Below are 66,424 nucleotides of genomic sequence, written 5' to 3' on the forward strand. Positions count from 1 at the left end.
CATGCAGAGTCTGTTGATTCCCATCCTGCAGCCATAATGACGTCAGAAACCTCGCCACATGAATCACCTGAGGACAAATGACAGCTCCGCCACTGCATGGCCCTTTTCCTTCTTAGTGTATGTGATGCTGCCACCATCTGTATACACTATGTGATCAAAAGTATCCGGACACCTGGCTGAAAATGACTTACAAGTTCGTGGCGCCCTCCATCGGTAATGCTGGAACTCAATGTGGTGTTAGCCCAACCTTAACCTTGATGACAGCTTCCACTCTCGCAGGCATACGTTCAATCTGGTGCTAGAAGTTTTCTTTGGGAATGGCAACCCATTATTCATGGAGTGCTGCACTGAGGAGAGGTATTGATGGCGGTCAGTGAAGTCTGGCACGAAGTCAGCATTCCAAAACATCCCAAAGGTGTTCTATAGTATTCAGGTCAGGACTGTGCAAACCAGTCAATTACAGGGATATTATTGTCATGTAACGACTCCGCCACAGGCCGTGCATTATGAACAGATGCTTGATCGTATTGAAAGATGCAATCGCCATCCCCAAATTGCTCTTCAACAGTGGGAAGCAAGATGGTGCTTAAAACATCAATGTAGGCCTGTGCTGCGATAGTGCCACGCAAAACAGCAAGGGGAGTGAGCCCCCTTCATGAAAAACACGACCACACCATAACACCACTGCCTCCGAATTTTACTGTTGGCGCTACACCCGCTGGCAGATGACGTTCACTGGGCATCCGCCATACCCACACCCTGCCATTGGATCGCCACATTGTGTACCGTGATTCGTCACTCCACACAACATTTTTCCACCGTTCAATCGTCCAATGTTTACGCTCCTTACACCAACTGAGTTGTTGTTTGTAATTTACCAGCGTGATGTGTGGCTTATGAGCTGCCACTCGACCATGAAATCCAAGTTTCTCACCTCCCGCCTGTCATAGTATTTGCAGTGGCTCCTGATGCAGTTTGGAATTCCTATGTGATGGTATGGATAGATGTCTGCCTATTACACATTATGAGTCCCTTCAACTGATGGCGGTCTCCGTCAGTCAACAGATCAGGTCGGTCTGTATGCTTTTGTGTCCCTTCACGTTTCCACGTCACTATCACATCAGAAACAGTGGACCTAGGGAGGTTTAGGGGTGTGGAAATCTCACATACAGACGTATGACACAAGTGACACACAATAACCTGACCACATTCGAAGGCCATGAGTTCCACAGAGTGCCCCATTCTGCTCTCTCACGATGTCTAATGACTACTGAGTCGCTGATATGGAGCACCTGGCAGTAGGTGGCAGCACAATGCACCTGATACGAAAAAGGTATGTTTTTGGAGGTGTGCAGATACTTTTGATCACATAGTGTATGTGCATATTGCTATCCCATGACTTTTGCCACTTCCATATATACAAAAATAAGATCAACTACTTCGAATATCCTCTTTCAAATCTTGATGAGAATATAGCCCATTTATTTTATTACAGTTGAGTCCCATTAATCCAAACTAATTGGGACCGGACACTGTTCGGATTACCGATTTGTTCGGATTTGCCGGAATTACGGTGACGAGTTTCTAGAATGAAGCATATCAAGCAGATAATTAGGTACACCATGGTAACAAATGGGAATAAGTGCGGGAACAATGGTTCACTCTCACTCCCTGCCCTTGTTGTTGTGAATTGTTGAGACCTTTGTAGAGTCTGAAGTCGGTGCACTGCCAGTTGGCTCGCAAAGCGCTTGGTTATGTTAGTTACCGATCGCTGGCACGCGTAAGAGTAGTATTGTATTGGTTCAGGTGTAGTGGTGTACGTATTTTCGTCATGAGTAAACGGAGACATACAACGTTAAGTCTCAAAGAAAAACTGAATGCTTTGAAGCGGATAGACAATGGTGAGAATGTATCTAAACTAGCAACGGAACTGGCTGTTGGTAAAGCAACCATTTGTGACTGGAAGAAGAACCGAGTGAAGTTTGAACAGACCTGTGCAATGTCTTCGGGAAAAACACTCGAAATTTGGCAGACTTTGAAACAGTCCCAGTACGATAAAGTGGATGAAGCTCTTTTGCTTTGGTTTATGCAAGAAAGAGAAAGGGAAACTCTTTTGAGTGGAGTACTGGTTCAGGAGAAGGCTGTTTACCTGAACACATTAATGAGTCTTTTACTGCGAGTACAGGTTGGTTGGACAGATTAAAAAAAAAGTCATGGAATCCGTCAGCTAACAATTACTGGAGAGAAGCTTTTTTCTGACCATGATGCAGCGAAGGAATACTTGGGTAACTTTGAAAAAAATGGTAAGAGAGGGAAAATATTCTCCCCAACAAATTTATAACGCTACGAGACTGGCCTTAATTTTAGAGCACTGCCAACAAAAAGCTTGGCTTCAAAAGCAGAATACCATGCTCCTAGTTTTAAAATGTGCGAAGATCGTGTGACTTTATTAGCGTGCAGCAACGCTGCTGGTAATCACAAGCTGCCTTTAATGCTGAGCGGCAAATCTAATAGCCCCAGAGCTTTTAAAAACTGCAACATGAAATCCCAGCCCGTATATTATCGTAACCAGAAAAAAGCATGGATGGATAGTAAGCTGTTCAAAGAATGGTTTCATGGCCAGTTTGTTTCTCTGTTCGACGGTTTTCTAAGGAAAATCATTTGTCTCCCCGTGCAATCCTTTCGATTGATAACGTGCCATCTCACCCTAGCACTGAGGAAATATGTGATGGAGAAATTGTGGCGAAGTTTTTGCTGCCAAATGTTACACCACTTCTACAGCCAATGAATCAGGGTGAACTGCAAACATTAAAGCTGATTTATAGAAAACAATTTTTAAGAATGCTGATCCGAGATGATAGCGTTCCTTTAGTGGACAAAATAACGAAGACCAATTTGAAGGATGTTGTTTATTGGGCCGCTGAGGCATGGCAGAATATTTCAGAAAATACTCTGTGAAAATCGTGGATAAAACTGTGGGCATGTCTTGAATTTCAGGACAACCTAGTTGAAAATGAAGAGGAAAATTTACTACAAATGATATAGACAATCCGTGGATGTGAAGAAGCTAGTGAAGGAGACGTAGATGAGGGATGACAGCGGATGGGGCATGTGTGGAGAACCTTACTGACGCTGATTTAGTCGCTGCTTTGACTCAAGACCAGGAAGAAGTGGACTGCTGTGACGGAAGTGACAATGAGCCTGCAAGCGACAAAGGAGTGCTGGTGCCACACAGTGACGCAGCAGAAGCCCTTGACCTCGCGCTACGTTATTTGGTGCAAGAGCCCACTACTACACCTGCTGATATGATGTTTATGAGACGATGGCGCAACTATGCGTCATATAACAGACTGTCTTCAATATGCCAAAAAACAATGACAGTTTTTGTCACCTAAAAAGTAGGGATAAAATGTTTGCTGTATATTAGTAAGTTTGGCAAATTTTCTTTCATTGTTATGCATTGTTTAAACCTAATGTTTTCTTGGCAATTTTTCTAATACATGTTTACTGTACTGTGTAAATTAAAATAGTGTGTATGTACAGCAATTTACCACACAGTTTTCCACACTTAGATTAACATTTTTCATGTTCGGATTAACCGAATGTTCGGATAAGCGAGACTCTGCTGTACTTTTAAGACAACAAGCTTCTCACCAGGCCATGGAGGCTCAAGGGATGTCTTTGCCATGCAGCACCATGCAGATGCGGTGTCAGAGGAGCATGTGGTCAGCACACCTCCCTCCTGATTGTTTTTGCAGACTTTCCAGGCTGCAGAGCCTCTACTGTTTGGTGAAGTAGCCCCTCGGTTGGCATCAGGAGGCTGAGTACACTCCATATCCATCCTCCCACTGAGGAAAAATCCTTGGCAGTACCAGGAATCGAACTCCGGTCCTTTGCATGGCAGCCATCTGCACTGACCACACAGCTATGGAAGCAAAAGATAACTTCCAGGATGTGGCACTTTTACAGTCTTATAAGGACCAGTATATAAGTGCTGCCACTAACAATTTTTTTGTGCAGAAGTGTTGGCTTCAGGCAGGGACGATTCTAGAAGTCGATCAGGAGGGGGGGGGGGGGGGGGGGGGGGGGGGGGACGGAATATGGTTTAACAAAAGGAGAGTTGGTGTCCTCTTCCGACAAACTGCTAAAATTTGGTGTTGCTTAAAGTAGTTTTTGATAACTGTTTTGGAGTTCAGGGTACAAAATGTGTATTATAAATAATAAGACGCATATTTTAGGTTAAGTGATATTTATTGGTTTAGGTAGTAAGCTACTTGCCGCTCTTATTCATTTGTTAAAATGTGTTTGGAATACATTGCAACCTATACTGCTACATAATTATTTAAAAAATGAATCTGTTGGAGTAATATATTCGCTGATTTCTTAAGTCATTTATCCAGTGTAATATGATACTCCATGGGGGTCAAAATAAGCAGACTAGTGAACAGCGGTCGACAAGAGGTTCGTGAACTTACATTCAGATTCAGATTCTTTATTGGTCATTCAGCATTATTACATGCAATAGACTTTGTTAGTTGACTTAACCTATTAATTTTACAAAATAAATTTTTACATATTTAAGTTGATATTGTGCATTTCTAAAAATTCTTCTAATGAATAGAATGGATTAGCTAACAAGAAGTTATGAACATTGTCTTTAAATAATTTGTCAGGCTTGTTGACCCATTTTTAGACAATTTGTTATATATTTTAATTGCCATATACTTATGACTACTGTTAGTTTTAGCTAATCTATTTTGTGGTAACAGCAGAGAAGTACACGTTCTTGTATAGTAGTCATGCCTTTCATTTGTTACACTTAAATTAGGTAGTTCAGCAGGTATGTAGTAACACTGTCAAGAATGTATAAGTTAATAACTGTTAAAATTCTATATTTAATGAACAATGGTTTACAATGTGTTCTATTATCTACCTTAGCCATTACTCTGATTGCTTTCTTCTGGATCACCATAATTTCATTTATTTTTCTGCAGTTTCCCCAGAGTATTAACCCATACCTTAAAACAGATTGAAAAAAGGCAAAGTACACTGTCGTTATGTACTCAAATGTCACACAACACATCAGTCTCTTCAACAAATATATAACTCTTGACAACCTAACCACTATGTGATCAACATGAGAGTTCCATGTTAGACTGTTGTCAAGTACAATACCTAAAAATTTTGCCTTTTGTTTTTCTATTTTTGTAGTCTTTGATAGACTGAACCACATATTCTGGCTCTTTTCCTCATTTAATAGCAGACCATTGGCATTAAACCATGATGTTGCATTTTCTTTTGCCAATTTCATATCACTTACAAGGTTATCAAGTACATGGTTTACAGACAGAAAAGTTGCATCATCTGCATACATATATGTCTTTACATCTATATTTCCTGGTAAGTCATTTGTGTGTACAAGGAAAAGAAGTGGTCCCAATTTAGATCCCTGTGGCACTCCGTGTTGAACCTCTAGTATGTTTGACAGAGGACTTCCTGAACTCACCACCTGTTTCCTTTTATTGAGGTATGATTTGATGAGTTTTAAACTTTTATCCCATATTCCATAGTACTCAAGTTTAGAGAGCAGAAGTGAGTGGTCAACACAGTCAAAAGCTTTGCTCAGATCACATAAGGTTACCTGTGTGTGCACATGGTCCTCAAATGCTGCTAGAATGTCTCTGACTAAGAGCTCTATGGCATGTATAGCTGACCTTCCTTTTCTGTAACCAAACTGTGATGCACTTAACATACCATTTAGTTCTACGTACTCATACATCTGCTTATATATTTTGCCTTCAAAGACATCACTTATTGCCCAAACCGCCCAACAATATCCTTTTAGAATGGGAAGAGTTACCCCAAAATATAATACCATACGACATAAGCCAATGAATATAAGAAAAGTAGACTAATTTTCGTGTCAAATGATCACTTACTTCTTCTACCATTCTAACAGTAAAAAATGGCAGCATTAAGTATTGAACATGATCCCGAACATGGGCTTTCCACTACAGTTTACTATCTATCTGAACACCAAGAAATTTGAACTGTTCGGTTTCGCTAATCATAAGCCCATTCCGTGAAATTAAAACGTCGAGTTTCATTGAATTGTGTATTAGAAACTGTAAAAATTGAGTCTTACTGTGATTTAGCATTAGTTTATTTTCTACAAGCCATGAACTTATGCCATGAACTGCACTATTTGAAACCAAACTAATGTCGCACACAACATCCTTGACTACCAAGCTAGTGTCATCAGCAAACAGAAATATTTTAGAGTCATCCGTAAAACTAGAGGGCATATGATTTATATAAATATTTAAGGGAGTGGCCCCAACACTGATCCTTGGGGCATCCCCTACTTGACCGTACCCCACTCAGACCACACAACACAGCCATTCTCAACAGTGTGAATAATAACATTTTGCTGTTTGTTGCTGAAGTAACAGGTGAGCCAAATGTGAGCTACTCCCCATATTCCGTATTGGGCCAGCTTCTGGATCAATATTTTGTGATCAACACAATCAAACGCCTTAGTTAAATCAAAAAATACGCATAGCATTCGACACCTTTTATTTAACCAAACCAGTACCTCACACAGAAAAGAGAATATAGCACTCTCATTGTTAAATTACTTCTAAAGCCGAACTGTACATTTGTTAGCAAATTGTGTGATATAAAATGATCAATTATCCTTACATACACAGCCTTTTCAATAATTTTAGCAAACACTGGTTGCATAGAAATAGGTCCAAAATTGTCCACATTATCCCTTTCTCCCTTTTTATTAAGCGGCTTTACTATTGAGTACTTCAATCATTCAGAAAACTGACCATTCCTAAAGGAAAAATTACAAATATGGCTAAATACAGGGTTAACATGTGCAGCACATTACTTAAATATTCTGCTAAGCACTCAATCATACCCATGAGAGTCCTTAGTCTTCAGTGCTTTAATTATTGACTCACTCTCCCCCTTGCCTATACCACATAGGACTATTTCAGACATCAATCTCGGAAAGGCATTTGCCAAGAGAGTTATGATTCCCCGTAGAAACTAATTTTTTATTTAATTCACCAGAAATGCTCAGAAAATGATTGTTAAATACTGTACACATATTTATCAGTAACAGAAATATTTTTACTACAAACTAACTTCATATCATCAAAGCCGTGCTGCTGACCAGACACTTCCTTCAAACTGACCATATGGTTTTAATTTTATCCTGTGAATTAGCTATTCTATTTGCATACCACATACTCTTTGCCTTCCTAATAATTTTTTTAAGCACCTTACAGTATTGTTCATAATGGACTACTGTAGCTTGATTGTGACTACTTCTAACATTTTTCAGTTCCACGTTCATCATCCAGACAGTCCTACTAGACAAGCCTACCTTGCCGAGCTATCAGTCAATGCATCACTGCTTTGCTTTTTATTATTTATTTACACATCAAGTTCTGTAGGACTAAATTGTGGAGCAAATCTCCAAGGTCATGGAACGTGCCTGTACCTGAAATTACAATGTAAAAGTAATAACAGATAAAAATAAACATTTTATGAACCCAAAAAAATTCTAACTCAGCCAAGCAGCTGCAATGTGGAGGTAGCAAAAGCTGTATACCATCAACCATGACGAATGCCTGCATTGGCATATTCATACCAGCATGCTTGGTCCTAGGAACATCACCCAGCACCTGCTAATGACACATTGATTTGTTTCGTTATGATTGTTAATGAAGGGTTTTAGCAACAAACTGGTCGCCCAGATCATCTACACATCCACTCACTTCCAGTGGAGAGCTGCGTACCCAAAACCTTCTTATTGACACCTATTACATTTTGTTTCTTGCTTAATAATGTTCCAGATTTTGTTTGCCTTGCTTTTGGAGTGAGTTATTTATTAATCTTTTTGTTCATAGTGCATTAGTTTAGTTTTTTAACAATAGACTGGAAGATTTTCCTATATTTCTGGTAGTGGAATTTCAAATCATATTTGGGCTTGTTATCTGAGAGATCTCTCTTCCTTGTATAAAATACTTATGTCCCAGGAGTTATACATTGTTTAAGAAAGTGTGAAATTTTCCATCTACACTTCATCCCCAACCTTCTTCAGATAATTTCTCTCTCAACTCTGTGACCAAGTCATTGTTTTTAACACTGCAATACAACACATCTATGATCTGGTCATTAATGTTCAGTATATTTAATTGGTAACATTGAACCTTCACAGTCATAGACTACAGGTTTTGCATATCATCACTGCAGGTTTTGAGGACTAAAAACAAACTGTCATTTGCTTTTGTTACATGCTTCAGACCCTGTAGTAAATTTTCTGTAGTAAATAATTCAAAGCTGGACATCAAAAATTATAGGTGTACTCAGTCCACACTATCTAACATCAAATAAACATCAAAGCACACATAAACAATTATTCTATGATTAATTATGCATAATTTTATTAAAACTATCTCCAGCTGCTTTATGGATTTTAACAAACTTTCTGATGGTTGCCTGTAAACAGCACTACAAGCTTGTGTATTTCCTAATCTGCCCAGCATTCAAACAACTGTTAAATGCAATATTCATTAATTTGTAGATCCTAGGACTTAACACAATTTTTGGTATAAGTAGTCACTGTCAATTTTTCCTTATTGGTTCTACGGTAGTGCAGCATTATATTCTATCCATCAAGATGGATGAGCATAAAAAAATATTTTCTTGTCATATTGGTAATTTTTTAAAATGAAGTCATCTTGCTTTCACCTGTTAGTGTTTTATTTTACAGTTCCAATTTCAGCATTATGTCATTTTCAAGCATCTACAAAACATAATAAAACATAATGAGAAGAATGCAAAGTGGGAATGACAGTACATACAATCAATTTTGTAGTTTGTTAACTATTGTATACTTATAAGAGTTTGACATTTAGGTTTAACTTAGGCAGAGGTAAAAATGTAATATGCAAATCAAACACATTTAACTCAAATATAAGAGCACACCTTTAGTGTCAACCTACTGTGATATATACAATTCGCTGCAGTACATGAAATGAAATATTGACTTGTATCACTGACTAGTTGTTCTGTGATGCGCATAATATATTGTTATCTCCGCCTAACTTAAACCTATATGTTGAAATCTTGTAATATACAAATGTCAACAAACTATAAAACTGCTCACATAAGTTGTCATTCACACTTTAAGATGTTCTCATTACAATGTATTATGCCTGAAAATGGCATATTGTCGAAATTGCAACCAAAAAAATAAAATGCTGACAGGTGAAAGCAAGATGATTCCATTTAAAAAATAAATAATGCTGAGTGTATATCAGGTCCATAATTATGAGGGCTCTCAACGGCATGATTATTTACTCTTTGTTCCAACAAATCTCTACAATGTATAAAATGATATTCACACTCACCAGTGGCAACAAATCTCATTACAGAAGAACATTATAACTCTTATTAAGCAGCTGAAAGGTCACTGTTTCATAAGGGGAAAAGATATCCCTCCATCTTTTGCTTCACACTTTTATTTCAACAACTATATTACAACTATTTTAACACTCTCATTTGATTGAAACACACAGATATTTTCAATTAATCTTTGGTTTACAGAAGACAACTACAAATCTCACAGTTGAATAATGAAATATTTTGTACATAGTGAATACATTAAGATCTTTTTTTTAATTGATATTCTTGTAAAACAGCAATTTTCATAAAACTGGTTTGGGATAAAACACCACACTATCCATTTATAAAACCTAGTTATTTTTATTTTACAGATAAAAACCTAGTTTCATTTTGTATTCAGTAAGACTGTCTTGACTGAAAAACTCGAAATAAATATAGCAATGCTTTTTGCAAGTATCTAACTATGGTACTTTTGGTGAGGAAGCTAAAGCTTTCATTCATATGACATATTACGTAATGACAGATAAAGTCATTTTATAGTGCAATATTTCTTGTCTCGGTAGAACAATAATTTTTGTGTTCCAGGAAAATTATTGATTTCCTGCCTTCATTTGTGCCTTTACTGTATGTTATAGCAAACTGACCATGTTCTGTTTGCAAATCTGGCAGTTCTTGTACAGCCATAAAATACCTATTCTAAGGCAACATATTTTTGACTTTATTTATTCTGCATTAATATGCTTCCACAAAATTACCCATTTAATAAAGCACATATGTCAACTATTTAATCATATTTTATACGGATTTTACTCTGGCTGTTTACTGTGACTATACTCTATATACTCTCTCTGTCTTACAAGGAAATCAGTAAAACTTTTATAAACACGCTTCACTGAAGAAGACTGTACCCTAATCAGTACAAACTGGTATAAGAACTGTAAGCAATTGTTTACGTCAAACATGAAGTCATAACCAATCAGCATGATGCACAGATTAGGATTTGATGGCTTTAGCTTGTTACAGAAATCTTTTTCCAAGCTTCTTGAAGAAATGTGACAAAAAAAAGTTGGAGTTTCCAACTAAAGCTACTTCAGCTTCCACTCAGTGTACGCTAATTCTTGCTCATGACTTCAAATTGAACATCAGAAAGCTTAATTTCCTACAATCTATTTTCACTGTTTCTTTCATATTCTCAGTCACCATTAAAGTAATATAATTCAGCAAGATACTTATCTGAAATAAACACTTTTTTAAATTTGTCAGATGTCATTATGTCTTACAGAGAGCAGTTTGCAATTTATATCTCTGCTGTATCACCCTAATTTAAATCTTCATTGTGGTCTTCATCAGCAAACCAAATGTTACTGTCCTGAAAAAGTATTTAGAGGTAATTATATAAACTGAGTAACAGGAATCACTAGCAAATAAATTTAACTCTTTCTTTCTGGAATTTAAAAATACAGCCTCAAACAAAACCTGTGACAGTAAAACAAACTAAATACCATCTGGCACACTTCGGCCAACTCAACCACCAAAGAAAATAATAAAACCTCTTGGATCATCGAAAAGTTATTGTATGATTTTTCAATTAAGTACTGAGATCAAATACGTTAATTAGCTGAATATTCTGTGATCATAAGAGTAACCTCTTGATATGATATGGAATAAATCAGTTTTAAAATTATATTGCACATTCTTAGTGCAAATTATGGCAACAGTTTCATCATTTACATTTTTTTTTTAAATCAGTGCAATGTATTTTGTACTATTTGCAGTCAATGTTAGTAGGCGTTGTTCATGTATGTAAAAAAATGTAAAGGAAATAGTGCTGTATTTGTCTATGATACACCTTAAGCTTTTTTCCTTATAATATATTGTGGCAGACTGCATCATCTGGGATGGAGTAGCAGAGTTACTGACTAGTGACTTCTAGGTCCCAGCTCTTGTCAGTATTTGTGATTTAATATTAAATACTTCCAGAAGTTTCTGGAAGCTTCATGTTAACATGTCAATTGTTGGGTTAATACGTTATAAACTCTACTGCCCTCTGTTCAGGAGGTAGTTTAGTTCTGCAATTCATGTGTGTTGTGTCCATAGAATAACAGTGATTACTATATTAAGATAACCCTGTTCTTGAATGTGGCACACAACTGTGGTAGCTACATGACACTGAGTGCTACAAAATACTGACACTGGTGTAGCTTCAATCAGGTTACTAAGAAGCTGTTTCACACTCAGCCAAGAGTTCAGTTACAGTCCCTATGTTCCTAAGGTCCATCTGATCATGAGACAATGGATAAAAGATTGCCACAGAGTTCACCACCTTTTAGGCATCCATCAATATTTTTGAGACACATTGAATTCAGTTACAGTCCCTATGTTCCTAAGTCCATCTGATCATGAGACAGTGGATAAAAGAATACCATGAAGTTCGCTGCCTTTTAGGCATCCATCAATATTTTTGAGAGACATCAACAGTTGAAGAAATTTGAGTCACAAAACAGATCCACAATATTTCTTACAAATATCTACTTTTACTTAGATAACACACACCAGCAGTTTTTGAAGAACCAATTTGTAAAAGGAATGTTAGGTTGGATTAAGACACTGCCAAACATTTGTGTCAAATACCTCTCCCAGAGGATATCATCACAAATGAGAGTTCCATTAAGTGAAGCCAGCAGTCAAGGAAACGTACAAGAACAAAATAAGTTAGAAGAAGTACAAACAGTCACCAGACAAGATAGCTAAGGCAGTTGTGGAAAACCTTTAAGACCTCACATCCATTGCACAACAACTACAAAAAGGAAAAATGTTGTAAATTTTACCTGTGCAGCGAGTATTGACACATGGAGATGGGTGGGCGGTTGAATTAAAATACACACATCATCACTATTGATAAATGTATTACAGAAAACACAAGAACACAATATGCAGACAGCATGGCACTACTGTCACACTACATTCTTCTCTTGCAGAGATGTTTTTTGCACTCCACTCGAATAGCACCAAGGAAGTACATACAGAGAACAGAAGCATATGCTACAAAGTATTGGCTTCCAAGAGCTCTGGAAACGGCGCTGAATTTGAATGATGGTCACCGCATTATGTAAACCTAATTACAACACTTCCCCTTGGTAGAAAACTTATCAGTTTATCATTGCAAAAGTACATTATTAAACATAAGAACACAAATGAGACAAAATTTGACAGTCAGGTAGTCCAACATGAAATAATACTTATTTTAATCCTAACATGTCTCTGAAACTCTTTTTTAATATCGCTAAGAACTTTAGTTAAAATGTCTGCAGCATTATCATCAGTTTAATTAAGAAAACCATTCAAGACACTGTGCCTGACTTTACGATAGTGAACTCTGAATTGTTTGGTTTTTTCTGATACACCCTTTTTCTCAATAATCTCAATGGCACCTGTGTTGTCAGCATTGACCTGCAGGGTAGTCTAACAAATTCAGAACACTTGATCTCATTTAGAGAAATGTACAAACCATTCCACCTCCTTCATGTCTCGAACTCTGCAATGTATTCAGCTTCTATTGTGGAGGTGACTACAACAGACTGCCTTTTACTCTTCCAGCTGATTGCTGCTCCAGCTAACAAAATTGTGTACCCTGTTACAGATTTACTATAAGCTGGGTCATTTGCCCAGTCAGCATCACTGAATGCATTACGATCAGAACAATGGCATTGAAACATAAGCTCAAATCTTTATTTGGCTGCAAGTAACAAAACACCCTTTCTTCCCTGGCCCAATGAGAAACACTTGATTTAGAGCTGAACTGACTCTATTTTCCTACAATAAAGGCAATATTAGGTCGAGTTCATGTGGATATATACAACAAACAATCCACTACCTTTTGGTACAATTTTTGGTCAAATGGCTTGTCATTCCCACCTTCGCCAAAATAGTTGTCACTACATGGTGTAGCTATGCCTTTTCAGTCATACATTTTAAACTCTCTCAGCATCCACTAGATGCATCTAGTTTCATTTCATTTCACCTACCCTTGATTCTGCTCAATCCTGAGTACAAAAATAAACAAGTTATCCATTTATTTCATGCCAATATGAGATTTTTGAAAACATTCTTGAATTTTTCAATCCTCTCTTCCTCATTTATTACAACAACATTATCAATATGAATCCCAATGATCAAATAATTAGAGAAGAATATACACAATGATTGTTTTCACATTGTCCCAACCCTAACTTTTTCATCACAGAGCAGAAAAAAATCATTCCAATCCTTACCTGCTTGTTGAAGCCCATACAAACTCTTATTCAATAAACACACTTTATTTCCCACACCAAACAATTTTGGTTGCTCCATGAAACCAGTGCCACTTGTGGGGCTATTAAGATAAGCAGTTTCTACATCAAAGTTTTTGATTTTCAATCCCCTAAGTACTGCGGCTGCTATTAGAATCCTCAAGCTACTTCATCTCATAATGGCTGTAGCTTTCCCATTAATCTATTCCAAATATCTGGCTATAACACAGCTTTAAATTGCTTTAAATTTAGTATTCTCATCTTCTCTGTTTCTCTTTGTAGTAAACACCCTCTTACTTCCTATAATATGATCAGCTTTTGATCTGTCAACAAGTTACCATGTATTGTAGTGTTTTCGGCTACTCATCTCCGATTCCATGCCTGTACACCACTTGTCCCTATGAACTGAGGGTAAAAGACTCTTCTACTGATGTTGGAGTGGATGGATTCACTTGACACATGGTAGTAAAACATGCAAAGACACACGAAACATTCATTTTCGGCTTCACAAGATGTGAAGACCGTCACAACCCTACTTCACTGTTTGCACTAAAAATTTGACTTTCCAACATGGTACTGCACTCCTCACACACATCTCTAACTCCACTGCTGGTAACTACACTGCCTTCAGTATTGTATCCATCTCCTTTTCCAACCCTGAATTGGCTCCCATCTCCTCAAACAGCTGTTGACCCAACCGCATCATCTCCCTTTCCCCAAGCTCGTCAGATGTCGATCTGCTTCTTCAGGCTCTGCAGCCAAACACTGAGCGTTTTCAAATCTTCTTTAATAAGTTCTTTCTGTTTCCAGATTTCATATGGGATTTTTCCACCAAGGGATTTTGTTGGGCATCTATTTCAGATGTAGTGGCCCAACATCAGAGGTTCTCCCCAAAAGGTGTTGGCCAAACCATCTTGGAATAGTAGACACCTTGCAATGAATATAAGAGTCTGATTTGGACGATTTGTTTACCAATTGGATAAGGAAGAGGAAACTGCTTTTCCGGTGTAGTATGTCCTCCTCCTTGAACAACTGTTCAAATTTGTTGTTGATGTACTCAGTTCCATTGCCCAACAGGAGATTTTGAAATTTTCCCTGTCTCACAGTTTGCATGTTCCTTAAACTCCACAAATGAGTCAAACATATCACCTTCACTACCAAATATCCTGAGTGAACATTCAGGCAAGTAGCATAGTAATGTGCTCCACCTAAGGAAGTCTGTGTAATATAGCTCACAACACTATGTACCACTTCTAGAACATTTTTAGTAGCAGTTTGGCTTGGTTAGAAAAACTGTCTTTTCATTTTTCCTTCCACACACTTCACAGTTTTCTTTACACTTAGTGCCTCCACATACTTCGGGTAAAGCTTTCCTTGTGTCCAAGTCTTTGGCACTGTAAAATTTATGCCTGTCTGGCTGCTGTATCATTTTCCACTGGTTGATGTGTTTTGTTGTTTTGGGGCATAACTGTATTGTTATTCACTTTGTAATATTCGCAGTACACTAAGTAGACATCAATGCCTGATGATCTTCCCCTCAATGCTTCCTTCTCACAAAAAGACACATTAACATCACTGTTTTTGAATATAATGCACACTCCCTTTTTGTCCATTTGTTTAACAGAGAACGAGCTCCCATCTAGTTCTTTCACCAGAAGCACTTCTGTTAGTCGGATTGATTTACCCCCACATAACTTTTCTGCTTTCATGACATTTCCCTTGCCACTCACTGTAGTAACTTTCCTATCAGCCTGTAGTATCTCCTGGTGACTAGTCATATGATATTCATATGATATGATGCTCCTGAATCCAGAACTCACATTTCCATCAGCACCTCCTCCAGTTTTGATCACCATCATAGCCACTGTTTCATCATCTTTCTTTGCATTTTCACTTGAGTCTTCACTGTCTGGATAATTTGTAGCATTGTTGAGCCTGCACCCACTTGCCCTGTATGCCGATAACTTGGGCCCCTTCTGCTCGCTTGGTGCACCCACTCCTTGTTTTTCATGGAAATGTGGGCACTCCTTGGTAATGTGATTTGCTTCACCACAGGAGAAACATAGTCTGTTTCTGCTGGCTGCATTCTTCTCACCTCCTTGGTTTTGTTTATGATATTTATAGTGTCTCTGGCCAAATTTGTGTTGTTTACGACCTCCACCTTATGCTGTGTATGCTTTGGCTTCTTCTTGGTTCTTAATAGACTTCAAATCTGATTCCAGGTGTTTGTCTTCTAATTCTAGTCTGTTGATGACAAGGTATGTGGTCAGTCTGTTTTCATCTCTTTCTAAACTTCTAATGAGGCCTTCATATTTCTACAGACACTGTCCTAGAAGCGTGAAGCCTGCAACTGTTTTGTCATCAAAAGTACAATCCCCTTGCTTCACAAATCTATTGGCAGCCAGTATCTTCATTACACAGTCGTCCACAGTCATATCATCTATTTTTTTCATATTTACTAAGTCTGTCATCTTGTGTATAGTATAAAGTAGGCCATTATTGCAATGTATTTTTTCCAGTTCCTCCCATGCTTCCTTTGTTAGTTTAAGAGTGTCAATCATCTCTAAGTAATGATCTTCAACCAGCAGTACAATGATGGAAAAGGGCTCCCTCATTTTTCTCCACATCCAACTGGTCATAATGTGCTCCAAATCCAGGTTCTATGGCATCCCATGCCTCACAATGTATCAGTGAACAAACACAAATTAACCACGCTAAATAGTTATTGCTGCACAGGTGATCAATATTCACGGATGGCTCCGTCACTCTGAATTGTTTCCTTCATCAGTTTATGCATAAGACATTGGACAATTTAAGTTATACGTATACAGCTGAAGTCATTTCTAGGCATACTTATTTAAGGTTCAAATAATACACTTTATACATATGTATTTATATAACACTTTTCATAAATTTAAATATTCTTCAATGGAGTGAATGCAGTGATGCTGTAAATATGACTTTAGAGATTTTCCAAAAGTACTGACCTCAGTAATAACTTTTATGTTTTCAGGAAGTTTGTTATAAAGCTTAACTTCCAAGTGAAAAGTACCTTTCTGGAACAGAGCTGTACTGATTTGAGTTATATGTAAGTTTCTGTTTTGTCTGCTAAAGTGATCATGTATATCACAGTTTTTTTGCAGTCTGCAGTCCTTACCTTTCACATTTATTTTAAAGAATAAAATGGTTTCCATAATGTATACACATGGTAATGGAGGAATACCAGATTTCTTAAACAGAGGTTTACAAGAGGCTCTAGACTTGCACCCAAAAAAAATTCTGATGCCCTTTTTTGTAGTTTAAAATTGCTATTAGCTGGTTTAGAGTTTCTCCAGAAAGTGACCCCATATCTAAGATGAGAATGAAAGTAGGCATGATATGCATTCATTACTGTTTTCTCACTACAGCATGATTTTAGTGAGCAAAGAAGGTAACATGTTTTGCTCAGTTCTGTGTTGAGATATTCAATATGCTTATCACATTTTACATTACTCTGCAGCCAAAGTCCCAAAAATTTGGTTTCGATTCTATTACCAAATAGCTGTCATCTGTAGAGACCGATGGGATAAAACTGCAATTGTTAGGAGCATTGTGGAATTTTAATGCAATCGCTTTTTTACTGTTTGTTACAACCTGATTATTCTGTGCCCATCTGCTAAATTGTTTTGTGATCATGTTTACTGACTGCTGTAACTGTTCATTACTGTCTCCTTTTAGTAGAATTATGGTGTCATCTGCAAATATGATTGTTTTATGTGCATCAACATTTAAGTTTTGATCATACAGAAGGGTCCCATTAGTGATCCATGTGGTAAACCACATTTAATTTGCTTAGTCAGAGAAGTGTTTGGATACAGTTTTTCCTTCGATATTTGTATGTTTGATTCACACTGTCTGCTTACGATTAGTCAGGAACTGATCTAGTTGCTGGACAGACATTGAATACTATATCTTTCAAGCTTTGATAGCGGAATTTAATGATCCACCACATCAAAAGCTTTAGACAAGTCAACAAATACTCCTATTGATTCCTGTTTTTTGTCAATCAGGTTTAGGATGGAATTGATGCACTCATAAATAGCAGCTGTTGTTGACCTCTTATTTCTGAATCCATGTTGTTCATTACATATGATGTTGTTTTTATTTATAAATTTCATTAGTTTGTTATACATAACTTTTTCTGATATGTTTGACTTGCAGGAGGAAATTGTATTGGGTCTGTAGTTATTTACATTATCTTTCTCACCTTTTTTATATACTGGAATACCTTTGATGTTTTCAATACATCAGGGAAAGTGAGCAGTCAAATAAGTGTGTGAGTATTTCAATTAGGTTTGATGCACTTTTCTTTAATATTGTTGCAAGTACACTAAAATGGCTGAAGAGTTGGAACTTTTTAGTCAGTTCATTGCTTTACCTACTTCATCTAATGAAACAGAACTGATGTACATCGATCCTCTTCATGCACTTATTTTATATTCTTTTGCCTGGGTGCTCTTATGTAAGTTTGATTGTAACATATTTTCAGCAACACCTGTGAAAAAATTGTTGAAAGTGTTGGCTACTTCTAAGGGTTTGTTACTTTTTTTATTTTTGTGTGATAGTGTTATATTTTTGCAAGATTGTGTGTATTCTCCAAATTCTTTTTTAAAACACTCCCCAAAGCCCTTCATTTATTAGCTGGATTATAAATGTATTTATCATTAGGCATTATTTTTGCTGCTTTTATAACTTTTTTTAATGTTATGGAGTATTTTTTGGGGTTACATATTTCATGAATCAGTCTTTTCTTCTGTAATGAAATCCTTATTCTTCTTGTGATCCAGCTGTTCGTTCTAGGGTTCCTCCGTATGGTTACAGTTTTCAGTGGGAATGCAATTTGCAAGAAATGGGTTACTTTGTCAATGAAGTTGTTGAATTTTTCATTTATATCGTTCATTTTGTACACTTCTGAACATTTTTCTTTCTGTAATGAGCTGCTGAAGTAATTTACGTCATCCTGATTATAACTTCTACGAGGCTCTTAGAGACATGTTGTTAATAATACTGCCTTTTACTTTTATGCTTAATATTTGAGCAAAATGATCACTAAAATCTGCATTGAAAATTTTTAATGAAATGTTGTGTAGATTCTTCTTGACTAGAAATTGATCTAGAGCTGTTTGGGAAGTTTCTGTTACTTGGGTAGCAGCTTTTACTTCAGCCTTTATATTATAGGATGTTGCAAGGTTCAAAAGAGTCTCTCTATTTCCACTATTTGTGAGGAAATCGCTATTGAAGTCACCACAGATAATCAACTCACAATCCATTTCATTTACTTTATTTAGCAATGACTCCATTTCGTTTAAGAAAAGTTCAAAATTTCCAGATATCGATCAATAAACTGTAGCAATAACCAGGTTAAACAGAATAATGTTTGTAGCTGCAATTTCATAATCCTTTTCAGCGTTTGTTCAAGTTAAGTTAGGTAGCATAATAAAATCTACATTTTCCTTTGCGTAAATTGCTGCCCCACCCTGCTTGCTGTTTTTCCTGCAGTAGTACGAAGCCAAACTGAATTTGTTTATTTCCGTATTCTGGATTAATTCTAGGTTAAGCAAGTACTCAGAAATGCGTAACACTGAGATATCTTTAAGTTCATTTGTTAACAGTAGATTAATTTCATCAATCTTATTACATAGGTATTGCACATTACGGTGATAAAATTTTAGATAGGGTGTATTCACAATTTGATAATTGGGAGTCATATTTACAGCAGCTAAGGTAGAACATCAGATACATCATATTCATCAGCTATTGTACCTCATGTTCTTTTTTTATCAAACTCAAACACGCTCACATGTTGTAATTTTTATGTATGCAGCAAGTACTGGCACATGGACATGGGTGGGACACTGCTGATGTCCTTCATGTTTAATAGTGGGATTCTTCTTGCGTTCTTGATGTTGACACCTTTGTTTTAATTTTACTGATGCTCGTTTCAACTCTCCTGCAGTATGCTGAATACATCTTCCCAATGACTATTTCCTTTTCAATTTCTTCCCATTTTTTCTACAGATGTTTTGTCGTGGCTTCCCTGGAATTTCTATTTATTTCATTCCTAACTGACTCATGTTGTATTCCTTTTTTTTCCCTGAACATTTTTGCATATCCTTCTTTCCTCAATCAATTACAGAATTTCTTCTGGTTCTTCACTTACCTTTCTTGCACCTTTTCCCACTCTGTCCCACTTCCGTGAATGATATTTTCAGAGATGTCCATTCCTCATTAACTTAACTACCTTTTGCAGTATTCATTGTTGGAATATCTATAGCCCGAGGCAACTTCAAACACATACAATCATCACTCATTACAACAGTATCCCACTTCTTTGTACACTGATTCTTCCAGACAATTTTCTTAAACATCAATCTACACTTCATCACTAAATTGGGGTCTGTGTCTATATCTGCTATTTGGTATGCCTCGCAATCTAACATCTGGTTTCAGAATCCCTGACTGATCATGGCATAATTCAGCTGGAATCTTCCCATGTCTTCAGTCCTTTTCCAAATATACATCCTCCTCTTGTGATTTATTTATTATTACTAATTGTAATTTATTGCAGAACTCAATTAGTAATTTAGGTCTCTCATTCCTGCTACTGAGGTCTTATTCACCCATAATTCTGGCCTCTATCCCTTCCCTTACTACAATGTTCCACTCACCCATGATTATTAAATTTTCTTATTCTTTTACACAGTCAACTACACATTTAAGATTCTCATATACTTTCTCTCTCTCTTCATCTTCTGCCTGTAAAGCCGTCTATTACTGTTTGCTGTTAACTCTGATTCTGTCATTGAGTTGTTCATTCTTGCTACATAATAAATCCCACTCCCGTTACACCATTTTCTGCTGCTATTGATACTACTCTATATTCGATCGACCACATATTCTTCCCCTTTTTCCACTTCAGTTCACTGACTTCCACTATATCTAGACTGAGCATTTGTTCTTTCCTTTTCTGATTTTCTAGCTTGCCTGCCACATTCAGACTTCTAACATTCCATGCTCCAACTCATACAATATTACTATATTGTTGGTTCTTCAATCTTTTGCTCATGTGATCACCTCCAACTTGACAGTCCCCTCTCAGAGATTCAAATGGGGGACAAATCTTTTGGCAATGGAATATCATCAAGAAACTTTGGCAATTACAGGACATATGTCATGGATATGTAATGAAACAGTTCTGAATCTCATTTTGGAGTACATGATAAATGACTTTTAATGAATTACTCGATACACAGCTTCGAATACACTTTTCAATACACGGTATTGAGTATTGCACTTTCTTATGAGCACATTTCACATTTATGAAAAGGATAGATTGCCACTACCATAAAGAGGGCACACTGAGTTACAGGCAATCACAAAAAAGACTGTTCTCATTGAGCTTTCAGCCACAGTCTTTTTCAGAAAAGAAAGGAAGACACAAACACCTTCACACAAACAGGTACACTTAATGCACACATGATCATTATCTCTGTCCGCTCTGGCCAGACTTGAGTGTGGCATATCTAATTAACTGGTTAAATGAGTTGATGTGTCTTTAGTTGATGTTCCAAAAAAATCAGCAGCGATATACTATAATCTATATTTTTGCAAAAGTAAGATAATTTTCTGTTGAGCTAATGAGCTAGTTACATTATAATAAACACTGTGTGTCCTTAATGCATTCCCATTGCCTTCTGTGTCCTCGTGCCATTGATCCTGCTGATTCTTCTCTTCTGCCTTTCTTGGCTGTACAGAACGGGGGTGACCTTTTATAACAGAAGTCTACAGTTGCCACTGCTCATGATTTTTATTCAAAATATAAGCAGTGACTTTGTTCAAACCTGGGCCTCAGTACGTTTCGATCACTAGTCAAAGATGCTACCCCTAATCCATGGTAAAAATGAAAAAAAAAAAAAAAAAAAAAAAAAAAAAAAAAAAAAAAAAATGAGTTTCTGTTCAAACCTAACTACACCTATTTTAGAAAATAGAATTAAAATACCCACAGGGCGCTGGGTGCTCTCTTTGTCGTCCGCGCCCACCTGGCACTGCTTGTAATGTGTTGTCTCTTCCCCAGTGCTCCCTCGGACGTCCGCGCCCAACTTGGTCGCCATCTGTCGCAGCTCTCTGAGGCTTGTCCTGTGTTGGGCATTCCGTTCGTGGTCCACGCCCGCCAGGTGCTACTCCTGAGGTTTTGGCCCCTCCCTAGTGCTCCTGCGGACGTCCGCGCCTGGCTTGTCCACCATCTGTGGTCGTGGCAGCTATCTGGGGCCGGACCCGCGTTTGGCGTTCTGTTCGCGGTCCGCGCCCACCTGGCGCTGCTTGTAAGGTGTTGTCTCTTCCCCGGTGCTCCCTCGGATGTCTGCTCCTGACTTGGTCTCCATCTGTGGCAGCTCTCTGAGGCCCATCCTTTGTTGGGAGCACCTTTCGCGGTCCGCACCCTCCTGGTGCTGTTCCTGAGGTGTTGGCACTTCCCTGGTGCTCCGATGGTCGTCCATGCTCGGCTCGTCCATCATCTGTGGTCATGGCGGCTGTCAGAGACCTGTCCTGCGTCAGGAGCTGGGTTCGCAGTCCGTGCCCGCCTGGTGCTGCTCCTGCGGTTTTACTACTTCTTGAGGAGTTTCTTGGTTCACTTCATTGGGCCCTGATAAGCTCCAGAGCCGGACTCCATGTCGAGCTGAGCTGGTAACCGCTGTCTCGGTTTATTAGGTTGTCTGTGATCGTGATCTTGATGGACTCCTTTATGACACTGTCCCAAAATCTTGGCGTCTGTGTCACAATTTTGGTGTTGTTGCAGTCCATTGAGTGGCCGAGGTCCAGACAGTGCTCTGCTATGGCAGATTTTGTTGCCTGTCTGAGTCTGGTGTGCCTCTGGTGTTCTTTGCACCTGACGTCCACCGTCCTGGTTGTCTGGCCAATGGTGACTTTCCACACTGGCACGGGATGTTGGAAATGCCTGGTTTACATAGCACCAGGCCATCCTTCACGCTCCCTTGCATTGTTCCAATTTTGGAGGGTGGACAGAAGATACTCTTTATAACATATTTTGAAAGAATTCTGCTGATCTTTGCAGAAATAGGTCTAGCATATGGCAGGTATGCCACCTTCTTCGCCTCCTCTGGCTCCTCTTCTGTACCCTGTCATTGGCTGGTAGTACGAAGTGCCCTTTGGATGTCTGTGGAGGAGTATCCATTTCTGCTTAACACAAGCTGTAGATGTTCTATCTCCACAGATATCCAAAGGGCACTTCATATTACCAGCCAATCATAGTGTACAGAAGAGGAGCCAGAGGAGGTGAGGAAGGTGGCATACCTACCATATGCTGGACCTATTTCTGCAAAGATCAGCAGAATTCATTCAAAATATGATATAAAGAGTGTCTTCTGTCCACCCTCCGAAATTGGGACAATGCTATGGAGTGTGAAGGACGACCTGGGGCTACGTAAACCAGGCATTTACAACATCCCGTGCCAGTGTGGAAAGTCACACATTGGCCAGACAACCAGGACGGTGGACGTCAGGTGCAAAGATCATCAGAGGCACACCAGACACAGACAGGCAACAAAATCTGCCGTAGCGGAGCACTGTCTGGAGCTCGGCCACTCAATGGACTGCAACAACACCAAAATTGTGACACAGACGCCAAGATTTTGGGACAGTGTCATAAAGGAGTCCATCGAGATCAACGTCACAGACAACCTAATAAACCGAGACAGCGGTTACCAGCTCAGCTCGACATGGAGTCTGGCTCTGGAGCTTATCAGGGCCCAACGAAATGAACCAAGAAACTCCTCAAGAAGTAGTAACACCACAGGAGCAGCGCCAGGCGGGCACGGACTGCGAACGCAACTCCCGATGCAGGACGGGCCTCTGACAGCCGCCACGATTGCAGATGATGGACGAGCCGAGCACGGACAACCGTCGGAGCACCAACACCTCAGGAGCAGCGCCAGGTGGGCACAGACCACGAATTGAGCGCCCAACAAAGGATGGGCCTCAGAGAGCTGCCAGAGATGGAGACCAAGTCAGGAGCGGATGTCCGAGGGAGCACCGGGGAAGAGACAACACCTTACAAGCAGCGCCAGGCGGGTGCGGACCGTGAACAGAGGCCCTGGCGGGAGACAGGCCTCAGACAGCTGCCACAACTGCAGATGGTGGACGAGGCGGGTGCAGACATCCATCAGAGCACCAGGGAAGTGCCAACACCTCAGGAGCAGCACCAAGCGGGCACGGACCACAATCAGAACACCAAACGCAGGTCCGGCCCCAGACAGCTGCCACGACAACAGATGGTGGACGAGCCGGGCGCTTAAGTTTGTGGGAGCAGTAGGGAGGGGCCAAAACCTCAGGAGTAGCACCTGGTGGGCGCAGACCACGAACGGAACGCCCAACACAGGACAGGCCTCAGAGAGCTGCCACAGATGGCGACCAAGTCGGGTGCGGATGTCTGAGGGAGCTCCAGGGAAGAGACAACACATTACAAGCAGTGCCAGGCGGGTGCAGACAGCAAAGAGAGCACCCAGCGCCCTGTGGGCATAAATACTGGACAAGATCCTCCAATACAGCAGTCTCAGGTAGCACCCGAAGAAGGTAATGAGTTACGTGGCCGAAATATTGTGCCAGAGCGACACAAACATTCGGCAGTAGACCCGATTATTCCACATGTCAAGATCTCGTCGGGAAAACCTGAAGAGTTACATCAGAATTAAAATACTTTGAAGAAGAAGGAAACAACAGATATGTTTCTCAACTTCAGTATCTATGTTCTAAATCTCTTTTCACCAAGTCAGCAGCTGTCTGTGAAAATGCAACATGGATTACTGCAAATTTGGTCTCAAGAAATAAATTCTGAAATTACTACATTGACTGCCACTCATTTTGTAACACTCCAAATGAATTTACATCCCAAATAACAGTACGAACTCATTTAATTTCTTAAGGTCTAATCTCTTTCCCTTTGCCTTTCCTTTCAATGCAATGGTAGTGTTGCCTCTCTTTTCCCTCGTAAGTTCTGCATCAATATATCTCCTATGTATCTCTATAGCATCTGTCTCCTTTTTATTATTTTCTTATTATTTATTCATCTTCCTTCTATTTTCATATTTTTTCTGTTTTTTATCTTTTATTTCATTCCCACAATTTCCACCATCATATCAGTGAGCATCAGTTCATTACAGTCATTGTGGTAATTGATAATCTTGTTTACCCACCTATAGCGTTTGAATACTTTCTTATACTTGATACACCCTTACCCAGAGTATGGAAGACTTTTCCGTGCCTCTAAAACCTTTACCTTTCTTTTTTATTTTCTCCTCTTTCTATTTTCCTTTTTCAGTGACGAAGAAATGTCTAAAAATTCAGAAACTAGAGATTCTATGAGATTTGTACAAGTCTGTCCTGTTCCACGTCTTCTTATTTCACTATATGTCAGTAGTCACTTCTTTTCTATGTAAAACATTGTGCTAATATAGATTTTTTTCAATTTAAGAAGTGCATAATTATATATCAAACTAAAAATAACACTTAAAAGTGCAAACATACCACAAAAATTTCATGGTTTATAAATCAAACAACAATATTACGAATAAACTTACCTCTTCTGATGTATCTGAGGCAGGGCTTTCACTGAGAACATCAATTTTACCGCCAGCAGTTCGTTTGCTATCAGCAGTTGCAGAATTATGCTTGACCGTCCAGGTTTTAGGTATCATTTTATCTCTGCTGGGAGTCACTCCATCCTCCTTTCCTTCTAACAATGGACAAAAGCAAAAATTGTCATTCTGTGAGCAGTACTCTTGACTTGAACTTGATGAACATTCATCGTCAGATTTAGTTTTTGAATATTCTGGTGGCGAGTCATTCTCTTTATTGCTTACTGACTGTCTTTCTTCAATTGTGTGTAGAAAATTCTCTGCCAGCATGAAGTGTCCATGTCCTTTGTTTGTACCATCCTTCTTCCTTTCATCATTTTCAATTTCATTTTCTTCTGAAGTATACTTGTCAGTATTACAATACAGACGAGAATCCGAGATTTTAATTTCTTCAGGTGTTGACTGCTGTTTTTGCAAATATTCCTTGTAGAAGTTACTAAATTTTGGTATGCTGCTTTCTTGTTCAGTACTATCTGTTTCCATTGGAGACTCATGTGCAAGAGATGTGGAAGCACAAGAAGTATCTGATGTCGCATTTTGGAAATGATGCCTACAACAATATATGTATAATGATTACAAAGAATTGAGAAGTTATATTCCAGACAAGGACTATCCAAACAGCTTTCTATCTAATCTAGTACAATCTCATATAATCATGGCACATGCAACAGTTTGCTAAAAATTAAATGACGATGAAAACTTTGATAAAAACATGAATTTCAAAGATCACAATGAATTTAGTAACCAAAACTATACTCTACACAACAGCAAATCATAAATTTCCTTCAGCATACTCTAGTGCTCGAAAATTGCATAACTATTATGTCATGAAAGAGTGCCATACAGTACAAGTTCCATCTCAGTATTGTTAATGAGTTGCACAAATAATATGATGCTGGGCAAATTCTTGATGAGCTTGAAAGCCAAGTTTCACCTTCCTATTGGTACCTCACATCACTTTCATATAGGCAACATTATATTATTTGGCCTTTCTTCACCACAGCACAATTTTCAGATCCTCTGGAAAATGGCTTCAGCATAAAAGCCAAAACCAGTCATGTACGAAAATAAAGAACATTTTATCAAACTGGAGCAGTTACTCATTAATTCAGTACTCAGCTGCAGAGCAGCAGTAATCTCCAAACATGGAGAAACTGATAATTACTGATCTGTCTATTTGATATCTTCATCCTCAATCAATAAAAAATGGATCATGACAGACAGACTACTAAACTGTCTGAATAAATATAGTCTCCTAAATGAAACACAATTCAGTTTCTGAAGTAGTATGATCAGCCATAATAAAGTTTACAAGATTGGTACTAGATGCACTAGTCAAGAATGACTGCATCATAGGCAAATTTTTATATTTATCTGAAGCCTTAGACACTGTTGAAATGTTTAATGAAACTTTTTCATTTAGAACCACATGTAACAAAATTATTACGGTAGTAAACTTCAATGGATAACTCTGGGTATAAAAACTGCTAATTTCAGGAAGAGGTAACTCCTCAATGAATTGAAATAATAAAAAGAGGTATTTTACTGAGTATGTTAGACATTATAAAGCTATATTTGAAAACGTTGTGAAGACAGCCAAACAAATGGACAAACAAGAAGTTAATTTCATAACCTAAAAGTAAGACAAAAACAGTACAGTCCACCATAGTTAGGCATTTGAGTCAGCTGTAATGAAATTTCTAGGATTAAGAAAAGGATAGATTTCCGATGTTGAGTTGCAGGCAGGCACAACAAAAAGACTGCTATACATATGAGCTTTCAGCTTTCTTCTAAGATAGAAAACACACACACAAGCACAACTCAAACACACATGACCGCTGTCTCTGACCAATGCAGCCGGACTGCCAGCAACTGTGCCTGACAGGAGAAGCAATCAGGGTGGTGTGTTCATGGGGTGAGGATGGGGAGGAATAGCAGGGTAGAGGTGGGGGAGGGCAGAGTTCTACTTGTGGGAGCATGCAGGGACTTGGTGGGAACAGGGACAGGGGAGGGCTGCCAGGTGCAATCAGGAGGGTTTTTTTGGTGGGGGGGGGGGGGGGGAGGGGAGGGGTGGAGGAGGAGAATTGAAAAGGAGAGAAATAGAGGAGGAGGGAGGGAAAGTGAGACTAGTAGGTGTGTTAGTGGAAAGAAGGCTGTGTAGTGCTGGAGTGGTAGTAGGGAAGGGGGTGAATGACAGGGACTAGCAAAGGTTGAGGCCAGGGGAATTAGTTACGAGAACATAAAAGGTGGAGGCCAGGGGAGTTAGTTAAGAGAACATAAGATATATTGCAGAGAGAGTTCCCTCCTGCACATTTCAGAAAAGCAGCTGTTGGTAGGAAAGATCCAGATGATGCAGGCTGTGAAGCCGTCATTGAAATGAAGCCTGTTGTGCTGGGCAGCATGTTCAGTAACTGCGTGGTCCAGTTGTTTCTTGACCAAAGTTTGTAAGCGGCCATTCCAGCTGACAGACAGCTTGTTGGTTGTCATGTCTCACATAGAACATAGCACAGTGGGTAGCTTAGTCTGTAGATCACATGCATGCTTTCACTGGTAGCCCTGCCTTTGATGAGATAGGTGATGTTTGTGACCAGACTCAAGTAGGTGGTGATGGGAGGCTGTATGGGACAGGTCTTGCATCTAAGTCTATTGCAGGGACAAGAGCAATGAGGCAAGAGGCTGGGAATAGGAGTGGTGTAGGGATGGTCAAGGATATTGTGTAGGTTTGGTGGGTGGTGGAATACCACTGTGGGAGAAGTTAGAAGGATATTGGGTAGGATATTCCTCATTTCAGAGCATGATGACAGGTAGTTGAACACAATTGCGGCTGATTACTGCACCTCCACAGTTGGCACAGCATGGTACCAGGTGGGTACTGATTGCTGTAGATGGATTGTTTGTAGGTGATGCCATCAGAGGAGAAGTAATTGTGGGTGAGTATATTGTTGGTCACAGTGACCAAGAAGGAGGTCGTGGGTTTGGAGTCAGTCAGGTATTGGGAAATGTAATATTCAATAGTGGCAAGGTCGTGGGCATTGGGGATTGCTGTGCAGAGAGAGGTGGCATCAACAGTGACGCAAGGGCAGCTTGTGGTAAAGGAACTGCAGTGAGTCAGCAGAGGAAATTGTTGGTGTCATTTATATAAGATGGTATGTTACCATTAATAAGCTTGTGGTGTTGGTCCACAACAGCAAAAATTCTCACTGTGGAGGTGCAGTAATCAGCCGCAATGGTGTGCACTGGGTGACTGGGTTTATGGACTTTTATGGAGCATGTTGAGCATGGAGTGGTAGGGGTGGAGAGAGGCCTCAGGGGAGACATTTTGGACTGTATATATACATAACAGACATTACACCTGTTCCAGTTTTTCACCTAGCAACAAAATGACACACTTGTTAGATTTAATGAGAAGTGTCTCAGGTGGGATTAATAAGGGAAATGCACAGAAAATCAGAGAAATAGAGTATTTTAATGCATGACCTGTGTTTGAACACATAACATTCATCTTCTGCATTAGTGAAAAACATCCATGTTAACATGTACATTATGAATGATATGACATGTTTATGACAGTACTACATGGTTCAAATACTGCCTACTTAATTTGCATAACAGAATGTGATGGAGTATTTAATTTCTTATTATGTACATGAAAATAATTAGAAATTAAATACTCACTAACACAGATTAATATGCATCATTTGAGTCATGTAGTACTGTTGTAAACATGTCAAATCATTCAGCATGTTAAGTGCAATTATGGAAACATCACTGCAGAAGACAAATGTTATGTGGACAAAAACAGGTAATATGTTAGGATACTTTATTTCTCTCATTTCTCTAACATTTCTCTCAGTAATTCCACCTGAGACACTTTTCTCATTAAACTGATTATTGTGAATGTAGATGAAATTCTATTGATTACTATATCCCTAACCTAAATGTAACATGATACAATAGTTGTTATATCCACTACAAAAACTGTAACAAATGTCACAGATTTACTGTGAAATACATAATGCACACTAGATTAAGTTCTATAGCTTGTAACTTCTGAAAATTCTCAAAAATATTTGTTTATTCATGTATGTCTGCACTGAAATTTCAGGTGGACGATTTTTGAATGAAGAAACTACAGCCAAAATTATGTTGCTTGTTGTTGTTGTGGTCTTCAGTCTGAAGACTGGTTTGATGCATCTCTCAATGCCAATCTATGCTCTTCATCGCTCTTCATCTCTACGTAACTATGTTGTTGTTGTTGTGGTCTTCAGTCCTGAGACTGGTTTGATGCAGCTCTCCATGCCACTCTATCCTGTGCAAGCTTTTTCATCTCCCAGTACCTACTGCAACCTACATCCTTCTGAATCTGCTTAGTGTATTCATCTCTTGGTCTCCCTCTACGATTTTTACCCTCCACGCTGCCCTCCAATACTAAATTGGTGATACCTTGATGCCTCAGAACATGTCCTACCAACCGATCCCTTCTTCTGGTCAAGTTGTGCCACAAACTTCTCTTCTCCCCAATCCTATTCAATACTTCCTCATTAGTTATGTGATCTACCCATCTAATCTTCAGCATTCTTCTGTAGCACCACATTTCGAAAGCTTCTATTCTCTTCTTGTCCAAACTATTTATCGTCCATGTTTCACTTCCATACATGGCTACACTCCATACGAATACTTTCAGAAATGACTTCCTGACACTTAAATCAATACTGGATGTTAACAAATTTCTCTTCTTCAGAAACGCTTTCCTTGCCATTGCCAGCCTACATTTTATATCCTCTCTACTTCGACCATCATTAGTTATTTTGCTCCCCAAATAGCAAAACTCCTTTACTACTTTAAGTGCCTCATTTCCTAATCTAATTCCCTCAGCATCACCCAACTTAATTAGACTACATTCCATTATCCTTGTTTTGCTTTTGTTGATGTTCATCTTATATCCTCCTTTCAAGACACTGTCCATTCCATTCAACTGCTCTTCCAAGTCCTTTGCTGTCTCTGACAGAATTACAATGTCATCGGCGAACCTCAAAGTTTTTATTTCTTCTCCATGAATTTTAATACCTACCCCGAATTTTTCTTTTGTTTCCTTTACTGCTTGCTCAATATACAGATTGAACATCGGGGAGAGGCTACAACCCTGTCTTACTCCCTTCCCAACCACTGCTTCCCTTTCATGTCCCTCGACTCTTATAACTGCCATCTGGTTTCTGTACAAATTGTAAATAGCCTTTCGCTCCCTGTATTTTACCCCTGCCACCTTCGGAATTTGAAAGAGAGTATTCCAGTCAACATTGTCAAAAGCTTTCTCTAAGTCTACAAATGCTAGAAACGTAGGTTTGCCTTTCCTTAATCTTTCTTCTAAGATAAGTCGTAAGGTCAGTATTGCCTCACGTGTTCCAGTGTTTCTACGGAATCCAAACTGATCTTCCCCGAGGTTGGCTTCTACTAGTTTTTCCATTCGTCTGTAAAGAATTCGTGTTAGTATTTTGCAGCTGTGACTTATTAAGCTGATAGTTCGGTAATTTTCACATCTGTCAACACCTGCTTTCTTTGGGATTGGAATTATTATATTCTTCTTTAAGTCTGATGGTATTTCGCCTGTTTCATACATCTTGCTCACCAGATGGTAGAGTTTTGTCAGGACTGGCTCTCCCACGGCCGTCAGTAGTTCCAATGGAATATTGTCTACTCCGGGGGCCTTGTTTCGACTCCGGTCTTTCAGTGCTCTGTCAAACTCTTCACGCAGTATCATATCTCCCATTTCATCTTCATCTACATCCTCTTCCATTTCCATAATATTGTCCTCAAGTACATCGCCCTTGTATAGACCCTCTATATACTCCTACCACCTTTCTGCTTTCCCTTCTTTGCTTAGAACTGGGTTTCCATCTGAGCTCTTGATATTCATACAAGTCATTCTCTTCTCTCCAAAGGTCTCTTTAATTTTCCTGTAGGCGGTATCTATCTTACCCCTAGTGAGATAGGCCTCTACATCCTTACATTTGTCCTCTAGCCATCCCTGCTTAGCCATTTTGCACTTCCTGTCGATCTCATTTTTGAGATGTTTGTATTCCTTTTTGCCTGTTTCACTTACTGCATTTTTATATTTTCTCCTTTCATCAATTAAATTTAATATTTCTTCTGATACCCAAGGATTTCTACTAGCCTTCGTCTTTTTACCTACTTGATCCTCTGCTGCCTTCACTACTTCATCCCTCAAAGCTACCCATTCTTCTTCTACTGTATTTATTTCCCCCATTCCTGTCAATTGCTCCCTTATGCTCTCCCTGAATCTCTGTACAACCTCTGGTTCTTTTAGTTTATCCAGGTCCCATCTCCTTAAATTCCCACCTTTTTGCAGTTTCTTCAGTTTTAATCTACAGGTCATAACCAATAGATTGTGGTCAGAGTCCACATCTGCCCCTGGAAATGTCTTACAATTTAAAACCTGGTTCCTAAATCTCTGTCTTACCATTATATAATCTATCTGATACCTTTTAGTATCTCCAGGGTTCTTCCATGTATACAACCTTCTTTTATGATTCTTAAACCAAGTGTTAGTTATGATTATGTTGTGCTCTGTGCAAAATTCTACCAGGCGGCTTCCTCTTTCATTTCTGTCCCCCAATCCATATTCACCTACTATGTTTCCTTCTCTCCCTTTTCCTACACTCGAATTCCAGTCACCCATGACTATTAAATTTTCGTCTCCCTTCACAATCTGAATAATTTCTTTTATTTCATCATACATTTCTTCAATTTCTTCGTCATCTGCAGAGCTAGTTGGCATATAAACTTGTACTACTGTAGTAGGTGTGGGCTTCGTATCTATCTTGGCCACAATAATGCGTTCACTATGCTGTTTGTAGTAGCTTACCCGCATTCCTATTTTCCTATTCATTATTAAACCTACTCCTGCATTACCCCTATTTGATTTTGTGTTTATAACCCTGTAGTCACCTGACCAGAAGTCTTGTTCCTCCTGCCACCGAACTTCACTAATTCCCACTATATCTAACTTCAACCTATCCATTTCCCTTTTTAAATTTTCTAACCTACCTGCCCGATTAAGGGATCTGACATTCCACGCTCCGATCCGTAGAACGCCAGTTTTCTTTCTCCTGATAACGACATCCTCTTGAGTAGTCCCCGCCCGGAGATCCGAATGGGGGACTATTTTACCTCCGGAATATTTTACCCAAGAGGACGCCATCATCATGTAATCATACAGTAAAGCTGCATGCCCTCGGGAAAAATTACGGCTGTAGTTTCCCCTTGCTTTCAGCCGTTCGCAGTACCAGCACAGCAAGGCCGTTTTGGTTATTGTTACAAGGCCAGATCAGTCAATCATCCAGACTGTTGCCCTTGCAACTACTGAAAAGGCTGCTGCCCCTCTTCAGGAACCACATGTTTGTCTGGCCTCTCAACAGATACCCCTCCGTTGTGGTTGCACCTACGGTACGGCTATCTGTATCGCTGAGGCACGCAAGCCTCCCCACCAACGGCAAGGTACGTAACTACCACAACCTAAATCCATTTGAACCTGCTTACTGCATTCAAGCATTGGTCTCCCTCTACAATTTTTACCAGCCACACTTATTTCCTTTATCAAATTGATAATTTCTTTATGCCTCAGGATGTGTTCTATCAACTGACCCCTTATTTTAGTGAAGTTGTGAGTTGTGATATAAATTTCTCTTTTTTTCTCAATTCAGTTCCATATCTCCTATCATGTTATTCAATCCACCCATCTAATATTCAGCATTCTTCAATAGCACCACATTACAAAAGGTTCTGTTTTCTTCTTGTGTGAAATTCATATCACCTTCGTTTCACTTACATACATAGTTGCACTCCAGAAAAATATCGACAAAAAAGACTTCCTAACACTTAAATTAATATTAGATGTGATAAAATTCCTTTTTTCCAGAAATGATTTTCTTGCCACTGTCAGTCTGCATTTTATATCTTCCCTACTTTGGCCATTATCAATCATTTTCCAAAACTTATGTACTATTTTTAGAGTCTCATTTCCTAATCTAACTCCCTGAGCATCACCTGATTTAATTTGACTATATTCCATTACCCTTGTTTTACTTCTATTGATGTTCACCTTATAAGTCCTTTTCAAGAAACTATCCAATCTATCTGCCTGATCTTCTAAGTTCTTAAACAACCCTGATAGAATTACTATGTCATCGGCAAACTGCAAATTTTTTATTCCTTCTCCCCGAACTTTAATTCCCTTTCCAAATTCCTCCTTGGTTTCTCACACAGCTTACTCAATGCACAGATCAAATAACATAAGGGATAGGCTACAATCATCTCATTCTCAAAACTAGCTTCTGTTTCACGTCCTTCAAGTCTTTATAACTGCAGTCTGTTCCCTGTACAAGTTGTAAGTAACCTTTCTGCCTCTGTATACTGATGAATCTGAGTCGCAGAAAGGCACAGCAAAAAGACCGTTGGAAAGTTAGCTTTCAGTCTACAAGGCCTTTGTCAAAAATAGACAACGTACAATTGACAACATTCGTATCAGTGGAAAATATAGCATAGATGCAGAGTTGCAGATAGGCACAGTAAGAAGACTTTTACACTGCCATTGTGGCTTCAGCTGCCAGAGGCTGCAGTCATGTGTGTGTGAGTTGCATTTGTGTGTGTGTGTGTGTGTGTGTGTGTGTGTGTGTGTGTTATCTATTTTTGACAAAGGCCTTGTTGACCGAAAGTTTATCTTGCGACATTCTACTCTAGTTTACTCCTCTTGGTTTTGGCAGTTCACATTGCCACTATAGTAAGGCCAAGTTGGCTCATGTATCAAGGCCACATCAGTCATTGATCCAGTGGTTGACCCTACAACTACTGAAAAGGCTGCTTCCCCTCTCCAGGTTCCATATGTTAGTCTGGCTTCTTGACAGATACCCCTCCACTGTGGTTGCTCCTACACTATGGCTGTCTGTATCACTGAAGCACACAAGCCACCCCAGTTCACCAAGATCCATTGTTAATGGGGGAGCCAAAATTGTATCGGCCACAAATTGAAATTACAAATGATGCTACAGTACTGAAAGTAATGAACACATTAATGAATAAATGATATACTTTGAGAGTTACTGCCACTGTAAAGATGCCCATTTATGTGTGCTTTACAATGTATTCAGTTACATACCCATACATTGAATTAAATTTCTTTTGTATTTCCTCCACTATAGGATGATTCCTCGGAGTATGACTACGTCTGTGTACCACATTCTTGTAGTAGTCATAAGGACTGCTCCTGGAAGTGCAGAAATTCTGTCATAAAGTTAATTAAAAAGTAAGTTACAAGATATCACATGCACACACAAAAATAAAAAAAGTTGCTCATACTCACATAAGACTCTATGGTGTGGCCTAACTCATAGCAGATATAGACTTCAGGGATTTATTCGTGACATAAAGACATTGCAGAAAGTTCATATTTATATGGGTCCAAACATCCTTTGTTAGGAAGGTATGAAACAAATTCCCAATAGTGGCTCCTAGTTGTGTAATTTACCTCAATTATACATCTACATCCATACTCTGCTAACCCCCGTCACGTGCATGGCAGTGGGTAAATCCCATTGAACCGGTTATTAGGGTGTCTTCCCATTCCATTCACGTATGGAGTGAGGGGAAAAATGATCGTTTGAATACCTCTGTGTTTGCTGTAATTATTCTAGTTATGTCCTCACAATCCCTGTGTGAAAAATGTGTAGGGGTGTGGTGTATTCATAGAGTCATCATTTAAAGTCAGTTCTTGAAACTTTGTTAGTAGACTTTTTCAGGATAGTTTATGTCTGTCTTCAAGAGCCTACCAGTTCAGTTTCTTCAGTGTCTCTATACCACTTTCCCATGGGTCAAACCGATCTGTGACCATTCCTGCTACCCTTATCTGCATACATTCAGTATCCCATGCTAGTCTTATTTGGTACAGACCCCACACACTTGAGCAATATTCTGGAACTGGTCACACGAGTGATTTGTAAGCAATTTCCTTTGTATACTGATTGCACTTCCCCAGTATTCTAACAGTAAACCGAAGTATATGATCTGCTTTACCCACAACTAAACCTGTGTGAGTATGCATTTCATATCCTTACAAAGTGTTACACTCAGGCATTTGTATGAGTTGGCAGATTCCAACGGCAACTCATTGATATTGTAGTCATATGAGATTATGTTTTTTCATTTTGTGAAGAGCACAATTTTACATTTCTGAACATTTAAAGCAAGCTGTTGATCTGTGCACCCCATTGACATCTTATCAAGATCTGACTGAATACTTATGCAGCCTCTTTCAGACAGTACTTCATTATAGATAACTGTATCATTTTCAAACAGTCTGAGGTTCCATTAATATTGTCTGCAAGGTCATTAATATACAATATGAACAGCAAGGGTCCCAACACGCTTCCCTGCAGCACATGAAATTATTTCTACATATTATGATGACTCTCCATCCAAGACAACATACTGTGTTGAAGTGTTACATTCTGTTTAGGCAAACATTTCATACCCCTTGTGTAGTACAAGGAAAGCTGATCGTGACAGAATAATATTAAGTAGGGAGTCAGTCACGGGACTTATACTGTGCACAGGCGTTCGTGTGTGTGTGTGTGTGTGTGTGTGTGTGTGTGTGTGTGTGTGTGTGTGTGTGTGTGTGTGTGTGCGAGAGCGCGCACACACGCACGTGTGCAGACACTAAATGGGAAGCATGAAATATGAGAAAACGGCGAGAGGTAGTGACAATTAAATGGCTTTACCTGCTGTGGGTAGGGCCGTTTACGTTTTGGCATCGCGGCTTGGCGGTGGCTTGACCATCAAAGAGCAGCCACACTCTCCAAGAATGAAAACAGAAGACAAGATGGCTGTGTGACAAATTAAATATATAGTAATCTTGGTTGTCATGTTGAGCCTTTGAGACATATCTCATATGTAAATCTGTCTTCTACTCAAATTCTCAAGTAACTCTAATGGTCTGTACACCCATTCAAGGAAATATATGTTTGTGAAAGGAAAATAGTGGACATGCTTTTTCATGACATGAGTGGAAGTTATCTTCTTTTGCTCCAATTACAGCTGCAGAATGTGAAGAAGTCAAGCATTTCCTCACCTACATGGGACTTCAGAGGCACTGATTATCAGAACCTCTACTTTAAGAGAATCAACAAGGGCGACTGGATTAAAAGAAAAAGGGTCACATGTTACGTTGGAGTGACAGATCTCATGAAGCGTTCTGACTCAGCTACAACTACAAGGAGCGATCCAGCAGCTACATAAAACCATAATCCAACAACAAAAACATTTCATATGGTTATCAGTGAAGAGGACACGAAGTGTTGAAGCAAAAGGAAGGAACTATAGATTTACAAAATCTTGAAATTCAACGAGTGGTAAAGCACAATATTGCCAAGAACAACCAGGATTAAACGGAGAAGAACATTTCGAATCCTGACATCGTCGAGGTCGCAGTAGTAGTGGAGCAACGCTGCAATGATGCTGCTGTGCGACCCAGTGCAGTCCACCTATCACTATTTTCCAGACACTATCTGCACCAGGCAGTGCAAACAATTGCAGTACATGGCCACATACACGCAGTTGCATCGGCTATGTAACAGGAGATGCAGTTCATTGGATAGAGTGAGCTGTTCACAAAACAGAGAAATCCACTTTGAATTTTTTTGTCTAGACAGTGACACGTTGCTTCATTGTTATCACATTAACAAAACTGTGCAGTAAAGGAGGGTACATAATAGAGAATATTTGCATTATATGCCAGTCATTACAACAAAAATGGCCACAAAGGCTCCAGAATGGTTTAAAGGTTTATGGCAACAACTGTCTGATGAAATGAATTCTAATTTTAAGAAATTATCTGACAAAGTAGTTTCAACAAATAAGGAACTGTCTGACTTTAGGAATCAATTATCTGATACTAAGAAGGAATTACCTGACAAAGTAGATTCTAATATCAAGGTACTATCAGACAAAGTAGATTCTGATATTAAGGCATTATCTGACAGAGTAGATTCTAATGTTAAGGAACTATCTGACAAAATAGAGTCTAAAAGTAATATACTGGTTGTCAAGGAAAAAAATAGGAAAGAAGAACTAAAATTAGAGATAACAGAACATGTCAAACGGGAAATAGAAACTAAATTAACTAACACTACAAGTACTTTGACCAGTTGCCTCAAGAGTTGAAGAATCGCCTAATACTAACACCTTCTCTAAGAATGAACTTTATTCCATTAAACAAGCAAATACCAATAGAGAAATGCATTGTTTGCAAGAGTATTTCCAACAAACAACAATGCCTATTAATTGATAATGGCCCACAATTTATTAGCCATAATTTTAGGGAATTCTTGACTTGGGAAGGGGTAAGACAAGTAACTATATCCAAGCATAGTCCACACACTTAACTCTTGTGAATGTATTATGAAGGAAGATTGTGTAAAACACACTGTTCTACAAGGCAGACTGCCTGGGTACAATTAGAGCCGGAATTTCAAGTAATCCTTAATGAATTACTCCATGTGTCAAGAGGACTAGCTCCTGTAGAAAATATGAATAAAGCCCTTATATAAGATTCCTTGTTAAAATTGTTTACAAGACAAATTCACCACCAATTAACGTGGAACAGTTGTAAGAGTAGGTACAAGAGAATTTGATTACATAGGCACAAAAAAGAGAACTGTTAAGGCTATTGTACCAAACTTTCAAATAAATGATTTGGTGTCATTATAGGATTTTCATTACAGCTTCAATTTAAAGAAGGAAATGAGCGAATGTCTTCAGTGTTACATTGGACCTTTTAAAGTTCAGAACATACTCCACCCAAAGGTAGTATATATAATAAACCCTGCTACAGGGCAATATAAAGGATTATCCAATATACATATGATTAAAAGATTTAAGGCCCCAGGAGAGTTTGCATCCTTTGTGAATCCGGTAGATTGACAACCACTGGTGTCTGGGTTAAATATTTCTGTATTTCTATCTTAGTTTTCTCAGAGACAATTTCTATCTTCCTTGACTATTCTATTATCTTTTATTTCTATTATACCTTCTACTACTACTACCTCTTCCAGAAATATAACTAAAAATATGACCCCAACAGCTGTACATGTAGCATCTAGAATTTGTTCAATAATAATTGCATCAGTATGTTTATGAAGACAGAAATGGGCTTAGTTAATAAACTTCAATATAAATTAATATTTCAAGGAAGTGACACATGTTAGTCACACCATACGTTGTAGAGGAGAAGAGCCCAGGTAGGAGATGGAAGGCAAGACAAACTGACAGTGTGCTAATATGCATAGCCAAATAAGAAGCAAGATCTTAATAAGAGAACAAGAAGGTTTGATAACTAGTAATCTTTGTGCTATCTAAATCTAGTAATTATTAGAAAGTAAAGGATAAGCTGTACTGTATGTATCAGCAAGTAGAAGCAAGATACATAACAAGCATGAGAAGTATACATACAAAGTGATGTTAGATATGTTTTTTAAAAAAAAAGAAAAAAGGAAGAAGAAGAAGTTAGAAGATATGAGTTAAGATAGTTAGATGGAGAGCAATCAGTTAATGTCAGCAGAAAGCAGTTATGGGAGAAACTCCTCATTTAGAGTGAGAAAATATAGTAAAATAAGGCTAGTGCTGTGTTTACTGATAAAGTTAAGATGGGGCATGCCGAAATAGCGAATGAGGTGTAGAAGAGGAAAAGAGTAGGCAGATCCGTAGGAGGAACGGCCTATACCTTGGCCAGGTGAATCCGTGGCAGGAATGACCTGCACCATTTAATGTAGGTAGAAGAGAGGCAAGGTTAGCCAGACCCACAGAAGGGACCCATAGAAGGTGTGGTCTATACCTTGATCAGGTGAATCCATCCTGTACCATATTTAATTTTAGGGAAACAAGGGAACACCCACATTTATAATGGTATAAAGGTTTGACACAGTGACCACCCTTAGAAGGAGTGTAAGTGCAGTGAATACAGAAGTATGAAGCTGAATAATGACTGGTGGTCATGATACGAAAGTTTTCTCCAAATTAGTTCTATAATCGAATAGACTTACCTGATAGTAGAGACAAATATATACAGGGTGAGTCACCTAACATTACCGCTGGATATATTTCTTAAACCACATCAAATACTGACGAATCAATTCCACAGACCGAACATGAGGAGAGGGGCTAGTGTAATTGGTTAATACAAATCATTAAAAAAATGCACGGAAGTATGTTTTTAACACAAACCTACGTTTTTTTAAATGGAACCCCATTAGTTTTGTTAGCACATCTGAACACACAAACAAATACGTAATCAGTGCCGTTTGTTGCATTGTAAAATGTTAATTAGATCCAGAGATATTGTAACCTAAAGTTGACGCTTGAGTACCACTCCTCCGCTGTTCGATCGTGTGTATCGGAGAGCACCGAATTACGTAGGGATCCAAAGGGAACGGTGATGGACCCTAGGTACAGAAGAGACTGGAACAGCACATTACGTCCACATGCTAACACCTTTTTATTGGTCTTTTTCACTGACGCACATGTACATTACCATGAGGGGTGAGGTACACGTACACACGTGGTTTCCGTTTTCAATTACGGAGGGTGAATAGACTGTATCCCGACATGTCAGGCCAATAGATGTTCAATGTGGTGGCCATCATTTGCTGCACACAATTGCAATCTCTGGCATAATGAATGTCGTACACGCCGCAGTACATCTGGTGTAATGTCGCCGCAGGCTGCCACAATACGTTGTTTCATATCCTCTGGGGTTGTAGGCACATCACGGTACACATTCCCCTTTAACGTACCCCACAGAAAGAAGTCCAGAGGTGTAAGATCAGGAGAACGGGCTGGCCAATTTATGCGTCCTCCACGTCCTATGAAACGCCCGTCGAACATCCTGTCAAGTGTCAGCCTAGTGTTAATTGCAGAATGTGCAGGTGCACCATCATGCTGATACCACATACGTCGACGCGTTTCCAGTGGGGCATTTTCGAGCAATGTTGGCAGATCATTCTGTAGAAACGCGATGTATTTTGCAGCTGTTTGGGTCCCTGCAATGAAGTGAGGACCAAAGAGGTGGTCGCCAATGATTCCGCACCATACATTTACAGTCCACGGTCGCTGTCGCTCTACCTGTCTGAGCCAGCGAGGATTGTCCACGGACCAGTAATGGATGTTCTGTAGATTCACTGTCCCGTGGTTTGTGAAACCCACTCCATCGGTAAACAGGTAGAACTGCAACGCATTCTCTGTTAATGCCCATTGACAGAATTGCGCTCGATGATTAAAGTCATCACCATGTAATTGCTGATGTAGCGACACATGAAACGGGTGAAAACGGTGACGATGCAGTATGCGCATGACTCTACTTTGACTCAGTCCACCGGCTCTCGCAATGTCCCGTGTACTCATGTGTGGGTTCATGGCAACAGCAGCTAACACACCAACTGCACCCGCTTCTCCTGTGACGGGCCTGTTACAGACCCGTTTGCGTGCTACGACCATACCTGTTGCATACAGTTGGCGGTAGATGTTTTGCAATGTGTGGCACATTGGATGCTCTCTGTCCGGGTACCGTTCTGCATACACCCTGCAGGCTTCAGCTGCATTTCGTCGACACTCGCCATAGATGAGTATCATCTCCGCCTTTTCCGAGTTCGAATACACCATGGTCACAATTCCTACAACACTACACTATCACAGACGTCTGGTAACATGGTGTACTACAGTTGGACTGCATGCGGAGACGAATGCAGAATAACAATAGCAGCAAGCGCTACATGCAGACACTGCGACAGCTAGACCAAACCACAACAGTGCACTACAGCCACACTCGTAAACACGGTCGTCATCGTAAACATGTCCCTGCAGATGCTGCTCGCCGACCGTAGCCCGTGTTTGTTACAACACGCAACTGAACGTCAGAGGTTTCAAGCGTCAACTTTAGGTTACAATATCTCTGGATGTAATCAACATTTTAGAATACAACAAACGGCACTGATTACGTATTTGTTTATATGTTCAGATGTGCTAACAAAACTAACGTGGTTCCATTTACAAAATTTAGGTTTGTGTTAAAAAACATACTTCCGTGGATTTTTGTATGGTTTGTATTAAACAATTACACTAGCCCCTCTCCTCACGTTCGGTCTGTGGAATCAGTTCGTCAGTATTTTATGTGGTTTACGAAATATATCCAGCGGTAATGTTAGGTGACTCACCCTGTATTTTGGTCCCTACATCTTTCCTTTGAGTGGGAAAATATAAAGTGTTATTTACCGTTTACCCATTTACGCAAATGATGGTTTACACTCCTTGTGTAGTACAAGGAATGATGGTCATGACAATAATATTAAACATGGAGCAAGTTCAGGAACATATACTGTGCATGGGTGTTTGTTTTTGTATGTGCAGACATTACACAGGAGGCATGGAATATGAGAAAGCTACAAGAGGTAATGATAAATAAATGGTTTTACCTGCTGTGGACAAGGCCGTTTACATTTTGGTGTCATGGCTTGGCAGTGGCTTGACCATCAAAGAGCAGTCACACTCTCCAAGAATGCAAACAAAAGACAAGATGGTTTTGTGACAAATGAAACATATTGTAATCTTGACTGTCATGTTGAGCCTACATCTCCTACATCACATTGTATTCTACTCAAGTTCATGAGTCACTGTAATTATCTGTACACCCATTCCAGGAAATATATGTTTGTAAAAGGAAAGTAGTGGACATGTGTTTTCGTGATATGAGTACAAGTTATCTTCTTTTGCTCCTATAACAGCTGCAGAATGTGAAGAAGTCAAGCATTCCCTCAGCTACACACTGGATTTCAAAGGCACTGATCAGCAGTACCTCTGCTTTGAGAGAATCAACTACAGCGAAGGGTGACAGACCCCATGAAGTGTTCTGATGCAGATCATCTACAAGGAGTGAGCCAGCTGCCAAAAAGTCCTCAATCCAGTCACAAATTTCACTTGATACCCCATATGATTGAGTCTTTGAAAATAAGCGTGCATGTGGTACAGAGTCAAATCCTTTTTGGAAATCAAGAAATATTGAATCTGCCTGACTGCCTTGATCCAAAGCTTTCAGTATGTCATGTGAGGAAAGTACAAGTTGAATTTCACATGATCAAAGTTTTCAGAATCCATGCTGGCTGGCATGAAGGAGGTCATTCTGTTCAACATACCTCATTATGTTCAAGCTCATACTATATTCTAAGATCCTACAACAAATCAATTCCAAAGATATTGGACCTTAATTTTGTGGATCACTTTTACTACCCTTCATGTGGACAGGTGTGACCTGTGCTTTCTTCCAACTAATGGGCATGGTTTGCTGTTCAAGAGATCTATGATGGATTATAGTTAGAAAAGGGGCTAACTCAGCTGCAGATTCAGTATAGAATCTGATAGGGTCCTTGAGCTTTGATCAATTTTAATGAGTCCAGCTGTTTCTCAACAACACTGACACTAATACTGATTTCACTCATCTTTCCAGTAGCACAAGGATTAAACATGAAAAATTCTCCTGGGTTTTACTTTGTAAAGGAACATTTGAAAACAGAGTTAAGCATTTCAGCTTTTGCTTTGTTACCCTCAGTTACATTTTCTGTCTCATTTGCTAGGGACTGGACACTAACTTTGGTACCACTAACAGCCTTTACATATGACCAGAATTTCTTGGGGCTTTGTGGAAGATCATTTGACAGTATTCCGCTATGGTAGTCACTGAAGGCTTCACACATTGCTCTCTTGACAGCCAAACACATTTCATTCAGCACCACTCCATCTACAGTCCTATACTTTTACACCTATTATGCAGGAGTCCTTGCTTCTTTATAATTTTCTTTACAGTGACTGTATACCACGGAGGGTCCCTTCTATTATGAACTGCTCTACTAGGTACTTATCTATCCAATACATGATCAACTATTCTTTCAAACTTTAGTCACAGTTCCTCCACACACTCCTGCTCTGTGCTGAGAGTTTCAAGTTCTTCACTGTGATATGACACTACTGTTTTTTATCTAGTTTACTGAACATATATATCTTTCTGCTTGTTTCAGTTGTCCTTTGTACTTTGGTAATCATTGTTGCCACAACCGCGCCATGGACACTGATGTGGACATCCTCAAAGCAGTAAGGTCTATTTGCTGTCATTAGATCCAGCGTATTTCCATTATGAGTGGGGTTTTGAATTACCTGTTCTAGGTAGTTGACAGAGAAGGCATTTAGTAACGTTTCACAGGATGTCTTATCATGTTCACCACTAACAAAATTGTAATTTTCCCAATTGACTGTCGGATGATTAAAATCTCCCAGACTATTACAGACTGCGGAACTTACATACAAGCAAACTGAGGTATTTGCTAAAGTTTTCAGATACATCAGGAGCTGAGTCTGGTAGGCAATAGAAGAATCCAATTACCATTTTATGCTCACACCTGATACTGAGTCTTGCCCAAACAATCTCACATGCAGTTTCAGTTTCTATCTCGGCTATCTCAGTGCATTTGAGTTTCTTGGCTACTGTGACAAATACACCATCTCCATTTCCCATTGGCCTATCCTTTCAATATACAATTAAATTTTACCCAAAAATCTCACTGCTATCAATTTCAGTCAGCTTTCTGTAACTAGCAGTATGTGAGCTTCAGTACTTTTATGGGGCACTTCAAACTCTGAGACTTTGTTGCTAATGCTTCACCAGTTAACCACTATGATTTTAATACTCTCACCTGTGGGAGGCATTTCTTTCGATCTTACATTGATACGTCTGGGTTTCCTACAACTATCATTATATGGATTGGATGGAGAGTCACCTAATTTAAAAAACCCTTGTGTGCACTCCACACACAGTGAGCTACTTGGCTAGCAGCCACTGATGTGTAGCGCATACCCAATCCATTTAGAGGGACAATACAGTTTTTGATCCTATGGTGCAAGTCCAGGAAGTCACAGCTTAGTCTGACACAGAACCTCCAAAGTATCTGGTTCAGTCCTTCCAGTCGACTCAGAAACAAATGTGTGTTTTTATTCACTTTCTTGTTTACAGGTGGTCTTGGGGCTTATTTTGTCTTGTCTGATTGTCACCTGTTCTGTTTTAGAGAACTTCCATCACAACAATATCACATCGATGTTACAGTGACATCCCTAATACACTTCATCACAAGGAGGGAATGAACTAATCACTGACTATGCAAAAGTATCTTTGGTGACAATTGTTAACTCTTCATTTCTGTTTTGTCTTATGTGAATACAGATAAATATTATTTTTGAAATAACTGGGCAGTGGAATCAGGGAACAGTGCAACAAGCTGGGTGCAATCTCTGTAGACTCAAATCAATTTGTAAGTGGTAAGTGTCTGGGAAAGGATGGGCTACACTTGAATAGGTTAGGTTTGATGACTTTCAACAAAATGATTTTAGACATCCGCAGAATCATTAAAAGCAAGGGAAACTGAAAACTTCCGAAATGGGTGAGAAAACAAAATTGGTGATCCAAAATGGAAACTGTAAATATAATGGACCAAGTGAGGCTCTTCAAAGCATAAACAAACACAAAAATTCTATCTTGATGCGTCTAAATATAAACGGTTTAGCAGAAAAATGTCCAAACCTTGGTTACTCTGAAACTGATGAACTGCACATTATACTTTCTGAAATGGCAAACATAAAGGTAGTCTGCTTAAACAAACACTGGCTCATAAAAGAATGTGCAGATGTTCTACATAAAATTAGTAATTTCAAACTTGCCAGCAGCTTTTGTAGGAGGGGGGGGGGAACACCACACCTTATGAGGGCTCCTGTATCTTACTGCAGGCCTCCTTAAACTTAAAAGTGAAAGAAGATTGTAGTTATCTAAACAAAGAATGTTTTTTTGAAAGCTGTTGTGTAGAGCCATGTAATTTAAATACTGTGACAATATCAATTTACAGATTTCCTTGGAGTTCCACTACTAAACTGTTCTTAGAAAAATTTCAATACCTCTTAAATAAACTTAAAAAAGAAAGCAAGAAAAAGATTGTGATTGCAGGAGACTTCAACTTAAATACATTAACTGAAAGCAGTGACATTGAAAAATTTCGCAATTTAATCCAAAAATCTGGTTTCAAGTTAAACTTTACTATGTGCACTAGAGAAAACTTCCACTCAGCAACCTGCATAGATAATATTATTACAAATTATCAGTTTGATGATACAAGGAAGGTTTGCCTAGATCTAGGGATATCTGATCACTCAGCTTTGTTTATAGAGCACTCCAAAACAGAGAAATTATAATCTGAATCTTATATATGAAGGAATTTTAGCAAAGAAAATTTAGAGTTGTTTTGTGATAAGTTAAGTGTTATAATCTGGCCTTTAGACTACTGTGATTCAAGCAACAAAAATGTTGATAAATTTCCAAATTGTTTTTTGGGTGTATTCAATGAAACATTTCCCCCAAAAACTTATCAAAAGAGAGTCAGGAATAAACAAAATTGGATTACACCAGGCATAAAAAAGACAGCTACACAATGAGCTCAAAGTAAATAGCAACCCTAACTTTGTAATTTACGTTAAGTGCTATAAGACTATATTCAAAAAAGTGATACTGGCAGCAAAAAAACTGGCAAATAGTATATTCATAAACAAAGAAATAAAACAAAGGCAGTCTGGTCTGTTGTGAAATCAGAGTTGGGAGTCAACATTAAAAGTCAAGAAATTTCTCAAATTAGGTTTCATTGTGATATTATTGTAAATCATGTTCAAATGTCAAACTGCTTCAATGTTTCTTTGTCAGTATAGCAAAATCTGATGTAGACATGACAGCCCATCAGTACAATATGATTTTCAGGCATAGAGATGACATAGAAAACATTTGTTTTAAAAAATTCAGAAAAATCACTCAGAAAGATGTGAAAGACACAATATTATCATTCAAAAACAAAAATTCAGCTGGATGGGATGGAATACCTTCCATAGCAATCAAGGCAGTACGCCATATTATTTCATACCCACTGACTATTATTGTAAACCAATCCTTTGAACATGGGTCTTTCCCAGATGTCCTAAAATATGCAGAGATTAAACCATTATTTAAAAAGGGATCACCAGATGATATGGGAAACTACCGGCCTATCTTCCAGTTTTCTCTAAAATATTTGGAAAACTTCTGACAAAACGATTAGAAAATTTCCTAACAGTAAATGACATTATTTCTAAAAATCAGTTTGGTTTTCAAGAGAAAAAAGCACCATAAATGCCATCAAAAAATTTACAAAAAAATTAGCACATCACTAGACCAGGATACAAAAGTCTCAGGAATATTCTGTGATCTAATGAAAGTGTTTGACTCAGTGAACCACTTATTATTACTTCACAAACTTAAGAGCTATGGGATCGAAGATACTGCATTACAGTGGTTCAACTTTTATCTGACAGAAAGGACAGAAAGAGTTATTTTAACATCAAATTCAAATAACTCCCACTACAAATGGAAAACAATTTCCCAAGGATTGCACAGGGTTCAATACTGGGTCTTTACCTGTTCTTGCTGTATATAAATGATTTACCATTAAATATTGATGCTCGTTCAGTCTTGTTCACAGACGACACCTCAGTCCTGGTAGAAAATGATACAACAGAAAAGAATCCAGATAGTATAGAAAACGTTCTGAGGAAACTGGAATCCTGGTTCCATAAAAATGAAAGAAAGCTCAATGTCACTAAGACCCAGAAATGCATTTGTTTTTAAATTATAAGCAATATGTCCTGTACAAATAGCCCATAATAATCAACTGATGACAGAAGTGAGCTATGTGAAATTCTTGGGCCTAAACCTTGATAAAAGTTTAAACCGGAAGACACATATAGACTCCCTGGCAAATAAATTAAATTCCCTAGCTTTTGAAATGTTTATTTTATCTGGTGCCACTTATATGGATACAAGAAAGACAGTCTACCACAGTTATTTTGAATCTGTTATTCGGTATGGGACAATTTTCTGGGGAAACTATAGATGCAGTACAAGGCTACTAATTCATCAGAAGAAAATCATTAGAAACATGTGCTACCCACAAAAATGAGTCATGTCACCCATTGTTCAAGAAATTAAAAATACTAACAATTACTTCATTGTACATTTTTGAAATTTTGATTTGTGTATATCATAATCAACATAATCTTGAAAAGTTCCATTTAAGCATAGCTATGGTACTCATCACACGGAAAACTTCAAATTTCCTTCGCATCACTTAAAGCTTTATGCTCAGGCAGCACTGTGTATGCGGGTAAAAAATATAACTAACTAAAAGGAGGAAACATATTAATAATAGACACTGGTTTGCTGAAAAGTTTACTCCAAAATATTTTAATAGAGAAATGTTACTACACCACTGGAAAATTCATGGAAGACAGTCTGACACTTCGAACGATAAAAATCTATAGCTAATATTGCGGTGTTGTCTGTGTACAACAAAGGAACTTGGTAAACTGTTAATTTATAGTAAATATTGTAGTGTTGTATTTATTGGCATTTTTCTTAAAATAATCTAAAAAGAATTTCTGTAAATCATTATACATTATAACATGTCTCCTGTACAACAGATCATATGATCTGTACAATGTATGTAACGAGACTAATAAATCACAATTTACATTTACACATTTTACATATAATCCAGTCAATGAAGGAAAATTAGGGTCACAAATTTTTGTACATTGCTATAAGGAAGTGTCATGAACAATATACTAAAAATTCTGACCAGTGGGATGTGAGCATTGAGGTGGGGGGGCATTAATAGGCCACTTTTTTATATTTATCTTGAATAACTCGAAAACTGCAGTTCTTAGCGAGAATGTTTTCCAGTACAAAATTGACCTGCCCTACATTTCCTGCAAAAAAGGTATTACTCAGTTTTCTCTAGAACTAAGAATTTCCACATTGTACGGGACACATAATGTCAGATTATTAAAAATACTGTTCTAATGGTGTGAAATTAATGTTTGTCTTTAAATGAAGTGGGTTAGAAACAAATATGAAATGTGTGTGGCACATCTAAGTGTAGTAGACCCATAATATTATGAAAAGGATAGTTGCTACTCACCATATGGCAGAGATGCTGAGTCGCAGCTAGGCACAACAAAAAGATTGTCACAAAATAATCTTTTGGCCAACAAGGCCTTGGTCAAAAAGTAGGAAGTGAGCACTTCAAAAAGCTATCCATCCTGCTCACTTCCTACTCCCGCCTTGGAGTACCACTGTCAACCTCCCTCACATCCCCTCATAGCTGACAAAACCCGTCTAGCAGACCTACTACATTTACCCCACCCTCCAAAACTCCCTCCCACCACCACACAGAACCCAGAATCCAAACAGACATGAAACACAGTCATGAACTTTTCATCCAAAAGCCTTAGCCCTGCAGAAACATCAGTCCTTTCCAAAGGCCTCACCTTCTGCCCCACTCCCAAGTTCAGTCACACAGGAAGTGTCAAACACCTTCTCTCATTCTCCTGGTCCCTACAGTGGAAACACTTCTTCGCAACCAACCCTACCAATCAGACTCAAAGTTTTCAGAGATTCTGTCCATATGAGTTACTTACATCAGTAGTTTTAGAAACCCACATCTACTTTCCATATATAGTGTTAATGCACTTCATGGAAAATAAACATATCCCAGGGCATGTCCAGTGATTCATAAAGCATACTGTGGAAGTTCCATATAACTTTGTGAAACATCCTGTAGTTGCTTCTTATGACTTAGTGGACTACATTAAAAGAGTGGGAAATAATCTACTCTATCTTTAGTTTGCAGACCTATGAAGAAGCGAAGTACATGAACAGAATCCAGCATGCTTCTACTCCACACATCTCACCCCTCCACACTATTACACATCCAGAACATAATTTATTACTTAGTACATCTCTACCGCACTACACGTTTCATATTTGTTTTTAACACACTTTATTTAAAGGCAAACATTACTTCTGTACCAACAGAACAATATCTTTAATATCTATGATTCTTTCATCTCTTAGAACATGGAACTATTAGTCCTGGACAAAAAATGAACAGGACATTTTTTCTAGGAAATTTAATGTAGTTTAATTTTGTACTATGAAAAATTTTTGATAGAAGCCACAGCTTTTGAGAAATTCAAGAAAAACATATAAAAGTGAACCTGAAACAACACCCTCCCCACCCCAATGCTCAAACGCCACTGGTCAGGATTTTTAGTATGTTGTTCAGGACACTCCCTCCTAACACTGTGCAAAAATTTGTGACCCTAATTGACTTTTTCAGGTCTTTGTTGACTGGGTGAATAGAAATGCATTCTGGCCAACATGACCTCTGGTTCACACAGACCGAATGCATATTTAAACAGTGTCAAGTATCTAATAGTACTGTTAGATTTAATAGAAGGGTTCTACATCTGGATTAGAAGTGATAGAGGAAACAGAAAAAGCCTAGTCACAACAAAGTTACACAGCACTAAAGAAATTTTTCATACAGCATTACTTGTCACCAGAGCTGCAATCACAAAAAATTTTTACGGATGAAGATATGGGAGACAAGAATCCATCGCAAGTACTCAAAGCTCTATGTAAATTAGCAGGCCGTGAACTTCTGCCCAGACCATCTTTAGGTGCATTATGGCTTCGTAAACTTCCACTTAATGTCCACGCTGTCATTGTGGCACAAGCTGACTTACTATTGCAAGTTGAAGCAAAGAAGGCAGACACCACTGCAAACAGCTTAAGTGAAGTTCTCTCGTGTGCAAAAATCAGTAACAACCAAGACTGGGGCCCCGCAACTTGCATAGTTGTGGCAGCTGAAGTCACTGATCCTGGAACACGCATAAATATTTCACACCAGCCGCATGCCACAACTGATCCCACCACGGAGCAGCTAGAAGCATAAAGTGGCAAAACCTAACGTTCAAGTAAATACACACCAACAGCAGCTACAAAGTCACAATTGGAAAAAACAGAAAAACATCATCCCGCAAAACTCGCTGGAGCAATGATGCTGGTACTATACGCATTTTTGCAACTTTGCCCATCAACATACTCAGCCCTGCAAATACCCAGGTTTCAAAGATAGGCATTAAAGTGTGCTACCATCCATCAGCAACAGCACAGGTACCCAGACCAAAGTATGGTACAAAGGTGTCCAGATCGCTCGCTAACTGTTGTTAACCAATCACACCAATTGTTCATGCAGGACCATTCATCAGGTGAAGTGTTTCTCATTGAAACTCATTCACACATCAGCGTCTATCCAAGAAGGGTTGGTGACACACTGATGCCAATGATGCAACATGTGCTTACTGTGGGCAACAACAACTCCAGAATCCCTATCTATGGTGAAAAGCAATTAAGTGTTACACATGGATTAAAGCTTTCACCTGACGTGGATTTTTGGGAATGCAGACATACCTGGTCCCACAATTGGAGCAGACATGGTCCCACAATCGTAGCAGACGTTTTATGTAATTATCGACTTATGCCTGATCCATTCAACCACCAGTTGGTGGCAGTATGTACACATAGGATATTGCTACCACAGTTTCCACATCAGATCAAGTACAGTACGATAAGTCCATGGGTTTCTGCATGAAGACATCCAGAATGCCTACAGTGCCAACATCTAGCACGCCTACAGTGCCATCCATGCCGGGGTATATTGATGCGATTCCATACCATCAATGATGTTGGGCACGCACACACGTAGCACGCAAGAAGAACCCCGTGAGCCGTAACAATTCGTATACTGCAGGCAATATAATAATATTGTCTGAGGAGTCACTTCTTCATAATCTGCTTCAAGACTCCCGCACTCACCAAACTCATCATTGCCACCACATCTGCATGACACAAGGACAACCTGTCCTATTCTGCACGTGGCCTTTGCCTCCAGAGAACTTATTCATGGTGCAAGTAGACTTCAACTGACTTCTGAAAACAGGTACTGTGACCGGATCAGATAGTCCATGGACGTCCCGATCCAAATGGTTCATACGAAAGATAATTCATAGAGAGTATGTGGAGACTATAGGGTGCTCAAAGTATATGGAGACTATAGGGTGCTCAATGTCTACACAATTACAGACCATTATCATGTACACAACTTGAATCATTTCAACAGTACTATTAGAAATACCACAATGTTCAGTGTCAGTATGATGAAAAGGATAGAGTGCTACTCACCTTATAGCACAGATTAGCACAGATGTTGAGTCACAGATAGGCACAACAAAAAGACTGTTAAACAAGTAAGCTTTCAGCCAAAACACCTTGTATTGAATTAGGCAACATACACACATTCACGCAAATGCAATTTGCACAAATATGACCACTGTCTCTGGCTGCCGAGGCAAGCCAGGGAGAGTGGTCACGTGTATATGAGTTGTGTTTGTGTGACTGTGTGTGTGTGTGTGTGTGTGTGTGTGTGTGTGTGTGTGTGTGTGTGTATGTTGTTTAATTCGGTAGAGGCCTTTTGGCTGAAAGCATACTTGTTTAACAGTCTTTTTGTTGTGCCTGTCTACGAGTCAGCAGCTCCACTGTAAAATATTCAGTGTGACCGATTGTGCCAAGATGTTTTCCCATATTCCCATGGTTCCAAATGATATAAAAAAGCAGCAGTGGTCACACCATTTGCCTTGTTTGAGTATAATTTCATGCCATTTGGCCTCTGAAATGCAGCACAATCTTGGTAATGGTTCATGCACGAGGTGCTTCGAGAATTATCATTTATATTTTGCAATATGGGTGATATTCAAAGTAATCTCTACTTCAGTAGAACAGCATATTGAATACCTGTGGCAGCTTTTCTGCCAAATACAAGAAAATGACATAATTATTAATGAAACAAACTGTCCACTGGGAAAATGTAAGATTAAATTCCTGGGATATTTGGGCTCTGCAACAGGCCTGTCACCACTGCCCAAGCAGGTCAACGCAGTGCAGCAGATGCCCCTTACCACATGTTACAGGGGGGTTCACACATTCCTAGGCATGCCGAATTATTACCAGTGTGACTTGCCTAAACTAGCTGCCATCCAAAAGCCACTCATAGCATTACTCATTGGCAACAATACTACAGGAAATCAAAAAACACTGATGTGTCCAGATGCTGAAGCAACTTTCCATGACCTACAGAAACATCTATTACAGGCAATGTTTCTCGTGTATCCAAGACTGAGTGCCCCTTTGGCACTTATGGTAGATGCAGACCAAACAGCAATGGAATCAGCTCTGCAACAAAAAGTAGGTGGCAAATGGGAGCTGCTCACATTTTTGTCAAAGAACTCAGCTCAACAACATCAAAAATGGATTGCTACTGATCGTGAGTTGCTAGCTATTTGTTCATCTATCAAGCATTTTCACCAATCTGACAAAGGGAGCCACTCTGCAGTTTTTACAGACCACTAGCTGCTAGTAGCTATCTTTCAGTGAGGCACAGACCTTGAAGTGTATGATGTATCACTTCACAAAAGTGATAAGCTACTACCTGTATCTGTTACCGACGAATGATGATTGTGCATAGAAATTGAGCTAAGTGTGTAATAAATGTGAATATATATATTGGCCGCAAATTCATTTATATGTGCATGGAATCAGGAGACTGGATGCTGTGTTTCTATAAGACAGGGCAACTCTGACAGCTGTTTACCACCATTCATCACTTGCTGGGTCGGCAGTTGTTCCACACAGGTGTGACCCTTCTAGGAGACATGCAGCACTCCTTAGAATGCTGAAGCTCGTGGCAATAAAAAGGATGACATCACAAAAATAGCAGAAGAATTCATTCTGTCACCATCCCAAGAAGTGGAAAGACTGTTCAGTTAAGATAACACATATTAATGTTTATTGACAGAAATATATTAAAAGAAGTATTTCCTGCTGTAGTAATTCAATTAAAATATAATGTCTTATTTTATGGATTTGAGAAATAGTCTGGACTTACCTCTCCGGCCTCAAGATTAAGATTTCAGGCCATGGAGACAAAGTCAACGTGAAGAATAAGCATGGTACATAAGCATGCCAAAGCAAAAGGGGATCACAGGAAATTGTAATATGGTTCCTATAACCTAGCACCTTTCACTTTTAATCTAACTACAAATTAGCTGAGGCAGAACACACATCACACTGCACTTCATCATATCAGTGCAGACAAGTCAAATATAATGCACAGTTCACATCTGATGAATGTCACATAGCAGGTAAAGACAAACTGATGACAGATTTCCATTCTCAAAATTGTGCCAGTTTGAACTCCATTCAGTGGTAAGAGTTAGAACTGATGCAACAAAAAGTTTCTTTCTTGCACCACCTTGTACAGGAGCAGCAAACAGTGTTGAAGCTCAGGTGTGTGTCAGTCCCGAATGTACTGGAAATAATCTGGTGTGATGTAGCGAAAGGGAAGCAGCAACTCTACATCCCACAACAATTTCATCATGAGGTTTTCAATGCACTGCCAAACCTAAAACACCCGGCAATCCAAGCAACAGGTAAGTTGGTCTCCATCAAAGTCGTAGGTTCTGAGGTGCAAAAAGATTGTCACACGTGGACATGTGAATGCCTGACACACTAGCATAATAAGATTGGCAGATGTCTTTGCAACAATTGCTCATACTGCTCACTTCCTGACACCTACATACATGGTCATCATAGGGCCACTACCACACTCATGGGACTCCGTAATTTGCTCACGTACATCCATAGTTTTACCAGGTGACCAGAAGTCATCACAATACAAGGTATATCTGATGAGTCAATTATGAAGGCACTAGTGCACTCATGGTTCTCTAGGTTTGGCATTGTGCAAGACAAACCTATAGATCACAGAAGGCAATGTGAAAGCCAACAATTCAATGAACTTTTACTACTGTGCAGCTGCATCAACTCTGCAGTACTAGCTACCATCTAGTCAGAAACAGGGTGGTAAGACAGTTTCACCATATGCGCAAAACTGCCCAAACATTCAGTTCATCATCATGGTCTAAAGTGCTGCCCCTAAACCCGCAGTGAAGGAAGACCTACAATGTTCTTCTGCACAACTGGTTTATGGTGCGCAGTTGAGGGTTCCAGGAGAATTAATCAAGCCAGCATCCAGTTGTCACTGAGCTATGTAGACATGCCTGGAAAAAATATTCCATGTGTAGCTCAGGGATGATACAGTGCACCCACCACTTGTTACACTGTACTCTGGATTTTACAGGGTAATCACAAGAAAAAGTCATAATTTCAAAATTGAATGAAAAGGGCGGCAAACAAAAGACGGTCTCAATAGAGTGGCTCAAGCCTGTATACAACAACGAAGGTGCACTCCTTATTCAGTCCATGACATCACATTCCAATGTGGAGGCAGATATTTCTGCAGACAGCTTCGCTGAACTCTCCAGCACCAGAAGAGGATGATGACCCAACAACTGCAAATAGGAGCAACACTTGCCTGCACCAGCTGTTTTCCGAGAATGGGCAAACAAATAAAGTGGTAGTTGCCCCATATAATGGGATGAACGCTTTAAAGAAAACAGAATGGGGAGGGGGCTGATGTGGTGATATCACTAATACACATCACCACACTAAGGAACAAACCCATCGCTGCCTATACAAAAGTATCTTTGCCACATTCAACATGATGCCAGTTGTCTATTCTCATTTCTACTGTGTCTTATGTGAGTACAAACAAATGTTATGTAACGAAAAGCTGAGCAATTATTTTATGTGGGTAAAATATACAATGTATAAGAGATCCCATAATGTTTTCAGTGTCTGAAATAATGGATATATAATACATGTACAACCTAGCAGACGGGAGTGCAGACACAACACATCAATTTTGTGTTAAATATTACTGTAGGAGGTAGTTACCTTGTGCAAGAGCATTTGTACAGCTCCGTCAATGCTACTGAGAGACATGCCCACTTGAGAAGAGAGTCGCAAATTGTGGGAGACCATGCAATGTACAAATGCCTGAGCTTGAAGATCAAATTCTTTGTCCTGTGGAGGAAATGCCATAATCTACTACAAGGATAATTATGAGAAAGGAAGGAAATCACATGATGATCTGGAACATTCACCTTCAATGGGAGAAAGTATAAAATGAAGCAGACTTTCAACCAAGAATAACTTTCTGTCAACACCTGTTAGGGCAGGGTGTATACGTGGACAAGGAAAAAAAATTCCCGGATTTTTCCCGGATTTCCCGGTTAAAAATACACTTTCTCCCGGGCGAAAGTACACTTTTTCTATGTTAAGTGACAGTATACTCTTCCTCAACACTGTAAAACTCATCAATCCTTTGAATGTTTATTGTTTTATATACCGACGTAGAATTTCCCAGCACTTTCGAAAATGAATCTCAGGGGGGAAAAACACCTCAGACGTGCAGCAACATGTACGCTGCATATTTTCGTATTACGAAGGTATAAATTTGAATTCCACCAAACACCGCATGGCACTTCCTGAAGCACTGAAATCGAGATTGTGATACGCTTTTGTAAGCGTGATCTCGCCAGCTGATGACAGCATAGGACATGTGATGTAATCAGCCAATAGCAATATCACTCTTAAGTATCGCGAACACACAAATAACGAAAGTTAATGGTTTAAATAAACATACATAGCACTCACATATAATATTGGTCTCGAAGCTTAATAAGCTGGAAGAGAAGCTAAGTTTCCACATATAATGTTGATCTTTTTTGAGCGTGTTACACTTTAAGATGCATCACACAAATGTACCAGTAAAATTTTTAATAACGACGTAAATGTCTGATCTTCTGGACTCTAAATTTTTCTAAATGGTCGTCCTGAAAGAGTTGACTTTTAATGAGAGTGAAACGCTTTGTGATTTAAGAAATTCATCGTACATTCTCGCATATAGTTCATCTTGCGTACAAGTAAATCTGCTTTGAATGTAGTGCTTTTCAAAACACCATTCGCAATATTTTCCTGCGACCTGTTAGACATAGGTTCGGTTCAGCAGTTGCAACAGAGCGCCAGATAATATGCGTCATCGCGCTTGCGGAGCTACGATGACGCAGGAAGCCCTTATGTTCGTACCTGTAAAATGTTGAAAGATCTTACATTGTGTCATAAAAGGAACAAGACAAAAGAGGATACTTCAAAAGTGTCGGAATTTCATGAACCATACTAAAATGCATAATTCGGCTTCAAATGCACAATCGTATGTAAATTTTCTTGGAGTAAGCACTCCGTCTTCAGGCCATAAGTGGCCCATCGGGACCATCCGACGCCGTGTCATCCTCAGGTAGGATGCGGATAGGAGTTGCGTGTGGTCAGCACACCACTGTCCCGGTCGTTATGATGGTTTTCTTTGACTGGAGCCGCTGCTATTCGGTCGAGTAGCTCCTCAATTGGCATCACGAGGCTGAGTGCACCTCGAAAAATGGCAACAGCACATGGCGGCCGGATGGTCACCCATCCAAGTGCCGGCCACGTCCAACAGCGCTTAACTTCGGTGATCGCACGGGAACCGGTGTATCCGGTGCGACAAGGCCATTGCCCAAATTTTCTTGAAGTACCAGTACTATATTATCTCATATTTGGTTCAATATGGCATAATGCCATATGTGCACTTGAAATGCAGCGAAAAGTTGAAACTAGCCAATAGTGTGAAATCAAACACTTCGTTTCAAATAAATTGACTGTCTCAACAGAAAAGATTAATAAAAACCGGCAAAAATAACTTCATTGTTCTGTAAGGCGATTAATGCTTGACTGTCAGAAAGGTGGAAATAAAATCTGAAACTAAAAACATATTTTAGCCTTCCATAATTATGTGAACTATTTTAATTAATTTGATAGCTCACTGCCACAAAAATCCGTTTTGTTATTGTTTAGCGTGAGAGCAATAAACGAAGAGGAAACAACAAAATCACTGAACGTGAACACAGGTCACGTCGTGACGACCCACATACTGCTCTGTGCATCAGCCCCAGATTTACTATATTTTCGAATCGGGGCAATATTAAGAAGTGGCGCCCAGCCACACTTCTGTAACCAGAAGCGGGAGAAGGTACTACTCATACGCGACTCAACTGCAAATGCGCAAGATCCGGCCTGCAACTGCCCAAACGAATCTAATTTAAACAGTTATCACGCCAAGCTTATCGGAGGCAATTTGTTGTTATAAAGCATTGCATAGTCTTCCTAAAGCGTTTGATAGACTTTGCTGTTGGTAGACGCTTGTATGAGCACTGTTTTGCTGTATACGGCTCATTTCCTTTGTAACTTTTTTATTTTCGTTTTTTTTTTTCTCTCTCGTTCATGTTTTGTTGCTGCACCATTATTCTGCAGTAGCGGGATGCAGTAATGTCCTTTGTTAGAGTATTGGTTCTTACCAGTCAAAATCACAAAAATTTAACTGAAAACTAAAACAAAGAAAAATTCCCGGAATTCTAAACAATCCCCGGGTTTTTCCCGGTTTTCTCCCAGATGAAAAGATTCCCGGGTTTTTCCTGGATCTCCCGGTTGTCCCGGGTCGTATACACCCTGTATGTTTCTGTGGCTCTTAGCACATACCTTATTCACTAATGAGGGTGGCTTTTCAAGTGATGAGATCTTCAATTATCATACCAGTCATGTCCTGGCTTATGAAAACCCTCATGAAATGCAACAAGACAGACATCAACAGAGGTTCAGCCTCAACATATGGGGTGGAATCATTGATGATCATCTTAGTGGCCCCCACATATTTCTAAACCATATTACTGGGCAAACTTATGTAACAGTTTCTCAGACATACGTTGCTTCATTTACTTGAAGATATACTTGTAGATGTCATCCAATGAATGTGATTTATGCGTGATAATCTTCCACCCACTTTATGTGGATAGTTTGTCAGTATCTCAATAACCAGTTTCTGAACAGGTGGAGTGTTCAAGACAAATTGGCCTGTCCAACTGCCATATGTGAATCCAGTGGATTTTTTCCATTAAGGTTGTTTAAAATCTTCAGTGCATTCAACTCCTGTAGTCAACATTGATGTTCTGGGGAAAAAAAGCAAAATGGATTTAATCAAGTATGAAACACACCAGGAGTTTGTACGACAAAGTATGGAACGCAAGCTCAGTGAATGAATGGAAGCAGGAAGTGATCATTCCAAGCCAATGTTTATAAATGTAAATGTGTTCCGCTAATGTTTCATTTTTGTGGCATGGATGACAATTCCTTAGAAAAAGCCATAGTTCTAGAGCATCAAGACAAGAAACACCAGTTACAGTTGCATCTCCAAAAAGAAAGACCCGTCGACTTTCTACCAGGATATGCCACAAGAAACATCATTTTAGGGGAGTCTTGTTACAACTGTCCCATCTTATGGGGATTTGCTGACCCTCAGATGCACATATTATGTGTGTTCACATTTCCAATTAAGTGAAATGTCAGTTCATCACTGAAGACAACACAATCTAGAAAATCTTCATCATCATGCAGCAACATTTTGTTTGCAAAGTTGGCATATAAACCATTGTAGGCTTTAGAGCTTGTAACAGCTGCAAACAATAAGTACACAGTTGGAAGCATTTCCTTAAAAGCCTCCAGACAGACAACACTGGAAGTGAATCATTCAACACGTCTTCATTACTCTTTTGCTAAGTGACGAATAGTGCTCACATCGAACATTTGTAGGAAAAATTATAGATTTGCTCTTTCATTTTATGTATTATTTGTAATTGTAAATTGAATGTAACAAATACTACAAAGCCTTAAAATCCAATATTCATTTTGAAACATCCAGTACTTAGACCAAAATAGTACTAATCAACATACTTTGATAATCACTTTTATCGTCATCTGCAATCAATCACTTCATTAAATGAAAACATGGCTTCTCATTAATTTTTTTATCTCTCATATTTTGTACCACAGCAGTCTCATTACTTACCTTTTCTTTGGTGTTATGATGAAACGTGAGGGAGTGGATGATGGCTGTTGCAGAGCACCGAAGTCTCTGTGAACAACATCCGATACCACCATTTTGAGAGGTAGCCTGCTTCTGGACATTTGACAAAGGTGAGGGCTGTGCATCACTGGTGCTGTGGCACCATAATTAGGAGATAGTATCTGAAATATGAATCTTCTTAAAGCCAAAACCATTATTTTTTTAAAAAAAGGCAATTACTTCATAAGAAGATTTAATTAAATAAATTGCAATAAATTCTATATGCATTTCACATTGCCTCTCACTTTCTTTACTTGCAGCCTTGACCATTCAGTCTCCCCACCCTCTTCTCAGAACCAGTGTGTTTCTGTACTGTTGATCAGTATTTATTTCTGTCCATGCATCATAAGATACCTGTTAGTTCTCTTGTGGCATAGTTAATTCAAATACATTATTTCCTTGTACAGAAACACACACACACACACACACACACACACACACACACACACACACACATATTTACAATGCAGTAAATACTACAGTTAAAAGTACATTTAATGATAAAAATTTACCGGAGTGGCCATTTAATTCCATCAGATAATTTGCCTGACATCTCTAACTATTCTCAGGTTGAAATTTAAAATTACCTTGATTCAATTTCTCTTGTATGTGACATATGGTTCTTCTTCACTAATGCTCACTGAAAACACACAATTTTTTGCGCTACCTTAGCACTTATTAGTGACCAGCCCAAGTTCAGCTAGGATTTAAAATAACCTTGATATGAAGCCCTTTTTATCTATGTTACTAAACTGCTAAAATGGTGCATGGCACTTGACCCAGTTGCATCTTGCCTATTTAATGGCTTCCAGCGGCCACAAAAATTAGACTTTAGGTATGCCATATAATTACTGACCAATTTAAAAATTTTAAATTCTGTCTTAATTACCAATTTAAAGGTAAAGCATTAACACAAGAAGACAAGAATTGACATCAGAAACTATGTGTATGTCTTTGCACACCGTAACTCATGGCACACGGATTACCCAGACTATATTCATCTTGTATTTGAGAATGAGAGCACTTGGTAACTTCCAAGAAATTTTACACATACTTTCAAACATGTCTGAAACTTTTTTCTCATTGACACCTCCTCCCCCCCCCCCCCTCCCCAATAATAATAATAATAATAATAATTTTGCAGGTAGTATTCAAATATATCACTGAATGTATCTGCATATTTATATCATTGTGTGACACATACTTCAGGAAATAGGATGTCACAGACATTGAGATGCATTTTTCTTTCGTCTTCTTCATTAGCATATGGTTGTTTTGACTTGATTTATTGATCAATTTTTAAGCATTTTCCATGCAAATGACGTCGTCATTTTATGTACATTGTATAGCTGCATATGAGGTCATAATAATTTCCCAAGGATTGCACAGGGTTCACTACTGGGTCTTTACCTGTTCTTGCTGTATATAAATGATTTACCATTAAATATTGATGCTCGTTCAGTCTTGTTCGCAGACGACACCTCAGTCCTGATAGAAAATGATACAACAGAAAAGATTCCAGATAGTATAGAAAATGTTCTGGGGAAGCTGGAATCCTGGTTCCATAAAAATGGACGAAAGCTCAATGTCACTAAGACCCAGATAACACAATTTGTTTTTTAACATGTTGAAGGAATATATATGATTTATACTGGACACATTCAGTAATCATTAAATATAAATCCATTACACACAATGACAAAAGGAGAATCAATACCATACATGTAACACAATACACATACTGAGAAAAACATAACAGTCTGAAACTAATATACCCAACATAATTAGTTTTTCTACCTTCAAACATACGGGTTTTACATGCTTAAAATCAAAAACAAATTAACTCATTTGTAAATTTATCAGACATCTGAAGCTGTTTTATACATAGGAATTCAGTTCTTGAAAGAGTACTGTGTGGAGTGGGAATCACTAGCTGTTTTAGAAATAACAGGCAAGTGTAATAATTTGCAACAAAGTTAAGGCAGAAAACTGAAATGATTTCTTACAAATATTATTTTCACTCAGAAAACCCAAACTAGACACACAATCTTCGTTATTTTATGTTTCAGACTATATTGAACTTTGGTTTATGGCAATACAGAAGAATAAATTCCCATAATGTAACAATATTCATTAACACTAAAAATAAAAATAAAAATTTAGGACCTAATAATTTGTTCCACCGTCATCCTATAGTGTAAAATTTTTCAAACCCCCATCTCTCTCTCTCTCTCTCTCTCTCTCTCTCTCTCTCTCTCACACACACACACACACACACACACACACACACACAAACACAAACAAACAAACATACTATGTTCCACAAATCCCACCACGATCATGAAGAAGAGCCTTCAGGGTTGTGGAACAAGTCAAGTTATGTGTTAATAGGTAGAGGCAGCCACTGTAGGGCATTTCTGCGAAGTGCTAAGAACAAATTACTAGTAGCCAAATCCATTCACACAAATAATAAGTGGTAGTTCTTATAGATCACTTTTTACATAGACATTAGGATAAAAGCAGCTACTCTGAAAAAAGTCACTGCTGTTCTTCTAACTCTGGCCACTGAGGTGAGAGCAACTGCCAGCAACAGCAGTTCATGCTTGTGCACGTTGTTTAGTTTAGTGTTTTTCTAGTGTGTGTTTATCTGGGCTCAGTGGTATTTACTAACATTTTCTTAGTGCTCCACTCTTTTTTTCAGGCATTGATACTGATGTTAATTAACTTAGTAGGCTAATAACTAAAGACGAGATTGTCATGTTGCTAAGAGTACTGTCTAAGAGCAGAGTAGAACCAAATTCTGACACAAAAAAAGCATCACAATTAATGATGCATTTGAGAAAGAAAGTGGGGAGGTTACTGTAACCAGATATGTGGAAAATCTTGATTATAATAGAATACTCAGATAACATAATTAAAATATACTAATTAACTCCTTTTTCCCAGTATGTCATACTTCTGAATAGACTACGACTTCCTTTCATATTTTGTACTTATTAACACTAGGTTACCATTTGTAGGGTTAGTTTTGCTAAGGCGTGTTTCAGTTTTATGGTACAAAGCATACAGAAAATAACATGGAGAGTTTGTTATCCGAATGTCACTGAAAATAGATGTGAGAATGATTCCAAGAACATAGATGTAGAGTAGAAAAGGTATTAAATAATTAAGTGACAAATAAGTAAATTAATGATTATTTTTCATCCTCTGTTACTACTGAATATGCTAATCAGTTATTTTATTTTAGTAGGGTAATCTATATATAAACATGCCTTGTGATTTATATAGTAATAATGATTTTATTCCAACCCTTTAACAAAAATGCCTATTTATTGCACAAGTACTGACTTATTTAATGATTACAATTGTTATATAATTTTCTATATGATATCTTGTACACAATATATATTTTTCTTTAATATTTGCTAACACTGCCAAATTTTGAACGCATTCCATCCACAGTTGACAGAAATGTATGCATAATTTGTACATATTGAGTAATAATGTAATTAGATACCATAAAAGAAGCTGATTCTTCTCACACTGAAACTAACTTTGAACAATATTGTGGAAAGAACAGGTTGCTACTCACCATAAAGATGACACACTGAGTAGCAGACAGGCACATCAAAAAGACTGTTACACTCTTGGCCACATCCTTCTTCAGAAACAAAAACACAGATACATTCACACACACATAACTGCTATCTCTGGGTGCTGCAGCCAAAATGCCAACAAACCAACATTTGTATGTATGTTTGGCAACTTACTTTCATAATCTGATATTCAAAAATATTTAAAGTTGCTAACAAGCATATTATTCTTGTATCTCAGCCTGATATTTACTGTTTGATCACATTCTTTGTATCTTTCAGGTCTTGCATTTTCTTTAACTCTAATGAGATCATGTAATTTGTAGGAAAAATAGGAGGCAAATGAATATGAAGTCTAAGCAGGAATTCAAGTGAAGGAGACAAAGATGGATGGAAGATCCCAAGAGACTAGGGAGAAGGTGAAAACTAACTGAAATTTTTCTATTTCATTGGTTACAGGTACATCTGTAATAAATCAATACCCCTCCTGAACATTATTTGGCATGTGTCAACACAACTTTCTCACATAAAGTTTTCTTTTCATCACTTTCTGTTGCATTCATACTCTGGTGGCATCTCTTGCATAAGTTTTTGCATGAAATTATGGGAGGGGGGAGGGTTGGAGGTAATGTAACAGATCAAGACCCATGAACTGTAGAACATGATACATCAGCATTCTAAACAACATGATATGCATGTAAATGTATGAGGGACACTCAATAATTAAAGAGACAAATTAAGGAAGAAATAAACAGTTTGTAGAAGGAGTTTTTTACTTTCATAGCTTTAGGTTCGCTTAACTGGGATGAGCCGAGAATAGTTGATGAACAAAAATTGTTTTACAATATTGCAGTGCCTATGTTATTCCAAATTATGATGCAGTGTCATATTTGTCCGCCAACATCGGGCAAAGAACTTTCAAGTAAAATATCTCTCCTGTACAGGAATATACATAATGGATGTACGAATACAATTCGTAGTCACATGATTGATGACATATGGAAGTTTGGGTTTGGCTGTGAGTTGTGCTCGGATAGACAAATGGTAAGGTGACCACTAGTGATAAATGGGAAACATAGGTTCGAGTCCCGGTCCAGCACAAACTTTCATTGATGTCATTTCATTATACAGGTGAGCCATCCTGAACATTATTTGGCCTGAGTCAACATAACTTTGTAACATAAAGTTTTCTTTTCATCTCTTTCTGTTGCATCCATACTCTGGTAGTATCTCTTGCATAAATTTTGCGCATCAAATTCTGCAAATGTGAGAATGATTCCAAATACATTTTATGCAAAAATTGTTTTGTTTATAACAAGAATGCAAATAATCAGCAGCAAAAGTCATGTTGACTGTCATACTCAGTTGACCCAAGCAAACATTGACAAAACAGGTAGTAAGATACTACCTCATCCTCCCTACAGTCCACGTTTGGCTTCCTACAAATTTTCATTTGTTTGGTCCTCTCAAGGAGTTATTATGTGGAAAAAAGTTCAACAAGAATGAAGAGGTCTAATAATTTTTATGAGAAAGTGGCTCAAACAACAAGATAAAGACTTTTTTATATCAGGTACAAAAAATATATAGTTCATCATAGGGACAAGTGTATTGATATTGGTGAGGTTATGTTAAGACATACTGAAAGTCTCATTTTGTAAACATACGCTCCTCCTCCCCTACCAACATCAATTTCTCTCTTTAATTATTGAAAGTCCCTTGTATGTGATCACGTTTCATTTTCTGCTAGCATTAATTGTTATTCAACATATTATAAGGAAATTTGCTTAAATAGTATGTTTACCCAGTTTTTGCAAAATCAAGTATATTATTGTCTGTCACATAAACGCACGCCATTATTTTAACCTTTCTTACAAACTTAAGTTAAGATAAAATTATGTAAAATGTAAAAAGGAACCAAAACAAATGAAGGCTAGAGAAAGTTCAATTTAATTATGTACAAAATCAACAGTTATTGACATCTCCCGTTCTAAAAAAAAATTAGACTTCCAAATAAACTTCATATACATAAAACACTTGCAAATTAAAAATATGGAAAGACTGAACTTTATTACAGAATACTGTGTTGACAATATTTTGAAGATAGTTGTTACACATTCTAGTATGCAAGTTTGAACACTTATCACACCATGCACAGCATCATACCATCCTGTTTATCCTTGATGTATATATTTTACTTTGCTTGTGTGCCATTAGATGAAGCAATAGACACAAAATGTTTTCCTTCTCTTCGAGTAGAAGTAATCGGCTAGAATATTAAATGTTTCCTGTGCCTTGTTCTCTCCTTTTTGTTAATGACATGTTTTTAATAAATTGATTTCATTTTCATTTTGTGAAAAGAATGCTATATTTTTGTACATTCTTAAAGTTCTTTACTATTTTAGGAGAACAATTCATAATCAGTTTGAAAAATATACATATTTCCCTTTAAATGCTACACTGTATTAATTTTAAAGTTAAAACACATTTTGATATATCCTCAATATACAACCAGACTGGTTTTGTATTGTATCCTGTATCTACATGCCACCTGTACAAACAGAAATGTAAACAAATTGTAACTTCAGGTATAAGGCTGACAGAATGTAAAATATGCCCGATATTTTTATAATTGAATTATTGTAATGATGAATTTGGAGGAAGGAGCCATTGCTGGGTTGTTTGGTAACATGCAGTTATTTTCCCAGACCCCTTTCCTCCTCCCTCCCCCACTAGCTATGATGTTGGGCCAAAAATTTTTCTGCTATTTTTTTTTTTAATTCTTGTGTGTGTGTGTGTGTGTGTGTGTGTGTGTGTGTGTGTGTGTGTGTGTGTGTGCGTACACCTCTTTTTCTGGTAGAGGCGCTGTATTAACAGTCACAAGCTGGAATGCTAGGAGTCATTGTTGGGGTTTTGCATGGAATGGTCGCATACAGTTGAGTCGCACTAAAAAGTTATTTGAACAGTTTGCTGATGTCATAAAATATGAATTTGGAAGTTTTCTCACTTGATTAGTGGCTAAATCAGATCGTTGTTCTTAGTCAACAGCATCCAATGGCAGAACATACTTGTTACTGGAACAGTTATTAAGTTCCACAGGACCATCAGCGTGTAAGGGGTATGATTTACCACACCATACATCATAGAAACTAACCCTAACAAGGAGAGTGGGATTCATGAAGATTCTTAGTATCCTTCATCCACTTGTCAGGAAAATACCTTTTATTTCTTGTTATGAGGAAATACCAATTTACTGGTTGGAATTAGCTTGTACGGTAGAGTCCACCAGAAGATAATGCTAATTCAGATAGTGTAAGAAAAACCCTGACAGCTTGTCAACTTTCAATTGTGAAGTGCTACCAGCTGCAGTCAAAAACAGTAGCAGTCCATAGAGCTGTGAAACAATGAGG

The 66,424-nt window shown here is 38.6% G+C and overlaps 1 protein-coding gene across 1 annotated transcript; it reads right to left on the reverse strand.

Annotated features, from left to right (window-relative positions):
- Positions 1 to 9,841: 9,841 nt before the first annotated feature.
- LOC124805224 lies at positions 9,842 to 59,836 on the reverse strand. The gene is made up of 4 exons (XM_047265723.1): positions 59,368 to 59,836; positions 34,575 to 34,682; positions 25,346 to 25,952; positions 9,842 to 10,795 (listed from the first exon to the last, which is right to left on the reverse strand). Exons 1-4 carry the CDS (start codon positions 59,577 to 59,579, stop codon positions 10,745 to 10,747), a joined length of 978 nt encoding a protein of 325 aa, XP_047121679.1. The 5' UTR covers positions 59,580 to 59,836; the 3' UTR covers positions 9,842 to 10,744.
- Between the last annotated feature and the right edge of the window lie 6,588 nt (positions 59,837 to 66,424).

Source organism: Schistocerca piceifrons, chromosome 7 (assembly GCF_021461385.2).
Source record: "Schistocerca piceifrons isolate TAMUIC-IGC-003096 chromosome 7, iqSchPice1.1, whole genome shotgun sequence".
In the NCBI taxonomy this organism is placed as follows: domain Eukaryota; kingdom Metazoa; phylum Arthropoda; class Insecta; order Orthoptera; family Acrididae; genus Schistocerca; species Schistocerca piceifrons.

What these genes read in the sequence shown, in the direction of transcription:
- LOC124805224 (XM_047265723.1), bottom strand. Translation starts at nt 59,579, where the DNA reads ATGGTTTTGGCTTTAAGAAGATTCATATTTCAGATACTATCTCCTAAT. An exon ending in ATCATAACACCAAAGAAAAG is followed by an intron (nt 34,683 to 59,367) that starts GTAAGTAATGAG and finishes CTGCACTTCCAG; the next exon opens with GAGCAGTCCTTATGACTACT. An exon ending in CCTCAGATACATCAGAAGAG is followed by an intron (nt 10,796 to 25,345) that starts GTAAGTTTATTC and finishes ATACTTTTTCAG; the next exon opens with GACAGTAACATTTGGTTTGC.